Below are 71,907 nucleotides of genomic sequence, written 5' to 3'. Positions count from 1 at the left end.
GGCCACTCCAATACCTTGACTTTGTTGTCCTTAAGCCATTTTGCCACAACTTTGGAAGTATGCTTGGGGTCATTGTCCATTTGGAAGACCCATTTGCGACCAAGCTTTAACTTCCCGACTGATGTCTTGAGATGTTGCTTCAATATATCCTCATCATTTCCCTACCTCATGATGCCATCTATTTTGTGAAGTGCACCAGTCCCTCCTGCAGCAAAGCACCTCCACAACATGATGCTGCCACCCCCGTGCTTCACGGTTGGAATAGTGTTCTTCGGCTTGCAAGCGTTCCCCTTTTCTCTCCAAACGTGATGATGGTCGTTATGGCCAAACAGTTCTATTTTTGTTTCATTAGACCAGAGGACATTTCTCCAAAAAGTACAATCTTTGTCCCCATGTGCAGTTGCAAACCGTAGTCTGGCTTTTTTTATGGCGGTTTTGGAGCATTGGCTTCTTCCTTGCTGAGCGACCTTTCAGGTTATGTCGATATAGGACTCGTTTTACTGTGGATATAGATACTTTTGTACCTGTTTCCTCCAGCATCTTCACAAGGTCCTTTGCTTTTGTTCTGGGATTGATTTGCACTTTTCACACCAAAGTACGTTCATCTGTAAGAGACAGAACGCGTCCCCTTCCTGAGCGGTATGACGGCTGAGTGGTCCCATGGTGTTTATACTTGTGTACTATTGTTTGTACAGCTGAACGTGGTACCTTCAGGCTTTTGGAAATTGAACCAGACTTGTGGAGGTCTACATTTTTTTTCTGAGGTCTTGGCTGATTTCTTTTGATTGTCCCATAATGTCAAGCAAAGAGGCACCGAGTTTGAAGGTAGGCCTTGAAATACATCCACAGGTACACCTTAAATTGACTCAAATGATGTTAATCAGAAGCTTCTAAAGCCATGACATAATTTTCTGGAATTTTCCAAGCTGTTTAAAGGCACAGTCAATTTAGTGTATGTAAACGTCTGACCCACTGGAATTGTGATACAGTGAATTATAAGTGAAATAATCTGTCTGGTAACAATTGTGGGAAAAATGACTTGTGTCATGCACAAAGTAGATATCCTACCAACTTGCCAAAACTATAGTTTGTTAACACAAAATGATGTGTGGAGTGGAGTGGAGTGGTTGAAAAATGAGTTTTAATGACTACACTCCTAGGTGTATGTAAACTTCCGACTTCAACTGTGAAAAGTGAAATTAGATTATATTGTTATTCTGGTAACTGCACAAAATATTAAGATAAACAGTGACTAGTAGATGTTAACACCATTCTGCCATCATGTAGACTTCCTGCACCAACTTCCTGTCTTGTATCAGACCACTGTCTCTCCAACTAACTGTGTCTTCCCTCCTCAGTCATCATTGACTTTATATGGACTTAAACTGCCTTCAGTAGGCTAGTTGAACTCAGCAGTTCCTCTATACTGGAACCACTTAAACAGATGCTCTGTGAACTCAACACTCAAAATAAATGGTCTAAAATAAAGAGTAGCCTACATCATCATATCACCACTATAGTAACAGTTAAACACTTTCATCCCAGCAAATTCTACAAATATGCAGATAATCAAAGAGCACACAATTATAAATGTAAATAAAGTACCAATAGAAAACAGATACACAATTACAATAGTGTACATAAAAACACTTAATACCAATTGGAAAATTAGCATGCACCTCTTTAATTCACTTGTGCATAAAGTCCATCTAGGTTGTTAAGAGGTGGTTCCTGGTCCCCTCTCCCGGTCACATTGACTTCAGCGTACTCACTCTCCTGCCCCTGGACCCTGTCCTGGGCTGCAGCTGGGGTCTCTTTGGGTCGTAGTTTGGAGAAGTCTATGTCACCATATTGGATCTCTTCAGACTGGTTTTCTGCAGGTTCCTCTGGTTCCTCTCCAGCTGTGGCCTGGTTAGCACAAACTGTATTAACCGGGGAGTTCTGTGGAGAGAACACAGAGAGAGGAACAGGTGGAAAGCTCTAAGCTCAGTCATGTGTAAAACTCTAATGTCAGCAGGTTACACAACACATACTAAGGGATGTCAATGAAAATGTAAATTAAACTGACTGGAGTAAATAATTTCATTTTGTCAACAAATGAGCTCCAATCTAAAGAAAACACTGTCAAAGTCCAACAGCTATTCTGTTATCATTCCATGTTCTTACAGGATGTGGCATTGCTATCAGTGTGGTCAACTCCCCCTAAACGTCCTCTGAAATGATGTTAACCACATGGCTTTAAATAGTTTCAGCATTAATTCAGTACTTCCTTAGATACACTTTGTAGATGGTTTGAAAGTTGAGCCTTATTCCCACCTGTCCCTGTGGATTGTCTGTCCTTTCAAGTCCATCGTGGAGCCTCGAGTTTCTCCTCCTGGAAGACATTTAGAAAGGCCTTCTGAATACACTGAGAGGGTTTTCATATGCAAAAGCACAAACACAGCATAAATAATAGTTTGTATTGATTCCAGGAATAGTTTTTACCATCCAATAACAGGCTGATAAGCAAAAGGACCCCCAAAGTTCCTGCTGCAATCCCAAAAACCATTGTGTTAACAGTCTCTTCTTGCCCTGAAAATGCAGCACATATTAGGTCATTTCTCACATAAAAATCTGCAATGTACACTACACGACCAAAAGTATGTGGTCACCTGCTCATCGAACATCTCATTCCTAAATCATGGGCATTAATGTCAATGTCATTAAATAGCTGAATCCACGCATTTGAAGGGGTGTCCACATACTTTTGAATATATAGTGTATATCTAACATACGATTGTGTCCTACGTGCCTGTTTTACCTTTAATAGCCAGCTGCACTTCCTTTGACTTGCCACGGCCGTGACTATTTCTTGCTTCACAGAAGTACAGTCCTCCATCACCAACAGTAACATTGAGGGTGTAACTCAGTCCAGATGCTACCTGTGCTGGTTTACCCTCACTGATCTTGAACCAGGTGAAGTTTGTCACAGGAGGGTTGGCTGTACTGCTGCAGGTCAGATTAACACAGCTGCCCATTAATGCTGGATCAGCTGGACTGATGGAGGCCGAGGTGTCCTTAGGAGAGACTGAGGGAGAGGGGTTCATTTAGAATGTATCTGGATATGGTATATTGAATAGTCTCATCAAAACCACTCCATTACATCATCAGTGAAAACATGAGAGAATGATCTATTCTACAGGAACCGGTGATTAAATCTTACATGAAACGTTAAGCATCATGTTATGTTCAGCTGTCTTGTTGCTTGTCCCTACTGGGTAGACTGCAGTACAAGTGATGTTCTTCTCATGAAGAAGATATGATGGAGTGAAGGTCACCGTGGAGAGAACTGATTTGGTTTGGTCTGGATTCTCCTGCAGTTGGTTCTCAGGTGTGAATTGTGTTGGGAGAGTCCATGTCAGCTCAGGGGGGTGTTCGGGACAGGGAGCGACAGCAGAGCAGTTCAAACTGACAGGGGTCCCTTCCTTCACCTCACCTGAGACAGTAAGGATGGGACTGGAAGGCAAATCTGTAATACATTGTAGATAAATATATTTTACACTAATAGTTAAATTATCCACTTGTTCTACTCTTATCTTTGATGAAAGGAATATGAACTGAGAAAAATTGTTGGTTAAAAGTTAAATTGTCTCTTACCTCTGACAACTATATCAACAGACTTTTCAGTGTCTGTTGCACGGAATGGTTGACTCTCAATCCTGAAGAAGTATTTATTTGTGTAACTGGTGGTTACATTGAAGAGGACTGTGGTGCAGTTCTTCTGGGACATGTTTCCAGTTATCTTCCCTTGATATCTGTTGACCGTCTTACTACTGTTAAATATCACATTGTACGGACGCCCACCAAAGTTTGGGTTTTCTTTAATCCACACTCCAGTGGTTCGTATTGTGCTGTTAAATATATCCATATGTTGGGCAGGAATATCAAATGAACATGGGATTTGCACACAGGAGCCAGTCAGTACATCCAGTCTATCTGGCATTGTGGTGATCAAACTTCGTTGACCAAAACAGGCCAAAACACCTGCAACATAAAAGACAACATTAGGGAGGTTCTGATATATTTTCAGTTCAGTCCAATGATATGTATTAACCCTAGATGACTGACAGGGGCCCCTGTTTGGAAGCAACTGCACAGCCATCTCCTCCTCCAATGTAAAAAAAAAAAGATGTTGGAAGCTATAAAAATGCATTTATTAATGTCCACATCCAATTTGACAAGTAAATTCTATTACAGACACCTTAATGCAAACTTTTAAATTATATTTTGTAAAACTGCAACACTTCCTTCAACAGAGAGACCCTACCCTTTCTCCAGCCAATGATAGCATCTTGTAACTCACTGAACTGGTATTATCCAATAACTACTTCATCTTTGAGTCAGTCTTTTTCCTTCAAATCCGGTGTGTAGCCATGGGCTCCCCCTTTGACCCCAACTATGTGAACCTGTATGTGGAACAATTTGAGGAACCACTCATTTACAAACAGAGACACTCTCTAAAGAGTGACACTCTCTACTCTCTAAAATCCTCTCATGGAAAAAATACATAGATGATATCTTTGTGCTCTGGGAAGGAAGTCAGCAGGAACTAAATGAATTCCAAACTCTGCAAAAGGAGAGTTCTGAATATCTCAAATTCACCATGCAGACTGATGATAGAAAAATAAACTACCTGGACTTATGGATCAAAGAGAATGATGCATTACATACAGACCTGTACACAAAGCCAACAGACCTCAAAACCCTGCTACATGAGGATATTATGCATCCCCTTCCCCTCAGGAATGGTCTACCATATAGCCAGTTATGCAGGGTTAAACGAATATGTTGCCAATAGTCAGATTTTGACAGCAATGCTAAGAAAATGAAAAATATATTTAAAATCAGAGGCTACAAGGAAAAAAGTATTGCTGCTGCAATGAAGAAAATATCTCAAAAACCAAGAGAGGAATTGCTAAAAACTAAACCAAAGACGAAAAACAAGTATGTTGCACTAAGTACACCAAGTGTTCAGAGAAAATGAAAGCAATCCTGAAAAAGCACTGGCATATTCTGCAATCAGACAAAACAATTGCACTCTTCTTCAAGGAACCCCCACTGGTGGTCTAGAAGCATGGTCACAATATTGCGGATAGCTCAGTGAGATCTGACCTGCCCCCTGAGCCCACTCAGACACTCTTGACACCCATTCCAAATGGGAACTACAAGTGTGGCTTATGTTCACAGTGCAATAGCACAACAAAAACATCCTTCTTCAGATACCCACATACAGGTGGAAAAATCCCTGTTAGGAGTATCATCTCTTGCAAGACAAAGGTAGTGATCTATCTCATCACATGTTCATGTGGAAAAGCCAATGTAGGACAAACGAAAAGACAATTAAAACAATGCTGAGCTGAACACCGCAGCTAAATCAGGTGTAAGAACACTGACTATCCAGTAGCAGCTCACTTTGTTGAAGCTAACCATCCCATCTCCTCCCTCAAATACACACTCATATACACACGCATTGAGCATGTTGGTCTACCAAAGAGAGGAGGTATTTAAAAACATTGTCCCCTACTGTCTAAAAATTGAATTTGGTCTCAGTCCCTTCGAATGAACAATTATTTTTTATAAAGAAGTCTTATACATGAATATATTCTTTCTACAGCTTATCAGAGTACAACCAATATGTTCCCCCTGTTGATGATACTTATTATGCATTATGGATTAACCAAAATATAACATTTTAACAACATTTAATGATATTGGAAAAAAATGTATATATGTGAAATTAAATTAAACAATGATGTATGTTGATGCTAATCTTATGCTAATTTTAATGATAACAATAGGCTAATATGTTTAATATGCTGTAAACTATTGTCTTTTAACAGTTTCACTCAATTCACTCTAATTAACCTCATAATTATGACACACCCCTCACGATTGTCATTGGTTGCACTAATTGCACTGTTTGTCTACATAACCTAGTTCAAACATTCATGACTTTACCCTGAAGAAGGCACAGTGATGCCGAAACATTGGTGTTTTACCCAATAAATGACTGGGAGTTTATATATATAGAGTGTGCAACTCTCTTTGTTTTTATAGATTACAGTGTATTCACCGTTAGTCAGCACCTCTACAATAAGTCATTTTCTCTGGGTGTGCTCCAGCTCATGCTTTTTATATGACCTGAACATAACAAATAAAATAAAGAACATGTAAAGACATTAAAGGATTTTCTTTATAGAGTACTAACTTTTCTGTCCCATCTACAACAAAATACTTGTAATACATGTAATTTTGTCCTTGAAACATTTTATTGAAATACTGTAGAATTCCATTAATTCTTATGGAGGACTGCTTCTTCTGGGGAGTACCATATTTAGAGACCGGTGGATTTAAAGTCTCTCATTGGCTGTTACATAGCATCATCGGTCAGGCATTTTTTATTGACATCACTGGTACAGTCTCTCCCAATAATAATAATATTATCTTATGTCAATGTACAGTTGATTTTTCAATTGGTAGGTATGTTGTCAAGGAGTGAGGTGACATGTTTGTGAGCAGAGGACCACTAGTTTGAGCCCGGTATGGTGATAGGGACAGTGGTGGAACCCATACTGTTAGCTTCACACTGACGTCACTTTCACACGCACATACAGTGACATGAAACAGTATTTACCCCCTTTCCGGTTCTCTATTTTTGCTTCTTTTTTTTATACTGAATGTTATCAGATCTTCAACCAAAACCTATTAGATAAAGGGAACTTGAGTTACCAAATCACAAAAAAAATGTATAGTTATTCATTTATTTCATTAACAAAGTTATGCATCAACCAATTCCCCCGTGTGAAAAATAAATTGCTCCCTTACTCTCAATAACTGGTTGTGCCACCATTCCAAAACACACAATCAAGTCAGCATGAAAATTGATATAAAGCAACACATTTAAAGTTGTGTAATGGCCTAGTCCAGACCTAATCCCAAATGAGATATTGTGGCAGGACTTGAAACGAGCAGTTCATGATTGAAAACCCACAAATGTCACTGAGTTGAAGCAGTTCTGCATGGGAGAGTGGGCCAAAATTCCTCCACAGCAACGTGAGAGACTGATCAACAACTACAGGAAGTGTTTGGTTGGTGTCATTTCAGCTGAAGGAGACACAACCAGTTATTGAGTATAAATTGGCAATTACTTTTTCACACAGGGGTATTGGGTGTTGCATAACTTTGTTTATGAAATAAATTCAATAAGTATGTCATTGTTGTGTTGTTAGTTCACTCCGGTTCCATGTATCTAATATCAGCTTTTGATTGAATATCTGATAACATTCAGTATCAAAAACATGCAAAAGTAGAAAAAATGTAAAGGGGGCAAATACTTTTTCACAGCACTGTTTGAATCCAGACTATTAAACTGCACTAATCAGGAATTAACCTCACACTTTTCTACACAATTAAATGGAATGAATATAGCACATCCCATGAAATATCATGACTTGTGGTTATTCCTTTATGTCGGATTCATAACTAGTTGTTGTTGTGTGGAAGACTCACCTGACAGAAAGAGACCAATGAGAAAAAACATGTTCTCAGGACAAGCCATGTGAGAACTCACACACTACTGATCACCTGAAACAGTACAAACATACACTTACTGGTAGAGTAGCTTAATTGCTACTCTACTAACATTGCATTGAACCATCTCCATATCAAATACACTATGTCCTTCAGTTGTGAAGATAATACATGAACAAACAGCAGTACTTTAGAACATATTGAATCTCATTACTCATAATTAATTTCCTTTAATGTATTTTGAACATTCAAATTAACAGAAGATATATTGAAGAAGTCGATACTTGCCTTAGACGGTAACGTACACTGTCTACAGCAGAGACTGTCACACCCATAGTGAGGTCTGACAAAGTAATGTACTGAAATTCATGTGACTCATCTCACATCTCATCAGTGACGTACTTCCTAATAACTGTATGAGAAATTATTTTTAAAGAATACTACAGTATTTATTTAACAGGATGTTGAATAGTCTATGTGCTGGGTTTAATTATCAGTTGTGAAAACACTGTATTCAAATATAAGTTCTAAGAACACAGTCATTTTCTACTGAACCTTCTACTCCAGAACAATTAGTTTCAGTCACTTGAAACATTGCAGAGGTGGCCTTAGTCATGTTTCACCAGTTTCAAATGAAATGGAGCCCAGCTGCCCACTGACTGATTCCTAACACATTGTGTGGGTCAGCCACTGACTCAACAGCTTTTTGTGGCCTATACATTTCATTACTGCCCGAAATTGACACGTATACACAATATATTTTATAATATAATATTATAATATTAATTGCAGTTAATGTATGTGTGGGGGTGGGGGGTAAATAACCCTTTTATGGGGAAGGGGACCCCTTAACAGCATTTTGTTACAGGCCCCCAAATAATCAAGTCCACCCTTGATACAACAACGGAAACTTTAAGCAATATAACCATCTCCCTCTCCTCTATCTCCCAGGATTTAAAAAAATGTAGCTAAATCATGAACCAAAATCCATCCAACTTGCTTCCATCCAACTTGCTTAGTTAAATTTGAGTTCAGTAAAAGATACCCGGTTCTCACATTATCTTTCAACATGAAAAACAGACTTTGTCAGAAACAGAGTGACTGTAATTGTAGCTGATGGATTATCACACACTCCTCCATTTCTCCTGCACCCACTTCCTCTTTCATTACGTCACTTCTATCTGCCAAGAAGAGCATGGTGGGCTGGGAGCCACAGGAGGGAGCCATCGACCTGCAGGGCAAGGTGTACCTCTTCGACGGTCATGTCTAGATGGGACACAGCTTTTGTCAAATTGACATTCTTAAAGTTGATTTTGTTTTATTTTAGCTAACCCTAACCCTTTTTCTTACCTTAATCAATTATCCTAACCTGCTACGTTAATTCTCCCAACCTGCTGCACAAGTTCTCTTACATTTGCTAGGAAAAGTTCATTTTGACAATAAGCTGTATCCCTTCCATTCTAAACCCTGTTCGACCTGCCCAAGGTCTTCTGGGAGAAGGAGACCCAGGAACTGAGGACGTACTTTACCCAGCAGGTGGGTTTTTATTACAGTGCAATTAATGAACAAACTCAAATGCAGCCTCATTTGTGTCTCTTGAACAACACTCAAAATAAAAATGGACACAAAATAGCTCCCAACAATACACACATGAAAAATAGACATGTAATGGGGATATTTAAGATGAGTTAAGTTCAGATTCAGTTTAGAGTGATTCATATAATGTTCAGCATATTTATATATTTGACCTTTCTGTAACATGATTTCCAGTGTGCTGTTTGGAACACTTGGGTTGATGGTCACTAGACTCAATGCTGTATGTTATGGATTAAACTCATAACTGTTGATAGTGATTGACGACAGACTGGAGGTACAAGGACCGAGGACACGCTGATTGTTATTGTATTCTGTGAAATACTGATTCTGTAGTAGTTAACAAAGCCACTGCCTTTGGTTTTGACTTCCTAAAAGCCTCTCAGGCTGGTGTTTACAGAACATTTGTTGGTCTGATTAGGAAATAAAGGCTATGTCTCCAAGAGGCTGGTGTTTACAGAACATTTGTTGGTCTGATTAGGATATAAAGGGTCTGTAAGACATTGTCTCTGCTTCTATGATTGATGCTGTCTACCTGTTGCAATTTGCATTACAGGTGATTGATTCATGATTGACCTTATCAACGACTTCTCTTCTCTTTTGTTCACAGACGCACAAATATCATACCCCCAAGTCATGCTAGCCTCTCACCTTTGCAATGACATGGGAAGGTAGCATTTTTGGACTTTTGAATTTCACAATTCATGCAGGACTATCCATAATCATAAAAATAAATAATCATAAAATCATATCATAAAACATAATCATGGTAGAATCCACAATAATGTGTTTAGAAACATATTCTATTCTTAATTACAATAAAAGTTACTGCAAAATAACACGATACATTATTTACCATTCATTGGGCACAAAATAATCTGAGACACAAACAGAATAGTCACAAGCCTGATGTAGTCATTGCTATGAATATTGGACCAAATACTAAACCTTTTTGCACTTTAATACACATATAAGGGAATTTGTCCCAATAATGTTGGTCCCCTAAAATGGGGGGACAATGTACAAAAGGTGCTGTAATATCTAACCTGTTCACCCGATATGGATGAAAATACCCTGAAATGAAAGTTGATAGTCTGCACTTTAACCTCAATGTCATTGTATCATTTCAAATCCAAAGTGATGGAGTACAGAGATGAAAAAGTGAAATAAATGGCACTGTCCCAATACTTTTGGAGCTGACTGTACACATGACATACGTAATACCTAATGCTTAACATCTAATCAAATCAAATCAAGTGTTATTTTTTCATATGTGCTGAATACAACTGGTAGACATTACCGTGAAATGCTTACTTACAAGCCCTTAACCAACAATGCTGTTTCAAGATTTTTTTTAGTTAAAACAAATATTTACAAAATAAACTAAAGTAAACAACTAAAAGAGCAACAATAAAATAACAATAACATGGCTATATACAGGGGGTACCTGTACCGAGTCAATGTGTGGGGGTAAAGGTTAGTCAAGGTAATTGAGGTAATATGTACATGTAGGTAGGGGTAAAATGACCATGCATAGATAATAAACACAGAATAAAAAAAAGGGGGGGGGGTGGTCAACGCAAATAGTCCGGGTAGCCATTTGATCAGCTGTTCAGCAATCTCATGGAGGTAGAAGCTGTTAAGAAGCCTTTTGGGGGCCTCCCGAGTGGTCTAAGGCACTAGCTGTGCTACTAGAGATCCTGGTTCAATTCCAGGCTCTGTCGCAGCCGGCCGCGACTGGGAGACCTATTGGGCAGCGCACAATTGGCCCAGCGTCATCCGGGTTAGAGGAGGGTTTGGCCGGCAGGGATATCCTTGTCCCAATGCGCTCTAGCGACTCCTGTGGCAGGCTGGGTGCATGCACGCTGACACGGTCGCCAGGTGTACGGTGTTTCCTTCGACACATCGGTGTGGCTGGCTTCCAGGTTAAGCCGGCATTGTGTCATGAAGCAGTGCGACATGGTTGGGTCGTGTTTCGAAGGACGCACGGCTCTCGACCTTCGCCTCTCCCGAGTACGTACGAGAGTTGCAGCGATGAGACAAGACTAACCCCTGGTATAGAGGTCTTAATGGCTCGATACTTGGCCCCAGTGATGCACTGGGTCGTACGCACTACCCCCTGTAGAGCCTTGCGGTCGGAGGCCGAGCAGTTGTCATACCAGGCGGTGATGCAACCAGTCAGGATGCTCTCGATTGTGCAGCTGTAGAACTTTTTGAGGATCTGAGGACCCATGCCAAATCTTTTCAGTCTCCTGAGGGGGTATAGGTGTTGTTGTGCCCCTTCATGACTGTCTTGGTGTGTTTGGACAATGATAGTTTGTTGGTGAGGTGGACACCAAGGAGCTTGAAGCTCTCAACCTGCTCCATTACAGCCCAATCGATGAGAATGGGGGCATGCTCGGTCCTTCATTTCCTGTAGTCCACGATCCTCTCCTTTGCCTTGATCACTTTTGAATGAAAGGTTGTTGTCCTGGCACCACCCTGCCAGGTCTCTGAACACCTCCCTATAGGCTGTCTCAATTTTATTGGTGATCAGGCATACCACTGTCGTCTGCCAAGCTAATGATGGTGTTGGAGTCGTGCTTGGCCACGCGGTCATGGGTGAACAGGGAGTACAGGAACGGACTAAGCACATACCCCTGAGGGACCACGTGTTGAGTATCAGAGAGGCAGATGTGTTGTTGCCTACCCTTACCACCTGGAGTGCGACCAATCAGGAAGTCCAGGATCCAGTTTCAGAGGGAGGTGTTTAGTCCCAGGGTCCTTAGTGATGAGCTTTGAGGGCACTACGATGTTGAACGCTGAGCTGTAGTCAATGAACAGCATTCTCACGTAGGTGTTCCTGTTGTCCAAGTGGGAAAGGGCATTGTTGATTGCAATAGAGATTGCATCATCTGTGGATCTGTTGTGGCGGTTTGCAAATTGGAGTGGATCTAGGGTTTCTGGGATGATGGTGTTGATGTGAGCCATGACCAGCCTGGCTACAGACATGAGTACTACGGGTTGGTAGTTAATTAGGCAGATTACCTTGGTGTTCTTGGGCACAGGGAATACGGTGATCTGCTTGAAACATGTAAGTATTACAGATCGACAAGGGACAGGTTGAAAATGTCAGTGAAGACACTTGCCAGGTGGTCAGCGTGTGCTTGGAGTACACATCCTGGTAATCCGTCTGGCCCTGTGGCCTTGTGAATGTTGACCTGTTTAAAGGTCTTACTCACATCGGCTACGGCGAGCGTGATCACACAGTCATCTGGAACAACTGGTGCTCTCATGCATGCTTCAGTGTTTCTTGCTTCGAAGCGCGCATAGAAGTCATTTAGGTAATCCGGTAGACTTCCCTTTGTAGTCCGTAATAGTTTGCAAGCCCTGCCACATCCGACGAGCTTCGGAGCCGGTGTAGTAGGATTCAATCTTAGTCTTGTATTTACGCTTTGCCTGTTTGATGGTTTGTCTGAGGGCATAGTGAAAACAGTCCTATAGCTTTGCATCTGCGTCATCTGACTACTTCTGTATTGAGCGAGTCGCTTGTACTTCCTGCTTTAGTTTTTGCTTGTAAGCAGGAATCAGGAGGATAGAATTGTGGTCAGATTTGCAAAATGGAGGGCGAGGGAGAGCTTTGTACGCATCTCTGTGTGTGGTGTAAAGGTGGTCTAGAGTTTTTTCCACTCTGGTTGCACATGTAACATGCTGGTGAAAATGAGGTAAAACGGATTTAAGTTTCCTTGCATTAAAGTCCCTGGCCTCTTGGAGCGCCGCCTCTGGATGAGCATTTTATTGTTTGCTTATGGCTTTATACAGCTCGTTGAGTACGGTCTTAGTGCCAGCATCGGTTTGTGGTGGTAAATAGACAGCTATGAAAAATATAGATGAAAACTCTCTTGGTAAATAGTGTGGTCTACAGCTTGAGATACTCTACCTCAGGCGAGCAAAACCTTGAGACTTCCTTAATATTTGATTTTGCGCACCAGCTGTTATTGACAAATAGACACAGACCGCCACCCCTTGTCTTACCGGAGGCAGCTGTTCTGTCTTGCCGATGTACGGAAAAATCAGCCAACTGTATATAAACATGTCGTCATTCAGCCACGACTCCATGAAACATAAGACAGTACAGTTTTTAATGTCCTGTTGGTGGGATAGTCTTGAACGGAGCTCATCCAGTTTATTCTCCAGTGATTGTACGTTGGCCAATAGAACGGATGGTAGAGGCCGGGTTATCCACTCTGCAATGAATTCTCACAAGGAACTCCGATCTCTGCCCCCTGTATTTCCGTCCTTTCTTCACGCGAATGACAGGGATTTGGGCCTGGTCTGGAAAAAGCAGTAAATCCTTCGCTCCGGACTCATTAAAGAAAATATCTTTGCCCAGTTCAAAGTGAGTAATCGCTGTTCTGATATCAAGAAGCTCTTTTCGGTCATAAGAGACGGTAGCAGCAACATTATGTACAAAATAAGTTACAAACAATGCGAGAAAACACACAAAATTGCACAGTTGGTTAGGAGCCTGTAAAACGGTGGCCATCCCCTCCGGCGCCATCATCCAGATGAAAGCTATGATCCCTTATAGATGTCACTTGTTAAATCCACTTCAATCAGTTTAGATGAAGGGAGCAGACAGGTTAAAGAAGGCTTTTTAAGCCATGAGACAATTGAGACATGAATTGTGTATGTGTGCCATTTAGATGGTGATTGGGCAAGACTAAAATATAAGTGCCTTGGAACGAGGTGTGGTAGTAGGTTCCAGGCACACTGGTTTCAAGAACTGCAACACTGCTGGGGTTTTTCACACCACAGTTTCCGGTGTATATCAAGAATGGTCCACCACCCAAAACACATCCAGTCAACTTGACACAACTGAGGGAAGCATTGGAGTCAACATGGGCCAACATCCTTTTGGAATGCTTTCGACACCTTGGAGAGTGCTGAGTATGGTTCGAAGGCAAAAGTGTGTGAAACATAATATTAGGAAAGTGTTCCTGATGTTTGGTGTACTCAGTGTCTTCAGAAAGTATTCATACCCCTTGACTTATTACAGACTTTGTTGTGTTAATGCCTGAATAAAAACATGATTAAATAGATGTGTTTTCTCATCCATTTACACACAATAACCCATAATAACAAAGTGAAAATATGTTTTTAGAAATGTTTGCATATTTATTGAAATAGGAGATGTCATGGAAATACAGAAATAACTATACATGTTAGAATATCCTCTGGCAAAGATTACAGCTTTGAGTCTATCTTGGGTAAGTCTATAAGAGCTTTGAACACCTGGAATGTACAATATTTGCACATTATTCTTTTTTAAATTCTTCAAGCTCTTTCACATTGGTTGTTGATCAGCAAGCAACTCTGGTGTATATTTGGCTTTTTGTTTTAGGTTATTGTCCTGCTGGAAGTTGCATTTGTGTCCCAGTGTCTTTTGAAAAGCAGACTGAACAAGGTTTTTCTCTAGAGTTTTGCCTGTGCTTAGCTCTATTCCATTTATTTTTATCCTAAAACACTTGATGACAAGCATACCAATAACATATTGCAGGCATCAACATGCTTGAAAATATGAAGTGGTACTCAGTGATATTGTCACGTTCCTGACCTTATTTCCTTTGTTTTGTCTTTGTTTAGTATGGTCAGGGCGTGAGTTTGGGTGGGCATTCTATGTTATATGTTTCTATTTTGGGTTCATTCTATTAGCCTGATATGGTTCTCAATCAGGGGCAGGTGTTTTACGTTTCCTCTGATTAAGAACCATATTAAGGTAGGCTGTTCTCACTGTTTGTTTGTGGGTGATTGTTCCTGTGTCAGTGTTTGTGCCACACGGGACTGTTTCGTTCGTTCGTTCGTGTGTTCCTTCCTGTTCGTGCGTTCTTGTTTTATGTTCTCAAGTACAGGTCTGTTCACGTCGTTTTGTTATTTTGTATTTTGTCAAGTGTTCTTCGTGTTCGTTTTTTCACAAATAAATCTATATGTATTCACACTACGCTGCGCTTTGGTCCGATCCTTGCTCCTCCTCTGACGAGGAGGAAGACGAGCGGTACAGAATCACCCACCAACCAAGGACCAAGCAGCGTGGTAACGGGCAGCAGCGACAGCAGCGGCAGCATACACAGGACTTCTGGACACGGGAGGAAATTCTGGACGGTAAGGGACCCTGGGCACAACCTGGAGAATATCGCCGCCCTCGTGAAGAGCTGGAGGCAGCTAAAGCCGAGAGGCGGTGGTATGAGGAGGCAGCACGGAAGCGAGGCTGGAAGCATGTGAGTCAGCCCAAAAAATGTATTGGGGGGGCTACAAGGGAGTGTGGCGAAGTCAGGTAGGAGACCTGCGCCAACTCCCCGAGCTTACCGTGGACAGCGAAAGTACGGGCAGACACCGTGTTATGCGGTAAAGCGCACGGTGTCTCCTGTACGTGTGCATAGCCCAGTGCGGGTTATTCCACCTCCCCGCACTGGCCGGGCTAGATTGAGCATTGAGCCAGGTGCCATGAAGCCGGCTCAACGCGTCTGGTCTCCAGTGCGTCTTCTCGGGCCGGCATACATGGCACCAGCCTTACGCATGGTGTCCCCGGTTCGCCAACACAGCACAGTGCGGGTTATTCCACCTCCCCGCACTGGTCGGGCTACGGGGAGCATTCAACCAGGTAAGGTTGGGCAGGCTCGGTGCTCAAGGGAGCCAGTACGCCTGCATGGTCCGGTATATCCGGCGCCACCTCCCCGCCCCAGCCCAGTACCACCAGTGCCAACACCACGCACCAGGCTTCCTGTGCGTCTCCAGAGCCCTGTTCCTCCTCCATGGACTCTCCCTGTGATGCGTGTCTCCAGCCCAGTACCTCCAGTTCCGGCACCACGCACCAAGCTTCCTGTGCGTCTCCGGAGGCCTGTGCGCCCTGTTGCTAGTCCCCGCACTAGCCTTGAGGTGCGTGTCCTTAGCCCGGTACCACCAGTTTCGGCACCACGCACCAGGCCTACGGTGCTTCTCAGCCGGCCAGAGTCTGCCGTCTGCCCAGTGCCGCCTGCACTGCCCGTCTGCCCAGTGCCGCCTGCACTGCCCCTCTGCCCAGAGCCGCCTGCACTGCCCGTCTGCCCAGTGCCGTCTGCACTATCCGTCTGCCCAGCGCCGTCTGAATTGCCCGTCTGTACTGAGCCTTTAAAGCCACCCGTCTGTCCTGAGCCTTCAAAGCCGCCCGTCTGTCCTGAGCCTTCAGAGCCGTCTGTCAGTCAGGAGCCGCTAGAGCCGTCCGCCAGACAGGAGCCGCTAGAGCCGCCTGCCAGACAGGAGCCGCCAGAGCCGCCCGCCAGACAGGAGCAGCCAGAGCCGCCCGCCAGACAGGAGCAGCCAGAGCCGCCCGCTAGACAGGAGCAGCCCGAGCCACCCGCCAGACAGGATCAGCCAGAGCCGCCCGCCAGACAGGAGCAGGCAGAGCCGCCCGCCAGACAGGAGCAGCCAGAGCCGCCAGCCAGCCATGACCTGCCAGTGCCGTTAGCCAGCCATGACCTGCCAGTGCCGTCAGCCAGCCATGACCTGCCAGTGCCGTCTGCCAGCCATGACCTGCCAGTGCCGTCAGCCAGCCATGACCTGCCAGTGCCGTCTGCCAGCCATGACCTGCCAGTGCCGTCTGCCAGCCATGACCTGCCAGTGCCGTCAGCCAGCCATGACCTGCCAGAGCCGTCACTCAGTCCGGAGCCGTCACTCAGTCCGGAGCCGTCACTCAGTCCGGAGCCGCCCCTCAGTACGGAGCTGCCCCTCAGTCCGGTGCTGCCCCTCAGTCCGGTGCTGCCCCTCAGTCCGGTGCTGCCCCTTAGTCCGGTGCTGCCCCTCAGTCCGGTGCTGCCCCTTAGTCCGGTGCTGCCCCTTAATCCAGTGGGGTTAATATGGTGGGTAGCCATTAGGAGGAGGCCACGGAAGCGGGGATTAACTATGGTGGGGTGGGGACCACGTCCAGAGCCAGAGCCACCAACGTGGACAGATGCCCACCCAAACCCTCCCCTATAGGTTCAGGTTTTGCGGCCGGAGTCCTGTCACGTTCCGGACCTTATTTCCTTTGTTTTGTCTTTGTTTAGTATGGTCAGGGCGTGAGTTGGGGTGGGCATTCTATGTTATGTGTTTTTATTTTGGGTTCATTCTATTAGCCTGATATGGTTCTCAATCAGGGGCAGGTGTTTTACGTTTCCTCTGATTGAGAACCATATTTAGGTAGGCTGTTCTCACTGTTTGTTTGTGGGTGATTGTTCCTGTGTCAGTGTTTGTGCCACACGGGACTGTTTCGTTCGTTCGTTCGTGTGTTCCTTCCTGTTCGTGCGTTCTTGTTTTATGTTCTCAAGTACAGGTCTGTTCACGTCGTTTTGTTATTTTGTATTTTGTCAAGTGTTCTTCGTGTTCGTTTTTTCACAAATAAATCTATATGTATTCACGCTACGCTGCGCTTTGGTCCGATCCTTGCTCCTCCTCAGACGAGGAGGAAGACGAGCGTTACAGATATGTTGTGTTGGACATAGAGTGAATTTCTTTGCCAAATGTTTTGCAGTTTTACTTTAGTGCCTTATTGCAAACAGAATGCATGTTTTGGAATATGTTTATTCTGTACATGTTTCCTTCTTCTCACTTTGTCATTTAGGTTTGTGTTGTGGAGTAAGTACAATGCGCAGTTTCTCCTATCACAGCTGTTAAACTGTAACTGTTTTAAAGTCACCACTGGCCTTATGGTGAAATCAGTGGAGGCTGCTGAGAGGAAGACAACTCATAATAATGTCTGGAACGGAGCAGATGGAATGGAATCAAACACATGGAAAACATGTTGGATGTATTTGATACCATTCCACCTATTCTGCTCCAGCCATTACCACGAGCCTTTCTCCCCAATTAATGTGCCAACAACCTCCTGTGGGTGAAATCCCTGAGCGTTTGCTTTCCTCTCCGGCGACTGAGTTAGGAAGGACGCCTGTATCTTTGTAGTGATTGGGTGTATTGATAAACCATCCAAAGTGTAATTAATAACTTCACCATGCTCAAAGGGATATTCAATGTCAAATGTATGTTATTTTTACCCATCTACCAACAGGTGTTCTTCTTTGTGAGTCATTGGAAAAGCTCCCTGTCTTTGTGGTTGTATCTGTTTGAAATTCGCTGCTTGACTGAGGGACCTAACAGATAATTGTATGTGTGGGGAACAGAGATGAGGTAGTCATTCAAAAATCATGTTAAACACTAGTATTGCACACAGAGTGATTCCATGCAACTCATGTGACTAGTTAAGCAAATCTTTACTCCTGAACTTATTTAGGCTTGCCATAATAAAGGGGTTGAACACATACTGACTCGAGACATTTCATCTTTTCAATTTTATGTCTAAAAACATAATTCCACATTGAGTGTAGACCAGTGACACAAAATCTCAATGTAGTCCATTTTAATGAGGTATGTAAAATGTTGGACAAATAAGACCAAAACATTTCATGGAAAATGAATGTAAAGGTTTTTATTACAGTGTAATTAACCTTATATTCAGTCTCAATTGTTTCTTTGATTTAACACTCAACATAAAAACTGACACAATAACTTCTAAATAGATATAAACTGAAAATAGATAATATTGTTATTCTGGTAACTGCACAAAAGATGCAGAGAAACAGTGACTAGTAGATGTTAACACCATTCTGCCATCATGTAGACTTCCTGCACCAACTTCCTGTCTTGTATCAGACCACAGTCTTTCTAACTAACTGTGTCTTCTCTCCTCAGTCATCATTGACTTTATATGGTCTTAAACTACCTTCAGTAGGCTAGTTGAACTCAGCAGTTCCTCTATACTGGAACCCATTAAACAGATGCTCTGTGAACTCAACACTCAAAATAAATGGTAACCCTAACCCTAACCCTACATCATCATATCACCACTATAGTAACAGTTAAACACTTTTCATCCCAGCAAATTCTACAAATACGCAGATAATCAAAGAGCACACAATTATAAAGGTAAATAAAGTACCAATAGAAAACAGATACACAATGACAATACTGAACATAAAAACACTTAATAACCATTGGAAAATTAACATGCACCTCTTTAATTCACTTGTGCATAAAGCCCATCTAGGTTGTTAAGGTGTTGTACCTTGTCCCCTCTCCCGGTCACATTGACTTCAGCGTACTCACTCTCCTGTCCCTGGACCCTGTCCTGGGCTGCAGCTGGGGTCTCTTTGGTCTGTAGTTTGCAGAAGTCTATGTCACCGTAGTGGATCTCTTCAGGCTGGTCTTCTGCACGTTCCTCTGGTTCCTCTCCGGCTGTGGCCTGGTTAGTACACACTGTCCCAACCGGGGAGTTCTGTGGAGAGAACACAGAGAGAGGAGCAGGTGGAAAGCTCTAAGCTCAGTCATGTGTAAAACTCTAATGTCAGCAGGTTACACAACACAGACTGAGGGGATGTCAATGAAAATGTCAGTAAAATTGACAGGTGTAAAGAGTTACATTTTGCCAGTAAACACTGTCAAAGTCCAACAGCTATTCTGTTATCATTCCATATTCTTACAGGACGTGGCATTGCTATCGGTGTGGTCATCTCCCCTGAACTTCCTCTGAAATGATGTTAACCTCATGGCTTTAAATAGTTTCTGTATTAATTCAGTACTTCCTTAAATACACTTTGTAGATGGTTTTGAAAGTTGAGCCTTATTCCCACCTGTCCCTGTGGATTGTCTGTCCTTTCAAGTCCATCGTGGAGCCTCGAGTTTCTTAATGGGTTCCAGTATAGAGGAACTGCTGAGTTCAACTAGCCAACTGAAGGCAGTTTAAGTCCATATGAAGTCAATGATGACTGAGGACAGAAGACACAGTTAGTTAGAAAGACTGTGGTCTGATACAAGACAGGAAGTTGGTGAAGGAAATCTACATGACGGCAGATTGGTGTCAACATCTACTAGTCACTGTTTCTCTTATTTTGTGCAGTTCCCAGAATAACAATATTATCTATTTTCAGTTTGTATCTATTTAGAAGTTATTGTGTAAGTTTTTATGTTGAATGTTAAATCGAATAAACAATTGAGACTGAATATAAGGTTGTTTATTAATTGCCCTGTAATTAAAACCTTTACATTCAATTTCCATGAAATCCGTTGGTCTTTTTGGTCCAACATTTAACATATCTCATTAAAATTGATTAAATTGAGATTTTGTGTCACTGTTCTACACACAATGTGGAATTATGTTTTTTAGACATAAAAATGAAAAGCTGAAAGTCAATATGTATTCAACACCTTTTCTATGGCAAGCCTAAATAAGTTCAGAAGTAAAGATTTGCTTAACTAGTCACATGAGTTGCATGGATTCACTCTGTGTTCAATACTCGTGTTTAACATGATTTTTAATGACTACCTCATCTCTGTACCCCACACTTACAATTTTCTGTAAGGTCCCTTAGTCAAGCAGCAACTTTCAAACAGATATAACCAGCTTTTCCATTGCCTCACAAAGACGGGAACCTGTTGGTAGATGGGTAAAAATAAAATAAATCTGACATTGAATATCCCTTTGAGCGTAGTGAGTTTATTAATTACACTTTGGATGGTTTATCAATACACCCAATCACTACAAAGATACAAGCATCCTTCCTAACTCAGTCGCCGGAGAGGAAAGAAACAGCTCAGGGATTTCACCCACAGGCACCTTAATTGGGGAGAACGTACTCATGGTAATGGCTGGAGCAGAACAGGTGGAATGGTATCAAATACATCCAACACGTTTTCCATGTGTTTGATTCCATTTTCTCCGTTCCAGACATTATTATGAGTTGTCTTCCCCTCAGCAGCCTCCACTGATTTCACCATGACGCCAGTGGTGACTTTAAAACCGTTACAGAGTTTAATGGCTGTGATTGGAGAAAACTGAGGATTGATCAACAACATTGTACTTACCCCACAATACTAACCTAATTGATAGAGTGAAAAGAAGGAAACATGTACAGAAAAAAATATTCCAAAACATGCATTCTGTTTGCAATAAGGCACTAAAGTAAAACTGCAAAACATTTGGCCAAGAAATTCACTCTATGTCCAACACAACATATCGTTGAGTACCACTCTAAATATTTTCAAGCATGGTGATGGCTGCAATATGTTATGGGTATGCTTGTCATCAAGTTTTTTTAGGATAAAAATAAATGGAATAGAGCTAAGCAAAGGCAAAACTCTAGAGAAAAACCTGGTTTAGTCTTCTTTTCAAAAGACACTGGGACACAAATTCACCTTTCAGAAGGACAATAACCTAAAACAAAAAGCCAAATATACACCAGTTGCTTACTATGACAACATTGAATGTTCCTGAGTGGCCTAATTACAGTTTGATTGGCTTGAAAATCTATGACAAGACTTGAAAAAGGCTTTCTAGCAATGATCAACAACCAATTTGAAAGAGCTTGAATATTTTTTTTAAGAATAATGTGGAAATACTGTTCATTTCAGATGTGCAAAGCTCTTATAGACTTACCAAGATAGACTCACAGCTGTTTTTTATGTATTTTTATTTAACCAGGTAGGCAAGTTGAGAGCAAGTTCTCATTTACAACTGCGACCTGGCCAAAATAAAGCAAAGCAGTGCGACACAAACAAGAACACAGAGTTACACGTGGAATAAACAAACATACAGTTCTCATTTACAATAGAAAAAGTCTATATACAGTGTGTGCAAATGAGGTAGGATAAGATAGGTAATGCAATAAATAGGCCATAGTGGCGAAATAATGACAATATAGCAATTAAACACTGGGGTGATAGATGTGCAGAAGATGAGTTTGCAAGTAGATACTGGGGTGCAAAGGAGCAAAATAAATAACAGTTTGGGGATGAGGTAATTGGATGGGCTATTTACAGATGGGCTATGTACAGGTGCAGTGATCTGTGAGCTGCTCTGACAGCTGGTGCTTAAAGTTAGTGAGGGAGATATGATTATCCAAATAGCAGTTTGTTCCATTCATTGGCAGCAGAGAACTGGAAGGAGAGGCGACCAAAGGCGACCAAGCTATTCTGGAAATGACATCGACGAAGTCGAGGATCAGTAGGATGGTCAGTTTTACAAGGGTATGTTAGGCAGCATGAGTGAAGGATGCTTTGTTGCAAAATAGGAAGCCGATTAAAGATTTAATTTTGGATTGAAGATGTTTAATGTGAGTCTGGAAGGAGGGTTTACAGTCTAACCAGACACCTAGGTATTTGTAGTTGTCCACATATTCTAGGTCAGAACCGTCCAGAGTAGTGATGCTGTTTAGAGTTGCCCTGCCCTATACAAAACACTCACAAAATTTGAGTTTGCTATTCACAATAAGCATTGCTTGATGTGAACCGTACCTCGAACAAAAGAGATCTCAGAAGACCTAAGATTAAGAATTGTTGACTTGCATAAATCTGGAAAGGGTTACAAAAGTATCTCTAAAAGCCTTGATGTTCATTAGTCCACAGTAAGACGAATTGTCAATAAATGGAGAAAGTTCAGCAATGTTGCTACTCTCCCTAGGACTGGCCTTCCTGCAAAGATGACTGCAAGAGCACAGCGCAGAATGCTCAGTGAGGTTAAGAAGAATCCTAGAGTGTCAGCTAAAGACTTACAGCAATCTCTGGAACATGCTAACATCTCTGTTGACGAGTCAACGATACGTAAAACACTGAACAAAAATGGTGTTCATGGGAGGACACCACAGAAGAAGCCACTGCTGTCCAAAAAAAATACATTGCTGCATGTCTAAAGTTCGCAAAAGGGCACCTGGATGTTTCACAGCGCTACTGGCAAAATATTCTGTGGACAGATTAAACTAAAGTTGGGTTGTTTGGAAGGAACACACAACACTATGTGTGGAGAAAAAAAGGCACAACACACCAACATCAAAACCTCATCCCAACTGTAAAGTGTGGTGGAGGGAGCATCATGGTTTGGGTCTGCTTTGCTTCCACAGTGCCTGGACAGCTTGCTATCATTGACGGAAAAATGAATTCCCAAGTTTATCAAGACTTTTTGCAGCAGAATGTAAGGCTATCTGTCCGCCAATTGAAGGTCAACAGAAGTTGAGTGATGCAACAGGACAACAAACCAAAACACATAAGTACATCAACAACAGAATGGCTTCATCAGAAGAAAATACTCCTTCTGGAGTGACCCAGACAGAGTCCTGACCTCAACCCGATTGCGATGCAGTGGCATGACCTCAAGAGATCAGTTCACACCAGACATCACAAGAATATTGTTGAACTGAAACAGTTCTACAGAAAACGTTTGGTTGAGGTTATTGCTTCCAAAGGAGGGTAAACCAGTTATAAAATCCAAAGGTTCACATGCTTTTCCCACCCTGCACTGTGAATGTTTACTCGGTGTGTTCAATAAAGACGTGAAAACGTATAATTGTTTGTGTGTTGTTAGTTTAAGCAGACTGTGTTTGTCTGTTGTTGTGACTTAGATGAAGATCAGATCAAATTGTATGACCAATTTAAGCAGAAGTCCAGGTAATTCCAAAGGGTTCACATACTTTTTCTTGCCACTGTAAGCTCAGGGTACCAAATGCTGTCTTCCAACCCTAGTTAGGAGAGCATTTTCTTAACAATATCCCTTTTACCTAACCTATTTGTATTTATTTATTTTAATTTAAGTCAGTTAAGAACACATTCTTATTCACAACGACGGTCTACCTCGGACAAACCCGGACAACATTGGGCCAGTTTTGCACCCCCCTATGGGACTCCCAATCACAGTCAGATGTGATGCAGCCTGGATTCAAACCAGGTACTGTAGTGAATCCTCTAACACTGAGATGCAGTGTCTTAGACCCCTGCACCACTCGGGAGCCCTAAACATTAACCTCAGTCTCCTAACAATCTACGTTCATTCTCCTAACATGCTGCATAAGTTCTCGTAAACTGCTACGAAAAGTAAATTCCGTATCAAAGTGGAGTTCATGATGGTTCATGATTTAACTATATTTTTAAATCCCACACATATTCCTATTCAAGCCTGGCAAGAATCAACTACTTCACAGTGTCTTCTGTCATTTTGTATATTCAAAATAAATGAAAGGAAATTAATTATGAGTAATGAGATTCAATATGTTCTAAAGTACTGCTGTTTGTTCATGTATTATCTTCACAACTGAATGACATAGTGTATTTGATATGAGGATGGTTCAATGCAATGTGTTGTGTGAGTTAAGCTACTCTACCAGTAAGTGTATGTTTGTACTGTTTCAGGTGATCAGTAGTGTGTGAGTTCTCACATGGCTTGTCCTGAGAACATGTTTTTTCTCATTGGTCTCTTTATGTCAGGTGAGTCTTACACACAGCAACAACTAGTTATGAATCAGACAGAGGAATAAGCACAAGTGATGATATTTCATGGTATGAGCTATATTCCCATCTGTCTCAATGTATAGAAAAGTGTACAGTTGACTCCTGATAAGTATAGTTTAATAGTCTGGATTCAAACATTCTGTGCTCCAGATATGTGCATGATCCAGTTTAGGGAATGGAGTCGTGACATCAGGAATCACCTGTACATTGAAATGAGCTCATCTTTTTTTGCTGCAGAAAGAGAGATTGACTGTATTAAAAAGATCACATAACCTCCCTGATGTTGTCCTTCATATTCCAGGTGTTTTGGCCTGTTTGGCCAATGAGATTTGATCGCCACAATGCCAGATAGACTGGATGTACTGACTGGCTCCTGTATGCAAATCCCATGTGCTTTTGATATTCCTTACTATAAATGTAACAGCACAATACTTACCTCTGGAGTGTGGATTAAAGAATTACCAGTCTTTGGTTGGCGTCCGGACAATGTGATAATTAACAGCAGTAAGATGGTCAACAGATATCAAGGGAAGATACCTGGAAACATGTCCCAGAAGAACTGCACCACAGTCCTCTTCAATGTTGCCACCAGTTACTCTGATAAATCGCCCTTCAGAATTGAGAGTCAATCATTCAAAGCAACAGACACTCAAAAAGTCTGTTTATATACTGTAGTTGTCAATGGTAAGGAGAGACAGACTGTTTAGCATTTATACATTTTTCTAAAATGATATGAATAGAATAAGACCAAGTAGGCAGTGTGTCTGTCAGTGTAAAATATATTTATCTACAATATATTACAGATTTGCCTTCCAGTCCCATCATTACTGTCTCAGGTGAGGTGAGGGAAGGGACCCCTGTCAGTTTGAACTGCTCTGCTGTCGCTCCCTGTCCTGAACACCCCCCTGAGCTGACATGGACTCTCCCAACACAGTTCACACCTGACAACCAACTGCAGGAGAATCCAGACCAAACCAAATCAGTTCTCTCCACGGTGACCTTCACTCCATCAAACCTTCATCATGAGAAGAACATCACTTGTACTGCAGTCTACCCAGTAGGGACAAGCAACAAGACAGCTGAACATAACATGATGCTTAACGTTTCATGTAAGATTTAGTCACCGGTTCCTGTAGAATAGATAATTCTATCATGTTTTCACTGATGATTGTAATAGAGTGGTTTTGATGAGACTATTCAATATACCATATCAGATACATTCTAAATGAACCCCTCTCCCTCAGTCTCTCCTAAGGACACCTCTGCCTCCATCAGTCCAGCTGATCCGGTATCAGTGGGCAGCTGTGTTAATCTGACCTGCAGCAGTACAGCCAACCCTCCTGTGACAACCTTCACCTGATCAGTGGGGGTAAACCAATACAGGTAGCATCTGGACAGAGTTACACCCTGAATGTGACTGTTGGCAATCAAGTGCACTACTAGCGTGAATCAATACATGACCAAGGACTTGAGAAGTCACAGGAAGTGCTGCTTGCTATTGAAAGTAAAACAGGTGGCATAATCTTAGGTTAGATATACTTTAGAGATCTTTATGTGAGAAATTACCATAATATGTGCTGTATTTTCAGGGCAAGAAGAGCCTGTTAACCCAATGTTTTTTGGGGTTGCAGCAGGAACTCTGGGGGTCTTTTTGCTTATCAGCCTGATCAGTCTTTTTGGATGGTAAAAACTCTTCCTGGCACCAATGCAAAACTATGTATTTATGTTGTGTTCATTGCATATGAAAACCTTCTCAGTGCATTCAGAAGGCCTTTCTAAATGTCTTCCAGGAGGAGAAAACCTAGGTTCAATCATGGACTTAAACGAACAAGCAATGCCCTGAGACAGATGGCAATACGGCTCAACTTTAAAAACCCATCCACAAAGTGCATTTAAGGAAAAACTGAATTAATGCTGAAACTATCCAGCCATGAGGTTAACATCATTTTAGAGGAAGTTTAGGGGGAGATGACCACACCGATAGCAATGCCACGTCCTGTAAGAACATAGAATGATAACAGAATAGCTGTTGGACTTTGAAAGTGTTTACTTTGACTGTGAAGCATTTAGATTGTACTAGATTGTACAAAATGCCAATCAACAATGTAACTCTTCTGTCAGATGAATTTACATTTTCATTGACATCCCCTCAGTATGTGTTGTGTAACCTGCTGAGCTTAGAGCTTTACACCTGTCTCTCTCTTAGTTGGAGAGACAGTGGTCTGATACAAGACAGGAAGTTGGTGCAGTAAGTCTACATGATGGCAGAATGGTGTTAACATCTACTAGTCACTGTTTCTCTGCATCTTTTGTGCAGTTACCAGAATAACAATATCATATATTTTCAGTTTATATCTATTTAAAATGTATCGTGTCGGTTTTTATGTTGAGTGTTATTAACTGCCTTGCTCAGGGGCATAACGACAGATTTTTACTTTGTCAGCTCGGGGATTCGATCCAGCAACCTTCCGGTTACTGGCACTAATGCTCTAACTACTAGGCTAGTAAAAGATAAAACAAAGTAAAAATATGCGTTTTTTTTCTTTCTTTTTTTTTCTCGGTATCTTTGAAATACAAGAGAAAGGCCACAATGTATTATTCCAGTTTAGTCGCAATTTAGATTTTGGCCAATAGATGGCAGAGTTTTAGACTGATCCTATGAACCATTGCATTTCTGTTCAAAATGTTGTATCAAGTCTGCCCAAATATGCCTAATTGGTCACTATATACATTTTCAAGTACATAACTGTGCACTCTACTCAAACAATAACATGGTATGTTTTCACTGTAAAAGCTACTGTAAATTAGACAGTGCCGTTAAAGTGGTTCCTCGTTTAAGACTCGCGGTGTAAGCTCACAACTTTTAGAGGTACACAGCATCACGGCCTCATTGCTCCATACCAATACAAGGGGGAGTTAGAGCACTCATTATGCATTTGGGTCCCAAGTTTTTTATATGACCAATTATATCGAGTGGTTCCAATGACGAATTTGATGTGAGCCACACATCCCTGGTGACTTTCTTCAGCAAAGATAGCTGACAAAAAAGCACATTTAAGTAATTATAACATCATAACGAGTCAAGCAAAAAACATACAATTGAGAGGAATGTGTTAGTTAATGTAGAGACGAAAGATTGTGCGTATTTCTTTGTCATAAAGTTAATTTACGAAAATCGCTATTTAGCAAGTTATTTTTCAGTCATATCCAATACCAGGTGTATCAAACTCCATTCTTTGAATGATGCTGTGTCTGCATGTATGTATTACAATTATACACTTCAACAGTGTTTACCACTCTTGCTCCTGGGACATCAATGATTACACATTGTAACTATGCAATAGACTGGAAACATGATTTAAGTAAAGGCTGACTTGTAATTCATATATACAGAATAAAAAACAGTACATACTGCCAGCACGCCCACAAGCGAGCTACTCAGGCGGAGAATGAAGCGTGGAACGAGATTGGAGTAACAATCCAGGCTATTTGCTCTGGTACCGGCATAATAATGTAATGAAACAAGCAGGGAGCGAGTTTCAAACCCTCAACATTCTAGCCTGAAGTCCAGCATGCTATCGCCTGTGCCCAAATGTATTAATTGGGGTTGGGGCCGATTGTGGCTAAAAACACGTTATCAATTGGAATCGTTAACATGTGGAAAGGGGGAAAAGTATTATTTATTTGTTTTTCACAAGCATAGCAGGATGTGCTATTAGCCGAACAATAGACTATTCAACCTTTACTAAATAAATGTCTAATAACCGAGCTAGGTGTGAAACTCCCCTCCCCCTCCCCAACTTGAGCTAGGTGTGAACCCCCCTCCCCAACTTGCAACAAATAATTTGTATCTATCTTTCCACATCTACCTACACACGTATCTACCTACACACGGTTAAGGTTCTGAAAAAAATATATATATATATTGGCTCCCGAGTTGCTCCTGAGTAGCGCAGCGGTCTAAGGCACTGCATCTCGTTGCAAGACGCTTTACTACAGTCCCTGGTTCGAATTCAGGCTGTATCACATCCGACCGTGATTGGGAGTGCCATAGGGCGGTGCACAAGTGGCCCAGCGTCATCTGGGTTTGGCCGTATACTGTACACCTACCATATGCGAAATGAGTTTCACTAGTGTTGAGTAATGTTCTGTTAAAAATTGTGAAGGTCTTATTTATTTCAAGAGCATATTGAAGTTAGAAACAAAAGCCTACAACTATTTTATCACCGTTTCGCGCAGCTCTGAGACAAGCGTGGGGACTGGTCTTGATAAATTAATGAGATTTTTTTTCTCCACCTAATCTCCGTTTGGGTATTGGTTAGACAAGAATTAGAAAATGAGTGTGCAGAAACGTTATGCTCTTAGTGTATCCTTTATTTAACTAGGCAAGTCAGTTAATTAAGAACAAATTCTTATTTACAAGGACAGCCTACTCCTTCCTCCCCGTAGGGGAATTGAACCCGGTCTCCCACGTGCCCTACCGGAATTCTATAGCTAAATAGCCCAGTACTGTACTGCCGACCATTACGTTGTACAGCGCCATATTTTCCGTTCCATCCTAAAGTAAACCCAGAGGGTTTTTTGTTTTTCTTGGAATAGAAAAAACATGATATGAATCAAAATAATTAAGCAAGTACCAGTCAAAGGTTTGGACACACCTACTCATTCCAAGATTGTTCTTTATTTTTACTATTTTCTACATTGTAGAATAATAGTGAAGAATTCACAACTATAAAATAACACATATGGAACCAGTTAAGTACAAATTCTTATGTACAAGACAGTCTACTCCTTCCTCCCCGTCAGGGATTTGAACCCCAGTCTCCCGTGTGCTCCGCATTCTGTAGTATAGACATGGCCTGCGCTACCTTATGTAAGGAATTAGGCACTTTCCCATGTTTACTACAGTATGTATTGTAGACTGCACAGTAGCCTAATAAACAAATGCAGGTGGCTTATATCTTCAAAATGCTTTAAATGTTTTATTATCCAAATGTAAAAGCATATACTGCACAGTACTGTATTTCTTCATCAGCATTTTTATGCTTTCGTTAAAATAAATGATAAAAATACTCTTTTCAAAATGCAGATATTGATTTAGTTATGGATCCATAATGAATTACTATGGGAATAAATATCACTGATTTACAGAAATATTGGAACAAAGTTGTCTAATGAAAGAAAACAATGTAGAATCCTCCAATCCTCATGCTGTAGCCTACACCTGACCGTCACGTTGTACAGCACCATATTTTACATTACATCCTAACGGAAACCCTGAGGGTTTCGTTTTTCGTTTTCTCAGAATAGCAACACCATAATAATAATCAATTTAATTAAGCCACATTTCTTAGAATCAATCCAATTTACACTGTTATTACAAAAAAAGTTTTTAATTCTCTGATAACGGAAGACTATCAAATGTTTCTCAAAGATGCCCTCTGGTGGTCAAACGAGTAATAACTTGCATTAACATTATTAGATAGCAGTTTGTCTCTGTGAATGGTTTGTCCTCTGACAAATCAACTGTACATTTCGGTGTTCCTCAAGGTTCCGTTTTAGGACCACTATTGTTTTCACTATATATTTTACCTCTTGGGGATGTCATTCGAAAACATAATGTTAACTTTCACTGCTATGCAGATGACACACAGCTGTACATTTCAATGAAACATGGTGAAGCCCCAAAATTGCCCTCGCTGGAAGCCTGTGTTTCAGACATAAGGAAGTGGATGGCTGAAAACGTTCTACTTTTAAACTCGGACAAAACAGAGATGCTTGTTCTAGGTCCCAAGAAACAAAGAGATCTTCTGTTGAATCTGACAATTAATCTTGATGGTTGTAAAGTCATCTCAAATAAAACTGTGAAGGACCTCGGTGTTACTCTGGACCCTGATCTCTCTTTTGACGAACATATCAAGACTGTTTCAAGGACAGCTTTTTTCCATCTACGTAACATTGCAAAAATCAGAACATTTCTGTCCAAAAATGATGCAGAAAAATTGATCCATGCTTTTGTTACTTCTAGGTTATACTACTGCAATGCTCTACTTTCCGGCTACCCGGATAAAGCACTAAATAAACTTCAGTTAATGCTAAATACGGCTGCTAGAATCCTGACTAGAACCAAAAAATTTGATCATATTACTCCAGTGCTAACCTCCCTACACTGGCTTCCTGTTAAGGCAAGGGCTGATTTCAAGGTTTTACTGTTAACCTACAAAGCGTTACATGGGCTTGCTCCTACCTATGTTTCCGAGTTGGTCCTGCCGTACATACCTACACGTACGCTACGGTCACAAGACGCAGGCCTCCTAATTGTCCCTAGAATTTCTAAGCAAACAGCTGGAGGCAGGGCTTTCTCCTATAGATCTTAATTTTTATGGAATGGTCTGCCTGCCCATGTGAGAGACGCAGACTCGGTCTCAACCTTTAAGTCTTTACTGAAGACTTATCTCTTCAGTGGGTCATATGATTGAGTGTAGTCTGGCCCAGGAGTGTGAAGGTGAACGGAAAGGCTCTGGAGCAACAAACAGCCTTTGCTATCTCTGCCTGGCCGGTTCCCCTCTCTCCACTGGGATTCTCTGCCTCTAACCCTATTACAGGGGCTGACTCACTAGCTTACTGGTGCTCTTTCATGCCGTCCCTAGGAGGGGTGCGTCACTTGAGTGGGTTGAGTCACTGACGTGATTTTCCTGTCTGGGTTGGCGCCCCCCATTGGGTGTGCCATGGCGGAGATCTTTGTGGGCTATACTCTGCATTGTCTCAGGATGGTAAGTTGGTGGTTGAAGATATCCCTCTAGTGGTGTGGGGGCTGTGCTTTGGCAAAGTGGGTGGGGTTATATCCTTCCTGTTTGGCCCTGTCCGGGGGTATCATTGGATGGGGCCACAGTGTCTCCTGACCCCTCCTGTCTCAGCCTCCAGTATTTATGCTGCAGTAGTTTGTGTCGGGGGGCTAGGGTCAGTTTGTTATATCTGGAGTACTTCTCCTGTCTTATCCGGTGTCCTGTGTGAATTTACGTATGCTCTCTCTAATTCTCTCTTTCTCTCTTTCTTTCTCTCTCTCTCGGAGGACCTGAGCCCTAGGACCATGCCTCAGGATGACCTGGCATGATGACTCCTTGCTGTCCCCAGTCCACCTGGCCGTGCTGCTGCTCCAGTTTCAACTGTTCTGCCTGCGGCTATGGAACCCTGACCTGTTCACCGGACGTGCTACCTGTCCCAGACCTGCTGTTTTCAACTACCTAGAGACCGCAGGAGCGGTAGAGATACTCTTAATGATCGGCTATGAAAAGCCAACTGACATTTACTCCTGAGGTGCTGACTTGCTGCACCCTCGACAACTACTGTGATTATTATTATTTGACCATGCTGGTCATTTATGAACATTTGAACATCTTGGCCATGTTCTGTTGAAATCTCCACCCGGCACAACCAGAAGAGGACTGGCCACCCCTAATAGGCCTGGTTCCTCTCTATGTTTCTTTCTAGGTTTTGGCCTTTCTAGGGAGTTTTCCTAGCCACCGTGCTTCTACACCTACACTGCTTGCTGTTTGGGATTTTAGGCTGGGTTTCTGTACAGCACTTTGAGATATCAGCTGATGTACGAAGGGCTATGTAAATATATTTGATTTGATTTGATTAACAGAAAAAAATGGCTGACAAATAGATAACGTACCACAGACTGCTGCAGCAGGCCGCAAGGTGTGCCGCAGTATGACTCAACTTTGAAAGGAGGAACTACTGTAGATTAACAAGAATTTAAGCTTTCTGCCCATATAAGACATGTTTACATCCTAGGAAATGTTCTTGTTACTTACAACCTCATGCTAATCACATTAGCGCACGTTAGCTCAACCGTCCCGTGGGGGGGGGGGGGACCGATCCCACAGAGGATAAGAAATTATTTTGGTAGTAGGTTAGGAGCAGGGCCAGATTACAGAACGGCCCCTGATAGCATATGATAGCAAAATGTGTAGAATTGCAGGAAATTTGCTTTAAAACAGAAACCTTATCTATCAGCCTCGTGTCAAAATGTGTTCAATAACATTAGAGTAAGCTCCGGATCCCAAATGCGGTTGTCCAACCCAGGTTAGGAGAGCATTTTCCCTAACCCTTTTACCTAACCTTAACCTCAGTCTCCTAACATGATGCATTAATTCTCCTAACCTGCTGCATAAGTTCTCGTAAACTGCTATGAAAAAGTAAATTCCGTATCAAAGAGACGTGAGAAGAGTGTCTCTGTGGCATCCAGCCCACCAGGCTCCTCTTGGCAAATAGACTTCAAAGAGGAAGTTGATGTAGGAGAAGTTGAGTGGTGTGTCAGAATCAGACAGATACAGTTACAGTTACTCTGTTTCATACCAAGTCTGTTTTTCATGTTGAAACATAATGTGACAACCATATGTTTTGTATCAAACTCGAATTTAACCAATGTAACTCTTGAATAAATGAATAGTGGATTTTGGTTCATGATTTAACTATAAGTTTAAATCCCACACACATTCCCATTCAGGCTGGGAGATAGAGGAGAGGGAGATGTTATAATGCCGAAAGTTTCATTTGTTTACTTTAACAATGTGTCGGGGGCGGACTTAGCGATTTGGGGGCCCGTTTCAAAATCCTGCTGACCTGTCCTTACCCCGAGAAAGGGACATTAAATACTGAAGTATTGTTTGAACATAATTTCTCACACACTTATTAGGAAGTACGTCACTGATGAGATGTGAGATATGCCACATAAATATCATCACTTTAGTTTGTCAGACCTCACTATGTGTGTGACAGTTTCTCCTGTAGACAGTTTACGTTACCGTCTAAGGCAAGTATGGACTTCTTCAATATATTTTATCTTAATTTGAATGTTCAAAATAAATTAAAGGAAATGAATTATGAGTAATGAGATTCAATATGTTCTAAAGTACTGCTGTTTGTTCATGTATTATCTTCACAACTGAAGGACATAGTGTATTTGATATGGAGATGGTTCAATGCAATGTGTTGTGTGAGTTAAGCTACTCTACCAGTAAGTGTATGTTTGTACTGTTTCAGGTGATCAGTAGTGTGTGAGTTCTCACATGGCTTGTCCTGAGAACATGTTTTTTCTCATTGTCCTCTTTATGTCAGGTGAGTCTTCCACACAACAACAACTAGTTATGAATCAGACATAAAGGAATAACCACAAGTCATTATATTTTATGGGATGTGCTGTATTCATTCCATTTAATTGTGTAGAAAAGTGTGAGGTTAATTCTTGATTAGTGCAGTTTAATAGTCTGGATTCAAACAGTGCTGTGAAAAAGTATTTGCCCCCTTTACATTTTTTCTACTTTTGCATGTTTTTGATACTGAATGTTATCAGATATTCAATCAAAAGCTAATATTAGATCAATGGAACCGGAGTGAACTAACAACACAACAATGACATACTTATTTCATTTATTACTTAAACAAAGTTATGTAACACCCTATGCCCCTGTGTGAAAAAGTAATTGCCAATTTATACTCAATAACTGGTTGTGTCTCCTTCAGCTGAAATGACTCCAACCAAACACTTCCTGTAGTTGTTGATCAGTCTCTCACGTTGCTGTGGAGGAATTTTGGCCCACTCTCCCATGCAGAACTGCTTTAACTCAACGACATTTGTGGGTTTTCAATCATGAACTGCTCGTTTCAAGTCCTGTCACAATATCTCATTTGGGATTAGGTCTGGACTAGGCCATTACAAAACTTGAAATTTGTTGCTTTATATCAATTTTCATGCTGACTTGATGTTGTGTTTTGGAATGGTGACACAACCAGTTATTGAGTGTAAGGGAGCAATTTATTTTTCACACGGGGGAATTGGTTGATGCATACCTTTGTGAATTATATAAATTAATAACTATAATTTTTTGGGTTATTTGGTAACTCAAGTTCCCTTTATCTAATAGGTTTTGGTTGAAGATCTGATAACATTCAGTATAAAAAAAAAAATAGAGAAAGGGGTAAATACTGTTTCATGTCACTGTATGTGCGTGTGAAACCGACGTCAGTGTGCAGTTAACAGTATAGCTTCCACCACTGTCCCTGTCACCATACCGGGCTCAAACCAGTGGTCCTCTGCTCACAAACAAATGTCACCTCACTCCTTGACAACACACCAACCAATTGAAAAATCACCTGTACATTGACATAAGATAATATTATTATTATTGGGAGAGACTGTACCAGTGATGTCAATAAAAAATGCCTGACCGATGATGCTATGTAATGGCCAATGAGAGACTTTAAATCCACCGGTCTCTATATATGGTACTCCCCAGAAGAAGCAGTCCTCCATAAGAATTAAAGTGTACATTTAATACCTGATTAGTATATTTTATTAGTCTGAATTTAAACTCTGCTGTGAAAAACTATTTTGCATATTTTTGATACTGAATGTTATCAGATATTCAATCAAAAGCTGATATTAGATAAATGGAACCTGAGTGAACTAACAACACAACAATGACATACTTATTGCATTTATTTCATAAACAAAGTTATGCAACACCCAATGCCCCTGTGTGAAACAGTAATTGCCCCCTTTATACTCAATAACTGGTTGTGTCTCCTTCAGCTGAAATGACTCCAACCATACAATTCATGTAGTTGTTGATCAGTCTCTCACGTTGCTGTGGAGGAATTGTGTCCCACTCTCCCATGCAGAACTGCTTTAAAACCTTTTGTCAATAGGGGGAGCTGTTAGCACTATTTATTTTTTTACATTTCCAAATTAAACTGCCTCGTACTCAATTCTTGCTCGTACAATATGCATATTATTATTACTATTGGATAGAAAACAATCTCTAGTTTCTAAAACCGTTTGAATTATGTCTGTGGGTGAACCAGAACTCTTTCTACAGCGAAAGTCATGACAGGACATGCGAAGGTCTGAAAAATAGTCTCTGATCTCGGATCAGTTTAAAACTCTGTGTGTGCCTTATGGATCGAAATGAACTGCACCCGCCTTCCCCTGGATGTCAGTAACCAATGAGAAGTGGAATGGTGTCTCTACGTGTTTCTCAGAGTTTATAAAAGGCAATGGAGTGAGATGTCCCTTCTTTTCGACGCTCGCCAAGGCGCAAGAGAGGACATCAGAATGGCATGCTCAAAAGCTCTCGTTATTGACCAAAGATCTATCCGTCTGTGATTTAATTCGATATAGGTGTTAGAAACATCATAACGAAGTTATTTGAAACCGATTTATATCAGTTTATGCGAGTATATTGCTATTTTTCGGAATTTCCTTAGTATTGCGTTTGAGGATTTGGACATGTGTGTGCCGTGTAGCTATCGTTAGCTGCTAGTTCCGAAGTTGAAGAGGTCGTTTTACAACAAAGCAACGATTCTTTTGGACAAAGGACACTTTGCCCAAGATACTGATGGAAGCTCGTCCAAAAGTAAGAGCTATTTATGATTTTATTCCGTATTTATGTGGAAAAATGTAAACGCAGTTGTCGGCCATTTTTTGAGGCACTAGTCTGGCTGTAACTCACAATGTATGTCTAGTAACGTTAATTTTAAAAATCTAAATCAGCGGTTGCATTAATAACCAATGCATCTTTCATTAGCTGTCCAACCTGTATTTTTTTAGTCAATCTAATCGATAAATAATCGTAAACATAGGTGCCTTTCCAAGATGGCGCCGGCCAGAATGCATGCCATGTTTTGACAGATTACATTGCATAACCACGATTTGTGATGCTAAATATGCACATTTTCGAACAAACTCTATATGCATTGTGTAATATGATGTTACAGGACTGTCATCTGAAGAATTCTGAGAAGGTTATTGAAAAAATTAATATATTTTGGTGGCGATAACGTTATCGCCCCTTTTGCATTGATTCAATGCTGGGGTGATGTTAGCTCATGTGGTATGCTAATATAACGATATATTGTGTTTTCGCTGTAAAACACTTAGAAAATCTGAAATATTGTCTGAAATCACAAGATCTGTGTCTTTCGATTGCTGTATGCTGTGTATTTTTCAGAAATGTTTTAGGATGAGTATTTTGGTAATTGACGTCGGTCTCTGTAATTATACCGGCTGCATCCAACGCTATTTCAGATTGCAGCTGCAATGTAGAACTGTGATTTATACCTGAAATATGCACATTTTTCAAAAAAAAACATATGCTATACCATATATATGTTAACAGACTGTCATCTTATGAAGTTGTTTCTTGGTTAGTGGCTATATATATCTTTATTTAGTCGAATTAGTGATAGCTACTGATGCAGGAAAAAAATGGTGGAGAAAAAAAGTTGTGTCTTTTGCTATCGTGGTTAGCTAATAGATTTACATATTGTGTCTTCCCTGTAAAACATTTTAAAAATCAGAAATGATGGCTGGATTCACAAGATCTGTATCTTTCATCTGGTGTCTTGGACTTGTGATTTAATGATATTTAGATGCTAGTATTTACTTGTGACGCTATGCTAGGCTATGCTAGTCAGCTTTTTTACTGTGGGGGGTGCTCCCGGATCCGGGATGAGTACCAAGTAAAAGTTAACTCAGCGACAGTTGTTATATTTTCAATCATGAACTGCTCGTTTCAAGTCCTGACACAATATCTCATTTGGGATTAGGTCTGGACTTTAACAGGACATTCCAAAACTTTAAAATTGTTGCCTTTTATCAATTTTCATGTAGTCTTGATTGTATGTTTTGGAATGGTGGCACAACCAGTTATTGAGTGTAAGGTGGCAATTCCTTTTTCACACAGGGGAATTGGAGGTTGCATAACTTCGTTAAAGAAAAATTCAAATATCTATTTAAAAAAAAAATGTTATTTGGAAACTCAAGTTCCCTTTATCTAATAGGTTTTGGTTGAAGATCTGATAACATTCAGTATATAAAAAAGAAGCAAAAATAGACAACCAGAAAGGGGGAAATACTGTTTCATGTCACTGTACAGTATGTGAAGCCGACGTCAGTGTGCGTTTAACAGTATAGCTTCCACCACTGTCCCTGTCACCATACCGGACTCAAACTAGTGGTCCTCTGCTCACAAACACATGTCACCTCACTCCCTGACAACATACCGACCAATTGAAAAATCACCTGTATATTGATATAAATTCATATTATTATTATTGGGAGAGACTGTACCAATGATGTGTATAAACCCTGGACCGCTGATGCTCCACCGGTCTCTATAAATGGTACTCCCCAGAAGAAGCAGTCCTCCATAAGAATTAATAGAATTCTACAATATTTCAATCAAATGTTTCAAGGACAAAATTACATGTATAAATATTTTAATATCTTTACATGTATTATTTTTTATTTGTTATGTTCAGGTCATATAAAAAGCATGAGCTGGAGCACACCCAGAGAAAATGACTTATTGTAGAGGTGCTGACTAACGGTGAATACACTGTAAGCTATAAAAACAAAGAGAGTTGCACACTCTATATATATAAACTCCCAGACATTTATTGGGTAAAACACCAACGTTTCGGCATCACTGTGCCTTCTTCAGGGTAATGTCATGAATGCTTGAACCAGGTTATGTAGACATACAGTGCAAATAGTGCATCCAATGACAATAGTGAGGGGTGTATCATTGTCACGCCCTGACCTTAGAGATCCTTGTTATTCTCTATGTTTGGTTAGGTCAGGGTGTGACTCGGGTGGGAAAGTCTGTTTTCTTTGTTTTTTGCCGAGTGTGGTTCCCAATCAGAGGCAGCTGTTTATCGTTGTCTCTGATTGGGGATCATATATAAGTTTTCCTTTTGGGTTTTGTGGGATCTTATTTTCTGTTTAGTGTCTGTGCCTGACAAAACTGTTTGCTTTAGTTTTTTCGCTGTTGTTATTTTGTTTGAGTGTTTCTTGAATAAACAAATCATGAACACTTACCACGCTGCGCCTTGGTCCACTCTTTCCACTAACGAGAGCCGTAACAGAAGATCCCACAAAAAACGGACCACGCAGCATGACCAGGATGAGTGGACATGGGAGGAGATCCTGAGGGGAGAAGGACCCTGGACGCGGATTAGAGAGTATCGCCGTTCAAGGGAGCGGATGGAGGCAGAGAGAGCGGAACCGCAACGATAAGAGGAATTAGAGCAACGCCGGGAGCCGGAGAGGCAGCCTCAAAAAAAATTGGGGGGGAGGCACATGGGTTGGCGAGCGGAGCGAGCTGAACGAACAGAACTAAGGGGTGAACGAGAACCAACTCCCTGTAAATACAATGAGGAGTTGGTCACGGTTCAAGTGCCACGTTTTCCGGTTCTGCGCACCGTGCCTTCAGTGCGCATCCACAGCCTGGTGCGCTCTGTGCAAGCTCCCCGCAGTTGACGTGCTAGAGTGGGCATCCAGCCAGGACGGATTGTGCTGGCTCAGCGCTCCTGCTCTCCGGTGTGTCTCTTCGGCCCAGGATATCCTGCGCCAGCTCTACGCATGGTACCCCCAGTTTGCCAGCACAACCCAGTGCGGCCTGTTCCAGCTCCCCGCACTTGCCGTGCTACAGGGGGGATTCAGCCAGGACGCGTTGTGCCAGCTCTACGCTCCAGACCATGACCCGGAGCCTCCAGTAATGATCGATGGCCCGGAGCCTCCAGTGATGATCCATGGTTCGGAGCCTCCAGTGATGATTCATGGCCCGGAGCCTCTAGTGATGATCCATGGCACAAAGCCTCCAGTGATGATCCATGGCCCGGAGCCTGTAGTGATGATCCATGGCACGAAGCCTCCAGTGATAATCCATGACCCGGAGCCTCCAGTGATGATCCATGGCCCGGAGCCTCCAGTGATGATCCATGGTTCAGAGCCTCCAGTGATGATTCATGGCCCGGAGCCTCTAGTGATGATCCATGGCCCGGAGCCTGCAGCAACGATCCATGGCCCGGAGCCTGTAGCGACGGTCCCCTGTCCAGAGCCTGCAGCGACGGTCCCCTGTACAGAGCCTGCAGCGACGGTCCCCTGTCTAGAGCCTGCAGCGACGGTCCCCTGTCCAGAGCCTGCAGCGACGGTCCCCTGTCCAGAGCCTGCAGCGACGGTCTCCTGTCCAGAGCCTGCAGCGACGGTCTCCTGTCCAGAGCATGCAGCGACGGTCCCCTGTCCGGACCCTGCAGCGGCGGTCCCCTGTCCGGAGCCTGCGGCGGCGGTCCCCGGTCCGGTTCCACAGAAGCGGGGGCTACGTCCCGAACCGGAGCCGCCACCGAGAGTAGATGCCCACTCGGACCCTCCCCTATAGGTTCAGGTGTGCGGCCGGAGTCCGCACCTTTTTTTGGGGGGGGGGGGGTACTGTCACGCCCTGACCTTAGAGATCCTTGTTATTCTCTATGTTTGGTTAGGTCAGGGTGTGACTCGGGTGGGAAAGTCTATGTTTTCTTTTCCTTTGTTTTTTGCCGAGTGTGGTTCCCAATCAGAGGCAGCTGTCTATCGTTGTCTCTGATTGGGGATCATATATAAGTTTTCCTTTTGGGTTTTGTGGGATCTTATTTTCTGTTTAGTGTCTGTGCCTGACAGAACTGTTCGCTTTCGTTTTTTTGTTGTTATTTTGTTTGAGTGTTTCTTGAATAAACGAATCATGAACACTTACCACGCTGCGCCTTGGTCCACTCTTTCCACTAACGAGAGCCGTAACAATCATAGTTATGAGGTTAATTAGAATGTATTGAGTAAAACTGTCAAAAGAATAGTTTACAGCATATTGAATATATTAGGCTATTGTTATCATTAACATTAGTATAAGATTATCATCAACATACATTATTGTTTAATTGAATTAACATACATTATTGTTTAATTTAATTTCAAATATATTCATTCATTCATATATTGTTTCCAATTTCATTAAATGTTTTTGAAATGTAACCTTTTGGTACATCCATAATGCGTAATAAGTATCATCAACAGGGGGAACATATTGGTTCTACGCTGATAAGCTGTAGAAAGAATATATTCATTTATAAGACTTCTTCATAAAAATAATTGTTCATAAGAATGGCCTGAGATCAAAGTCAATATTCTGACCAATAGGGGTCAATGTTTTTAAACAGGAAATCCAGTAGTCCTCCCTCTGTAGTAGTAGGATCTCCATGTTACCTCCTCTCCTTGGTAGAGCAACATGCTCAATACCTGTGTATTTGAGGGAGGAGATGGGATCAACCTGTGTTGCTTCAACAAAGTGAGCTGCTATTGGATAATCAGTGTTCTTACACCTGATTTAGCTGCGGTGTTCAGCTATGCATGGTTTTAAATGTTTTTTTGTTAGTAATGTGTAGGCTTTCCCACATGAACATGTGATGAGATAGATTACTCCCTTTATCTTGCAAGAGATGATACCCCTAACAGGGATTTTTCCACCTGTATGTGGGTGTCTGAAGAATAATGTTTTTATAGTGCTATTGCACTGTGCGCATGAGCCACATTTGTAGTTCCCATTTGGAATGGGTGTCAAGAGTGTCTGAGTGGGGTCAGGGGGCAGGTCAGATCTCACTAAGCTAACCTCAATACAGGGTCGAAAATCTGATATCAACCTTGGAGGGGACAATTACATGAAATTTTCTCAGGAGCAATTCCTGAGGGGGACACCAAAAGTAGTGCTGTAACACATAGACTATGTTGTAATATGTTAAATGTATATTGAGGGACCATAATCACTACTACTGGATAATTGTTAGGTACAGTAGTTAACTGAAGGGTTGTCCCAACTTGTTTAAATCATTATAATACTACTAATAATAATAGTTATAGCAATGTTCCTTATCAGTGCAGTGTTCCTCTCTCTTGAAACGTTTGCAAGAGTTTGCGGTTCTATAAATTGTGGGTGTGGCTGATATGGTTTTGTGTCATCACTGAGGTAACTGGACGATGCTGTGCCACTTTTCAATTTCAATTTTATTTTATATAGCCCTTCGTACATCAGCTAATATCTCGAAGTGCTGTACAGACACCCAGCCTAAAACCCCAAACAGCTAGTAATGCAGGTGTAGAAGCACGGTGGCTAGGAAAAACTCCCTAGAAAGGCCAAAACCTAGGAAGAAACCTAGAGAGGAACCAGGCTATGAGGGGTGGCCAGTCCTCTTCTGGCTGTGCCGGGTGGAGATTATAACAGAACTATGCCAAGATGTTCATAAGTGACAAGCATGGTCAAATAATAATCATGAATAATTTTCAGTTGGCTTTTCATAGCCGATCATCAAGAGTTGAAAAACAACAGGTCTGGGACAGGTGGCGGTTCCATAACCACAGGCAGAACAGCTGAAACTGGAATAGCAGCAAGGCCAGGCGGACTGGGGACAGCAAGGAGTCACCACGGGCGGCAGTCCCGACGCATGGTCCTAGGGCCCAGGTCCTCCGAGAGAAAGAAAGAGAGAAGGAGAAAATTAGAGAGAGCCAAGATTTTCAAAATGTTCATAAATGACAAGCATGGTCAAATAATAATCAGGAATAAATCTCAGTTGGCTTTTCATAGCCGATCATTAAGAGTTGAAAACAGCAGGTCTGGGACAGGTAGGGGTTCCATAACCGCAGGCAGAACAGTTGAAACTGGAATAGCAGCAAGGCCAGGCGGACTGGGGACAGCAAGGAGTCACCACGGCCGGTAGTCCCGACGTATGGTCCTAGGGCTCAGGTCCTCCGAGAATAAGAAAGAGAGAAGGAGAAAATTAGAGAGAGCCAAGATTTTCAAAATGTTCATAAATGACAAGCATGGTCAAATAATAATCAGGAATAAATCTCAGTTGGCTTTTCATAGCCGATCATTAAGAGTTGAAAACAGCAGGTCTGGGACAGGTAGGGGTTCCGTAACCGCAGGCAGAACAGTTGAAACTGGAATAGCAGCAAGGCCAGGCGGACTGGGGACAGCAAGGTGTCATCATGCCCGGTAGTCCTGACGTATGGTCCTAGGGCTCAGGTTCTCAGAGAGAAAGAGAGAACGAGAGAATTAGAGAGAGCATACTTAAATTCACACAGGACACTGGATAAGACAGGAGAAGTACTCCAGGTAACCAACTGACCCTAGCCCCCCGACACATAACTACTGCAGCATAAATACTGGAGGCTGAGACAGGAGCGGTCAGGAGACACTGTGGCCCCATCCGAAGAAACCCCCGGACAGGGCCAAACAGGAAGGATATAACCCCACCCACTTTACCAAAGCACAGCCCCCGCACCACTAGAGGGAAATCCTCAACCACCAACTTACAATCCTGAGACAAGGCCGAGTATAGCCCACAAAGGTCTCCACCACAGCACAAACCAAGGGGGGGCGCCAACCCACTTAAAAGATTAATTATTTAAAAATCATACAATGTGATTTTCTGGATTTTTGTTTTAGATTCCGTCTCTCACAGTTGAAGTGTACCTATGATAAAAATTACAGACCTCTACATGCTTTGTAAGTAGGAAACCCTGCAAAATCGGCAGTGTATCAAATACTTGTTCTCCCCACTGTATGTATCTCCCATGAGAGGATTTTAGAGAGTAGGGTGTGTGTCTCTGTTTTGTAAATGAGTGCTTCCTCAAATTGTTCCACATACAGGTTTGCATAGTTTGGAGGAAAGGGGGAGCCCATGGCTACACCCCAAATTTGAAGGAAAAAGTCTGACTCAAAGATGAAGGAGTTATTGGATAATACCAATTTGGTGAATTACAATATGCACACATTGGATGGAGCAAGGGCAGTGTCTCTCTGCTGAAGGAAGTGTTGCAGATCACAAACATTATTTAAAAGTTAGAATTAAGGTGTCTGTAATAGAATATACTTGTCAAAATGGATGTAGACATTAATAAATGCATTTCTATGGCTTCCAAAAATGTTTTACAATGGAGGAGGAGTAACAAGATGGCTGTGCAGTTGCTTCCAATCAGCATTCCCTACAGTCATCTAGGGTTAATACATATCATTGGACTGATCTGAAAGTATATCAGAACCTCCCTGATGTTGTCCTTTATGTTGCAGGTGTTTTGGCCTGTTTTGGTCAAAATGGTTTGAACACCACAATGCCAGATAGACTGGCTGTACTGACTGGCTCCTGTATGCAAATCCCATGTTCATTTGATATTCCTGACCAAAATAAGTATAAATTTAACAGCACAATACCAACCTCTGGAGTGTGGATTAAAAAAAATACACACTTTGATGGGCATCCGGAAAATGTGATATTCAACAGTAGTAAGATGGTCAACAGATATCAAGGGAAGATAACTGGAAACATGTCCCAGAAGAACTGCACCACAGTCTTCTTCAATGTAACCACCAATTACACTAATAGATACTTCTTCAGGATTGAGAGTCAACCATTCCTTGCAACAGACATTGGAAAGTCTGTTGATATAGTTGTCAGAGGTAAGAGACAATTTAACTTTTAACCAACTATTTTTCCAGTTTAGATTCCTTGCATCAAAGATAAGAGTAGAACAAGTGGACAGTTTAACTATTAGTGTAAAATATATTTATCTACAATGTATTACAGATTTGCCTTCCAGTCCCAACATTACTGTCTCAGGTGAGGTGAGGGAAGGGACCCCTGTCAGTTTGAACTGCTCTGCTGTCGCTCCCTGTCCCGAACACCCCCCTGAGCTGACATGGACTCTCCCAACACAGTTCACACCTGAGAACCAAATGCAGGAGAATCCAGACCAAACCAAAACAGTTCTCTCCACGGTGACCTTCGCTCCATCATACCTTCATCATGAGAAGAACATCACTTGTACTGCAGTCTACCCAGTAGGGGCAAGCAACAAGACAGCTGAACATAACATGATGCTTCACGTTTCATGTACGATTTAGTGACCGGTTCCTGTAGAATAGATCATTCTATCATGTTTTCACTGATGATTGTAATAAAGTGGTTTTGATGAGACTATTCAATATACCATATCAGATACATTCTAAATGAACCCCTCTCCCTCAGTCTCTCCTAAGGACACCTCGGCCTCCATCAGTCCAGCTGATCCAGTATTAATGGGCAGCTGTGTTATTCTGACCTGCAGCAGTACAGCCAACCCTCCTGTGACAAACTTCACCTGGTTCCAGATCAGTGATGGTAAACCAGCACAGGTTGCATCTGGACAGAGTTACTCCCTCAATGTGACTGTTGGTGATGGAGGACTGTACTACTGTGAAGCAAGAAATAGTCACGGCTGTGGGAAGTCAAGGGAAGTGCAGCTGGCTATTAAAGGTAGAAGCATTGGCACATTCAATACGACACAACATTATAAATAATATAGATATAGATAGATGTAGAAGAGATATACTACTACATGCCTGCTATATGTGTCTAGGTATGATACGGTTTTAGGATCTTAATTTGATCACTATTTTGTTGCTTAGAAGTTTATTGCATTGTGGGAATCACAGATAAGCTTTATGATTTGCATATATTCACCAAAAATCTGCACTAAAACGTGGTTATATTAATAGTATTGCACTTTTCATGTAGCCTTATTTTGTCCAGCTAATAGCCTCACCACCAATGGAACAACATTACGGAGGAAACGTTCAAATCCTTTTGCTGGAGGATTATTTCGCTGCAACAATACTGGATAAATTAAGATCTTACATCTGTACATCTACAGTATATGTGTAATTTGTAATGTTAGACAATGTGCAAAATGTTTCCTCTTTTAGGAACAGATGACCATAATATGTGTTTTATTTACAGGGCAAGAAGAGCCTGTTAACCCAAAGGTTTTTGAGATTGTAGGAAAAACCTTGGGGTTGATTTTCCTTTTCAGTCTGGTCGTATTCTTTGCATGGTAAAAAGATATTCCCAGCCTCAATGCAAACATATTTATCATACTGATTGTGCTTTTGTATATGAACACCTAAATGATGTCAAAATACCTTTATTCTTGTCTTCCAGGAGGAGGAGAACATCTAGACTCCCCAGTGGGTTTGACATGACAGACCGTTCACAGGGACAGGTGGGAATGTTAGACTCAACTTTTAAAACCCATCTAGAATGTGTGTTTAAGGAAGAATTGAATGAATACTGTGTTGTGTAACCAACTGTAACTATGAAGTCATTATTCTTCTGAAGTGTCGGTCCTGACAACTGTTCCTTTCTCTGTGTTCTCTCCACAGAACTCCCCGGCTGGGACAGTGTGCTCTAACCAGGCCAGGGTCGGTAGAGGGAACCAGGAACCACCACTTAACCTAGATCGTCTTTAAGCACAAGTCAATAAAAGAGGTGCATTTTAAGTATTTAGCCAATGGGTATTAAGTGTTTTTGTGTACAGTATTGTCATTGTGTATTTGTTTTATATTGATACTTTTGTTACATTTATAATTGTGTTCTCTTTGAATATCTGAATATTTGTAGAATTTGCTGGGATGAAAAGTGTTTAACTGTTACTATAGTGGTGATACGATGATGTAGGCTACTCTTTATTTTAGACCATTTATTTTGAGTGTTGAGTTCACAGAGCATCTGTTTAATGAGTTCCAGTATAGAGGGACTGCTGAGTTCAACTAGCCTACTGAAGGCAGTTTAAGTCCATATAAAAAGTCAATGATGACTGAGGAGAGAAGACACAGTGGTCTGATACAAGACAGGAAGTTAGTGAAGTAAGTCTACATGATGGCAGAATGGTGTTAACATCTATTTCTCTGCATCTTTTGTGCTTTTACCAGAATAACAATATTATCTATTTTCAGTTTATATCTATTTAGAAGTTATTGTGTCAGATTTGATGCTGAACGTTAAATCAAAGAAACAATTGAGGCTGAATTTAAGGTTGTTTTTTAATTGCACTGTAATAAAAACCTTTACATTCAATTTCCATGAAATCTTTTGGTCTTATTGGTCCAACATTTTACATTCCTCATTAAAATTGATTAAATTGAGATGTTGTGTTACTGGCCTACACACAATTCCTCATAATGTGAATTATGTTTTTAGACAAGAACAAGAAGTATTTAAAATCTGTCTAGCCCCCCCCACATTCCACTGAAAAGGCAGCGAGCGAAATTCAAAAATATTTTTTAGAAATATTTAACTTTCAAAAATTAACAAGTCCAATACAGCAAATGAAAGATAGACATCTTGTGAATCCAGCCAACATGTCCGATTTTTTAAATGTTTTACAGCGAAAACACCACGTATATTTATGTTAGCTCACCACCAAATACAAAAAAGCACAGACATTTCTTTCACAGCACAGGTAGCTTGCACAAAACCCCCAAATAGAGATAGAATTAATCACTTACCTTTGAAATTCTTCATCAGATGAGTCATATAACATCATGTTACACAATACATTTATGTTTTGTTCGATAATGTGCATATACATATATAAAAAAAATCTCAGTTTACATTGGCGCGTTACATGCAGTAATGTTTTGATTGCAAAACATCTGGTGATTTTGCAGAAATACTCATAATAAACATTGATAAAAGATGCAAGTGTTATTCACATAATTAAAGATAAACTTATCCTCTATGCAACCGCTGTGTCAGATTTCAAAATAAACTTTACGGAAAAAGATTAATCTGAGAACGGCGTTTAGAGCACAATCCAGCCAAAGAAATAATCGCCATTTTGGTGTCAACAAAAGCTACAAAAACACTATAAATATGCACTTACCTTCGATTAACTTCATCAGAAGGCACTCCCAGGATTCCCAGATCGACAATAAATGACTGAAAAGTTCCATAAAGCCCATCATTTAGCCACTTGTTGTTAGCATGTTCATCCCAGGAATCCATTTTCATGACGCACGAACAATCCATCCAGACAAAAACTCAAAAAGTTCCGTTACAGGTCGTAGAAACAGGTCAAATGATGTTTGCAATCCATATTTAGTATGTGTTTTACATTAATCATCAATAAGGATCCAACCGGAGAATTTCATTGTCTGAAGAAAGAGCATTGGAACGAGAGCTCTCTCTCTCCCTCGCGCGCAAATCCTGACTGAGAATTCTGACGACCACTCACTAAAACAGCTCCTATGAGCCCCTCCTTTATAGTAGAATAATAAGACTAAAATCTAAAGACGGCGACATCTAGTGGAAGCCCTAGGCAGTGTTTGTTCATTCATATCTAGACGGGGTACCATTTGACACTGTTTTGAAAATCGACTTCTCATTTCCTGTTTTGACCTCTTCTCAGGTTTTTGTCTGCCAAATGAGTTCTGTTATACTTACAGAAATAATTCAAACAGTTTTAGAAACGTCAGAGTGTTTTCTATACAATAGTAATAATAATATGCATGTATTACCTTCTGGGACAGAGTAGGAGGAAATTTCGTTTGGGCACGCAATTTGTTCAAAGTGGAAACACTGCCCCCTATCCCTATAACCCCTTTCTTATGGTAAGCCTAAATCATTTCAGGAGTAAAGATTTTCTTAACATGTCACATAAGAATTTGCATTTAAAATTATTTTTGAATGACTACCTCATCTCTGTACCCCACACATACAATTATCTGTAAGGTCCCTCAGTCAAGTAACGCATTTCCAACACAGATTAAACCACAAAGACCAGAGAGCTTTTCCAATACCTCTCAAAGAAGGGCACCCGTTGGTAGATGGGTAAAACAAATTATAATCTGACAATGAATTTCCATTTGAGCATGGTGAAGTTATTAATTACACTGTGGATTGTTTGTCAATTCACCCATTTACTACAAAACTGCTCAGGGATTTCACCCACAGGAGGTTAGTGGCACCTTAATTGGGGAGAACGTACTCAAGGTAATGGCTGGAGCAGAACAGGTGGAATGGTATCACATACATCCAACACATTTTCCATGTGTTTGATTCCATTTTCTCCGTTCCAGACATAATTATGAGTTGTCTTCCTCTCAGCAGCCTCCACTGATTTCACCATAAGGCTAGTGGTGACTTTAAAACAGTTGCAGTGTTTAACAGCTGTGATTGGAGAAAACCGAGGATCTATCAACAACAGTGTAGTTACTCCACAACACAAACCTAAATGACAAAGTGAGAAGAAGGAAACATGTACATAATAAGCATTCCAAAACATGCATTCTGTTTGCAATAAGGCACTAAAGTAAAACTGCAAAAAAAATGAGCAAAGAAATTAACTTTATGTCCTGAATACAAAGTGTTATGTTTGGGGCAAATCCAACACATCACATCACTGAGTACCACTCTTCATATTTTCAAGCATGGTGATGGCTGCACCGTGTTATGGGCATGCTATTTAATCCATTTTTAATTCAAGCTGTAAGACAACAGAATGTGGAATAAGTCAAGGGATACTTTCTGAAGACACTGAGTATACCAAACATTAGGAACACCTTCCTAATTTTGATTTGAAACCCCTTTTGTCTTCAGAACAGCCTCAGTTCATCGAGGCATGGACTCTACAAGGTGTCGAAAGCGTTCCACAGCGATGTTGGCCCATGTTGACTCCAATGCTTCCTACAGTTGTGTCAAGTTGGATGGATTTCCTTTGGGGGGTGGACCATTCTTGATACACACCGGAAACTGTTTAGTGTTAAAAAACCCAGCAGTATTGCAGTTCTTGAAACCAGTGTGTCTGGCACCTGCTACCACACCTTGTTCAAAGGCACTTACATTTTTGTCTTGCCCAAACACCCTCTAAATGGTTCACATACACAATACACTTCTCAATTGTCTCAAGGCTCAAAAATCCTTCTTTAACCTGTCTCCCGCCTTCATCTACGCTGAAGTGGATTTAACAAGTGACATCAATAAGGGATCATAGCTTTCACTTGGATTCACATGGTCAGTCTATGTCATGGAAAGCTCAGTAATATTGGTTCTGTTAAATCACCTAATTCCTACTCATATATCCATTGATAGTGAGTGGTAGCCTGATCTGCATGCAGACACATTGTTTCAATGTATTTTCATACATTTTACCCACATATAGGCAAAGTAGTTTCCACAAAACTGAAATGAGCTTGTTCGTCCCTTTTTTGTCAGTCCCACCATATCCCCATCCCCACCATATTGCAGCATCAGCGTAGTGTAATGTCCAATAGACAAAACTTTATCTCTTCTCTCTCTGAATCATCTGGTCCCTCCACCTTTCAATTCCTGACCCTGGCCTTCAGCTCTCCCTCCACTTGTTGGGGGAGGTCTCCTTCTCCCAGAAGACCTTGGGCAGGTTGAAGAGTGTTTTGTCTAGAAGGGATACTGCTTTTGTCCAAATTTAGTTTTCTCGCAAGTTTGGTAGAATTTAGGCAGAAGGTTAGAAGAATTAACGTGGCAGGTTGTGATAATTAGAACAAGGAACGGAAAAGAGTTAGGATTAGCTCAAATGCTAAAAGAATTTGATGTCAATTTGACAAAAGCTTTATCCCGTCTAGACTTGACCGTCGTAGAGGGAGCCCATGTCCAACTTGCCTCCCAGTCCCTGCAGGTCACTGGCTCCCTCCTGTGGCACCCGGTACACTCTTTTCACATCACTTCAACAAGAAGTGATTTTGGTAGCAGGTTAGGAGCAGGGCCGGATTACTGAACGAACCCAGATAGCATATGATAGAAAAATGTGTTGAATAGTAGGAAATTAGCTCTAAAACAACAACATGTTCTGTCAGCTTCATGAAAACGTGTAGAATAGCATTATAAAACTGTAAATATGTATCTCTGCACCATGGCAAAATGGGTTGAAATGCTCTCTGCACCATGACAAAATGGGTTGAATTACTCTCTGCACCATGGTAAAATGGGTTGAAATGCACTCCCCACCATGGCAAAATGGGTTGAAATGCTCTCTGCACCATGACAAAATGGGTTGAATTTCTCTCTGCACCATGGTAAAATGGGTTGAAATGCACTCCCCACCATGGCAAAATGGGTTGAAATGCAGTAAGTAGGAGGGGGTGGGGGGGGTGTGGGGTCGTCCGACCCTGGTTAGGAGAGCATTTTCACTAACCGTTAACCCATAGCCATAATTCTCCTAACCTGCTGCATAAATTCTTCTAGCCTGATACGAAAAAGTCAGTTCTATATAGAAGTGATGTGAAAATGTGTCATCCAGCCCACCAGGGTCTTCTTGGCAAATAGACTTTAAAGAGGAAATTAAGCAAGAAAATGAGGAAGTTGGTGCAGGAGAAGTTGAGTGGTGTGTGTGAGAATCAGTCAGATACAATTACACTTACTCTGTTTCATACCAAGTCTGTTTTTCATGTTGAAAAAATGATTAGACAACCCCATGATTTGGCATGGGTCCCAAGATCCTCAAAAGGTTCAACAGCTGCACCATCAAGAGCATCTTGACCGGTTGCATCACCACCTGGTATGGCAACTGCTCGGCATCTGACCGTAAGGCGCTACAGAGGGTAGTGCGTACGGCCCAGTACATCACTGGGGCCAAGCTTCCTGCCATCCAGGACCTACAGTATATACTAGGTGGTGTCAGAGGAAAGCCCAAAAAATTGTCAAAAGACTCCAGTCACCCAAGTCATAGACTGTTCTCTCTGCTTCCGCACAGCAAGCGGTACCCGGGCGCCAAGTCTAGAACCAAAAGGCTCGTTAACAGCTTCTACCCCCAAGCCCTAACACTGCTGAACAATTAATGAAATGGCCAATGGACTATTTACATTTACCCCCCCACCTTCATTTGTTTTGTACACTGCTGCTTCTCGCTGTTTATTATCTATTCATGGTCACTTCACCCCTACCTCCATGTACAAATTACCTCGACTAACCTGTACCCCCGCACATTGACTCGGTAACGGTACTCCATGTATATAGCCTTGTTATTGTTCATTTATTGTGTTTCTTTTTATAATGTTTTACCTTAGTTAATTTAGTAAACATTTTCTTAACTCTTTCTTGAGTTGCACTGTTGGTTAAGGGCTTGTCAGTAAGCATTTCACGGTCAGGTCTACACTTGTTCTATTCAACGTTTATGATTTAACTCGATTTATAAAAACATCACACACACATTCCCATTGAAGCCTGGGAGACCACCTGTTTGGGGAGGTCGGCTCCCACCTGCTGTTTAAAATACGCCCTCAGCTCCTGGATCTCCTTCTCCCAGAAGGCCTTCAGGAAGGTTGAGGGTTTTGTCTAGAAGGGATACAGCTTTTGTCAAAATTGAGTTTTCTAGCAAGTTTTGGGAGAATTTTTGCAGCAGGTTAGGAGAAATAATATAGCAGGTTATGAAAATTAAATTAAAGTAAAAAAAAGGGTTAGGATTAGCTAAAATGCTGTAATAATTATACTTTTAACATCGTTTTGACAAAAGCTTAATCCCATCTAGACTTGACTACCGAAGAGGGCACCCATGTCCTCCTTGCCACCCAGGACTTGCAGGTTGCTGGCTCCCTCCTGTGGCACCCGCGATATTCTTTTCACGGCACTTCAATAAGAAGCGATTTTGGAAGCAGGTTAGCAGCAGAGCCGGATTACTGAACGGCCCCAGATAGCATATGATAGCAAAATGTGTAGAACTGCATGAAAATTAGCTTTAAAACTGCAACCTTTTATATCAGCCTCATGGCAAAATGTGAACACAAGCATGAGGTGCTATAAAACACCAAAAATATAAAAATAATTATCTCTGCACCATGGCAGAACGTTTTGAAATACAGGAAAGTAAACTCAGGGTCCCAAATGCGGTCATCCAACCCTGGTTAGGAGAGCATTTTCCATAAACCTAACTATTTTACCTGACCTTAACCTCAGGCTCTTAACATGCTATGATAATTCTCCGAACCTGCTACATAAATTCTCATAAACATGCTACGAAAAAGTCAATTCCGTATCAAAGTGGAGTGAAAAGAGTGTCTCTGTGGCATCCAGCCCACCAGGCTCCTCTTGGCAAATAGACTTCAAAGAGGAAGTTGGTGTAGGAGAAGTTGAGTGGTGTGTGAGAATCACTGATACAATTACAGTTTCTCTGTTTCATACCAAGTCTGTTTTTCATGTTGAAACATGTTACAACCATATGTTTTGTATCAAACTGAAATGTAACTTTTCCTTTTTTGTCTTCAACAAATCAATGGTGGATTTTGGTTCATGATTTAACTATATGTTTAAATCCCACACTCCTTCCTATTCAAGCCTGGGAGATAGAGGAGAGGGAGATGTTATAATGCCAAAAGTTTCTTTTAACAATTTATTGGGAGCAGACTGGGGGCCCGTATCAAAATGTGGTGCCCTGTCCTACCCCGAAAGAGGAACATTAAATACCATAGTATTCTTTTAGAATAAAATCCCATACAATTATTAGGAAGTACGTCACTGATGAGATGTGAGATATGCCACATGAATTTCACTACATTAGTTTGTCAGACCACACTACGGGTGTGACAGTCTCTACTGTAGACAGTTTACGTTACCGTCTAAGGCAAGTATCGACTTCTTCAATATATTTTCTGTAAATTTGAATGTTCAAAATATATTAAAGGTAATTAATTCTGAGTAATGAGATTCAATATGTTCTAAAGTACTGCTGTTTGTTCATGTATTATCTTCACAACTGAAGGACATAGTGTATTGATATGGAGATGGTTCAATGCAATGTGTTGTGTGAGTTAAGCTACTCTACCAGTAAGTGTATGTTTGTACTGTTTCAGGTGATCAGTAGTGTGTGAGTTCTCACATGGCTTGTCTTGAGAACATGTTTTTTCTCATTGGTCTCTTTATGTCAGGTGAGTCTTCCACACAACAACAACTAGTTATGAATCAGACATAAAGGAATAACCACAAGTCATTATATTTTATGGGATGTGCTATATAACTGTGTAGAAAAGTGTACAGTTAGTTCCTGATTAGTGTATTTTAATAGTCTGGATTTAAAATGTTGTGAAAAAGATTTTGCATATTTTTGATACTGAATGTTATCAGATATTCAATCAAAAGCTGAAATTAGATAAATGGAACCTGAGTGAACAAATAACACAACAATGATGTACTTATTTCATTTATTACTTAAACAAAGTTGTGCAACACCCAATGTCCCTGTGGGAAAAAGTAATTGCCCCCTTACTCTCAATAACTGGTTGTGTCTCCTTCAGCTGAAATGACTCCAACCAAACACTTCCTGTAGTTGTTGATCAGTCTCTCATGTTGCTGTGGAGGAATTTTGGCCCACTCTCCCATGCAGAACTGCTTTAACTCAGAACTGCTTTAGAACTGCTTTAACTCTGTTCGTGCACTTTGTGGGTTTTCAAGCATGAACAGTAACAATATCTCAATAGGGATTAGGTCTGGACTTTGACTAGGCCATTACAAATCTTCAAATTTGTTTTTTTAAATCAAATTTCATGTAGACTTTATTGTGTGTTTTGGAATGGTGACATAACCAGTTATTGAGAGTAAAGGGGCAATTACTTTTTCACACAGGGGAATTGAGTGTTGCATAACTATGTTAATGAAATAAATTAAATAACTAAAACAGTTTTTTTTGTAAACTCAAGTTCCCTTTATCTAATGGGTTTTGGTTGAAGATCTGGTAACATTCAGTAAAAAAAGAAGCAAAATAGAGAACCAGAAAGGGGGAAATACCTTTTCATGTCACTGTATGTGCATGTGAAAACAACGTCAGTGTGCAGCTAACAGTATAGCTTCCACCACTGTCCCTGTCACCATACCGGGCTCAAACTAGTGGTCCTCTGCTCACAAACACATGTCACCTCACTCCTTGACAACACACCGACCAATTGAAAAATCACCTGTACATAGAAATAAGTTCATATTATTATTATTGGGAGAGACTGTACCAATGATGTGTATAAACCCTGGATCGCTGATGCTATGTAACGGCCAATGAGAGACTTTAAATCCACCGGTCTCTATATATGGTACTCCCCAGAAGAAGCAGTCCTCCATAAGAATTAATGTTTTTTTACAGTATTTCAATAAAATGTTTCAAGGACAAATTACATTTATTTATGTATTATGTTGTAGAGGGGGACAGTAAAGTTAGTACTCTATAAAGAAAATACTTTAATATCTTTACATGTTTTTTATTTTATTTGTTATGTTCAGGTCATATAAAAAGCATGAGCTGGAGCACACTCAGAGAAAATTACTTATTGTAGAGGTGCTGACTAACAGTGAATACACTGTAAGCTATACAAACAAAGAGAGTTGCACACTCTATATATATAAACTCCCAGTCATTTATTGGGTAAAACACCAACGTTTCGGCATCACTGTGCCTTCTTCAGGGTAAAGCCATGAATTCTTGAACCAGGTTATGTAGACAAACAGTGCAGTTAGTGCAACCAATGACAATCATGAGGGGTGTGTCATAATTATGAGGTTAATTTGAATGAATTGAGTGAAACTGTTGAAAGACAATAGTTTACAGCATATTGAATATATTAGCCTATTATTTTCATTAACATTAGCATAAGATTAGCATCAACATAAATTATTGTTTAATTTAATTTCACATATATTTAATTGTTTCCATTTTCATTAAATGTTGATCAAATGTAATCTTTTGGTTCATCCATAATGTAAGCATCATCAACAGGGGGAACATGTTGGTTCTACGCTGATAAGATGTAGAAAGAATATATTAATTTATTTAAATGTAAGACTTTTCCATAAAAATAATTGTTCATAAGAAGGGCCTGAGATCAAAGTCAATATTCCGACCACTAGGGGTCAATGTTTTTCAATAGGAAATCCAGTAGTCCTCCCTCTGTAGTAGTAGGATCTCCATGTTACCTCCTCTCCTTGGTAGAGCAACATGCTCAATACCTGTGTATTTGAGGGAGGAGATGGGATCAACCTGTGTTGCTTCAACAAAGTGAGCTGCTATTGGATAGTCAGTGTTCTTACACCTGATTGAGCTGCGGTGTTCAGCTCAGCGTTGTTTTAATTGTCTTTTCGTTTGTCCTACGTTGGCTTTTCCACATGAACATGTGATGAGATAGATCACTACCTTTATCTTGGAAGAGATGATACCCCTAACAGGGATTTTTCCACCTGTATGTGGATGTCTGAAGAAGGATGTTTTTGTAGTGCTATTGCACTGTGAGCATGAGCCACATTTGTAGGTCCCATTTGGAATGGGTGTCAAGAGTGTCTGAGTGGGCTCAGGGGGCAGGTCAGATCTCACTTAGCTATCCCCAATATTGCGACCATGCTTATAGACCACCAGTGGGGTTTCCTTGAAGAGGTGTGAATCTGATATCTGATTGCAGAATATGCCAGTGCTTTTTCAGGATTGCTTTCATTTTCTCTGAACACTTGGTGTACTTCGTGCAAAAGATTGTTGCGTTGTTTCACTTCTTTGGTTTAGTTTTTAGAAAACCCTCTCTTGGTTTTTGAGATATTTTCGTCATTGCAGCCCTTGTAGCCTCTGATTTTGAATTTAATTTGAATTTTCTTAGCATTGCTGTCAAGATCTAACTGTTGGCAACAGATTCTTATAACCCTGCATAACTGGCTATATGGTAGACCATTCCTGAGGGGAAGGGGATGAATACTATCCGCACGTAGCAGGGTATTGCGGTCTGTTGGCTGTGTGTACAAGTCTGTATGTAAAACATCATTCTCTTTGATGATCCATAAGTCCAGGTAGTTTATTTTTCTCTCATCAGTCTGCATGGTGAATTTGAGATATTCAGAGCTCTCGTTTAGCAGAGTTTGGAATTAATTTAGTTCCTGCTGACTTCCTTCCCAGAGCACAAAGACATCATCTATGTATCTCTTCCATTAGAGGATTTTAGATAGTAGGGGGTGTGTCTCTGTTTTGTAAATGAGTGGTTCCTCAAATTGTTCCACATACAGGTTCACATAGTTGGTGTCAAAGGGGGAGCCCATGGCTACACACCGAATATGAAGGAAAAACTCTTTGCATGAAATTGTCTGTAATAGAATATACTTGTCAAAATGGATGTAGACATTAATAAATGCATTTCTATAGCTTCCAATATCTTATTTTACAATGGAGGAGGAGTAACAAGATGGCTGTGCAGTTGCTTCCAATCAGCATTCCCTACAGTCATCTAGGGTTAATACATATCATTGGACTGAACTGAAAATATATCATAACCTCCCTGATGTTGTCTTTTATGTTGCAGGTGTTTTGGCCTGTTTTGGTCAACGAGATTTGATCGCCACAATGCCAGATGGACTGGATGGACTGACTGGCTCCTGTATGCAAATCCCATGTTCATTTGATATTCCTGGCCAACATAAGGATACATTTAACAGCACAATACCAACCTCTGGAGTGTGGATTAAAGAAAACCCATACTTTGGTGAGCTTCCGGACAATGTGATATTTAACAGTAGTGAGACGGTCAACAGATATCAAGGGAAGATAACTGGAAACATGTCCAAGAAGAACTGCACCACAGTCTTCTTCAATGTAACCACCAGTTACACTAATAAATACTTCTTCAGAATTGAGAGTCAACAGACACTGGAAAGTCTGTTGATATAGTTGTCTGGGGTAAGATACAATTAATCTTTTAACCAACTATTTCTTCCAACTCATATTCCTTGCATCAAGGATAAGAGTAGAACAAGTGGACAATTGAACTATTAGTGTAAAATATCTTTATCTGCAATGTATTACAGATTTGCCTTCCAGTCCCATCATTACTGTCTCAGGTGAGGTGAAGGAAGGGACCCCTGTCAGTTTGAACTGCTATGCTGTCGCTCCCTGTCCCGAACACCCCCCTGAGCTGACATGGACTCTCCCAACACAGTTCACAACTGAGAACCAACTGCAGGAGAATCCAGACCAAACCAAATCAGTTCTCTCCACGGTGACCTTCACTCCATCATACCTTCATCATGAGAAGAACATCACTTGTACTGCAGTCTACCCAGTAGGGGCAAGCAACAAGACAGCTGAACATAACATGATGCTTAACGTTTCATGTAAGATTTAGTCACAGGTTCCTGAAGAATAGATCATTCTATCATGTTTCACTGATGATTGTAATAGAGAGGTTTTGATGAGACTATTCAATATACCATATCCAGATACATTCTAAATGAACCCCTCTCCCTCAGTCTCTCCTAAGGACACCTCGGCCTCCATCAGTCCAGCTGATCCAGTATTAGTGGGCAGCTGTGTTAATCTGACCTGCAGCAGTACAGCCAACCCTCCTGTGACAAACTTCACCTGGTTCCAGATCTGTGGGGGTAAAACAACACAGGTAGCATCTGGACAGAGTTACTCCCTCAATGTGACGGTTGTTGATGGAGGACTGTACTTCTGTGAAGCAAGAAATAGTCATGGCTGTGGGAAGTCAAAGGAAGTGCAGCTGGCTATTAAAGGTAAAACGTGCACGTCAGGCACAATCGTATTTCAGATACTCACTATATATTCATAAGTATGTGGACACCCGTTCAAATGCGTGGATTCAGCTATTAAAGCTCCACATGTTGCTGACAGGTGTTTAAAATCGAGCACACAGCCATGCAATCTCCGTAGACAAACATTGGCAGGAGAATATCAACATTCACTACCAAGTTCCAAACTGCCTTTGGAAGCAACGGCAGCACAAGAACTGTTTGTTGAGGGCTTCATGAAATGGGTTTCCATGGACGAACAGCCGCACACAAGCCTAAGATCACTATGTGCAATGCCAAGAATCAGCTGCAGTGGTGTAAAGCTCACTGCCATTGGACTCTGGAGAAGTGGAAATCCATTCTCTGGCGTGTTGAATATACGATTCACCATCTGGCAGTCCGGCGGACAAATCTGGGTTTTGACGGATTCCAGGAGAACACTACCTGCCCCAATGCATAGTGCCAACTGTAAAGTTTGGTGGATGAGGAATAATGGTCTGGGGCTGTTATTCATGGTTTGGTCTAGGCCCCTTAGTTCCAGTGACGGGACATCTTAACGCTACAGCATAAAACGACATTCTATATTCCATATTAATGCCCATGATTTTGGAATGAGATGTTCGACGAGCAGTTGTCCACATACTTTAGGTCATCTAGTGTACTTTAGAGATCTTTATGTGAGAATTGACCATAATATGTGCTGTATTTTCAGGGCAAAAAGAGCCAAAACCCTCAATGGTTTTGGAGGTTGCAGCAGGAACTCTGGCGGCATTTTTGCTGATCAGCCTGATCAGTCTTTTTGTATGGTAACAACTCTTCCTGGAATCAATACAAACTATTATTTCTGCTGTGTTTGTGCTTTTACATATGAAAACCCTCTCAGTGCATTCAGAAGGCCTTTCTAAATGTCTTCCAGGAGGAGAAACTCGAGGCTCCACGATGGACTTGAAAGGACAGACAATCCACAGGGACAGGTGGGAATAAGGCTCAACTTTCAAAACCATCTACAAAGTGTATCTAAGGAAGTACTGAATTAATGGAGAAACTATTTAAAGCCATGAGGTTCACATCATTTCAGAGGACGTTTAGGGGGAGTTGACCACACTGATAGCAATGCCACATCCTGTAAGAATATGGAATGATAACAGAATAGCTGTTGGACTTTGACAGTGTTTTTCTGGCAAAATGTAACTTTTTACACCTGTCAGTTGATTTGACATTTTCATTGACAACCACTCAGTATGTGTTGTGTAACCTGCTGACATTAGAGTTTTACACATGACTGAGCTTAGAGCTTTCCACCTGTTCCTCTCTCTGTGTTCTCTCCACAGAACTCCCCGGTTGGGACAGTGTGTACTAACCAGGCCACAGACGGAGAGGAACCAGAGGAACGTGCAGAAGACCAGTCTGAAGAGATCCAATACGGTGACATAGACTTCTCCAAACTACGGCCCAAAGACACCCCAGCTGCAGCCCAGGACAGGGTCCAGGGACAGGAGAGTGAGTACGCTGAAGTCAATGTGACCAGAAGAGGGGCCCAGGAACCACCTCTTAACAACCTAGATGGGCTTTATGCACGAGTGGATAAAAGAGGTGCATGTTAAGTATTTTGCCAATGGGTATTGTGGATTCGACATTTTAAACATTGAGATATTAAAGACATGATAGATCAGACGCATAGTATATTAAAGAGTGAAACATACTGGGTCTCTGTATCGAGACAGATAGCTGTGGAATGTGTTGGGTGACAAGAGGAGAGCAACGTGTTCATACAGGGGACACAGATGGATCTGTGGATTAGATGAAGGAGAGAGAGATTAAAGTAGATGTGACGCGTCAAAATTTGATTGATGACCCTATGTGAACTCTATGTGAACCCTATGTAGTGATGACGTGTGCATGTCTTCTGGTCAGGCAAGCCTGGTTAGGTGGGGGCTATGGGGTGAGTAAGGGTCCATTTGACAGGTCAACCGTTAATGATTGATGACCCAAGCCTGATTTATGACCCTATGTAATGATTTATGACCCTATGTCATGTAGAAGGGTGCATGCCCAGGGGGGTCGGGGGGGTTGAGTAAGTGACCATGTGTCAGGTCAACCTGTTACTGTTTCTCACGGTTTGGGTTGGTTAATGCCCCTTATAAAGCACCTGAACAATTCCTGTTTAAGACTGTACAAGATAACCCCCTGAATATTAAACAAAAATGACACCTATGCCAATTTTAGGGATGTTATGCTCGGCTTGTCATGAACCCAGTGACCAAAGCCTTGAAGAAGTTCTGTGTGAAGCTCCAGAATGTTTTAAAGGATTTTTGGGTACGAGTGAGGGCCCTATGTCTTACATATTCCACCCTGAGGATTCTACGGTAAAGATATTCACAGACAGTGGATCCAAACCCATTTATCAGGCAAAACCTGGGATTTTTTCTCCGGCTCTGGGGATGAGAGAATGGCTAAAGATCAGGCTGGCGCTATGTAAAATTGAACAGGTTCTGAGTGGTACACAGCTGCCGGGCTATGCGTTGGAAGAACAGGTCTGCGGACGCAGTGATCTGAAAGCTCTAAGAATCGCTTCAATGGACTATGCCCCTAATAACAAAGTGACAATTTTAGCCTGTGAATTTTATGATGGTGCTAATGCTACAAAGTCTGTCAATTCTCCTGTAGCTTCCAGAGCCTGCAAAGAGGTAAACTTTTTTATGCCTGTGTTTAGTTTTAAATGGTTGGATTATCCGATTTTCATAACCCTTATGAATAAGCTGGACATTCTCTTCCAAAATGGGGAACAGTTAAAGCGCTGGGCGAGGCTTTCCTTGAGACAGAGTCAAGACCAAAAGGCCCGACGGAGGATCTACCCCTGGAGTGAAAACTTACCAAGTGTTGATGGACCTAGCAAGAGAGCCTTGCCTTTTGAGGGCGAACTCGACACGGACAATGGGGGGTGGTTGCATAAGCCCCCAGGATCTGTAAGAAAGGAATCGTAAAATACCTTAAGAATGTAAGGATATAAAATGTATGTACTAAATATTTTGAATGAAATAAAGGGTTTTTAAAAGCCGAATCTCACCACGTTATGAACTCTCGCGTTTGTTCACTCTTAGCGCAGTCTGTCCCTGAGAAAAAACTTGCGGAAAAAGCCATGTGCATGAGGGAGTTTTCTTTAGTGGCTGTGTGTGTTTCAAAAACAGAAAAAGTGGGGGCTGGGGTGTGTGTGTTAAAAAAATACCCTTGCATCTGCGCTCAAGGCTCTCTCTCTCTCTCTCTCTCTCTCGCTCTATGCCGGGGGGGGTCGTTTGAAACCAAGGTTTACACTAGCCTGCAAAACAGATGCCTACCCCCCAACAATAATATTGTGTCTTACGACTCCTAATCTTAAAGGCCTTTCATAAAACTATTTTTTAGGTGGGCTAAAAAGTCATTCATCCCAGCGATGTCGAGACCACCCCACCCCTGCATCTAGGTGCTAGCACCCCGGAGATTTTAGAAGATCCAAAAGGATCCTAATGTTTAGACACACCCAATACCATGTGTTTGAAATGTGTCAAATATACCATGGGCGGGGGTATAGCCCGAAAAAACGACAAACCCCAAATGCTATGTAAAAATCATTCAGGGGTTTTTCTCTAGGTCGTAGGGTACAAAAGCGCTAGAAACCAGGGGCAATGTTACAAACGTTTTAGCGACGCTACAAACTTCCCCTACAGCATCCCCCCAGGAATAGTTAACGGACTGAAGCGTTAAAAAGATAATCTGGGAAAACAGTCTAATGGATCTATCGCAAGGTGAGTTCTTGAAATAAATCTTTATATTAGATTTGGTTGTTGTGGGGAATTGTTTGAAAAGCGTGGTATGTTATAGAAATATTAAACAATCATTAGGACCAGTATGCTTACCGTATAACAAGGCAATATTAGCTAAAGTGATTATAGCTTTAATATTGTCGAATGTTTTATAGATTCTGAAGCATTCACGCAGATACTCCGAGGTATAACTGAGCTCGAACCATCCAATGGGGCTCCGGAACAAATTGCAGACAAACAAACGCCTACCCTGAATTGTAAACGTAAGTAAGCTCCAAGAATTCCATACATAAAAATATTTATACCTTAAAAACAAAAAGTGTGGGCATCTTATATTAAAAGTTATTTTATATGTTTACAGAGGACCTAAAGCCTAGAAGGTTAAACGAGGCCCTATGGAGCCTGAACGGTTTCTGCCAAGCATATGACTACGAGACAATTATCCCCTATGACCCGGATGTTTTTACACACAAGCCACGAACACAGGATTTAAACGGCAGGTCAACTCCCCTGGGACAGGACAACGTTGTCCCCCATATTTCTAAACACCAAAGGATAATTAGTGCTCAGATCCACAGTTCCGCTTCACCCGAACAATTCTACTTGGCCGATATTCACGAGACCTCGTTCCAAGGACAAGGTATGAATCAATTATATATTATTATTTATAGCGATATTTTATTATTTTATTATTTATATATTTTTTTATGTCGGAATATGTTAAAACAAGGCCTTATATTGTTGTTTTTTTTCAGGCTCAACATCTACCGAACCTGCAGATGCTGTAATACTGGCTGAACAAAGACATCAGCCCCTGGTTTCAGAACTTCTTCAGAACAGCCCTCGTCAAAAAAGCCGAGGTATTTAATTAATGTATTGTTAATATATAGGCTTATATCTGAAATGTATTTGGCATTTTTAACATATTTTAGGGTTAATAACCTATTTTTGTATGTATTATTTTTATTTCAGACTCCTCACCGGCTTATAAAGACAACGCACAAACATCGGAGGATGCCCAGACAAGCATCAACGAGGAGGCTCCAAAGACACCAGTCAAGAAAACAGCGAAACCTGATGATTTCAAAGATTTAAATGACATTTCTGAGGTAGACGATTTGATGTTCTGTGAAGCTGCCAACCTTCTGGAATCGGCCAATTCTGTGGGGGCAACAGCAGATTCTGAAATAGACCAAGACCGTTTTTTCAAAGCGTTTACCCTGGGTTTAAAATCACGAAAGGCTCTACTCCAGAGGCGCATGTGTATTCTACTCGAGCATCAATACAATCAGGATGTGTCATTCTGGCGTAGCGAGCTACCCCGTATGTTAAAAAACATTAGGGCTAAAACAAGCAAATACCGCCGTTAAAAAACACACATGTAAACACACACACATCCTTAATTAGACAAATGGCGCCCCCTATAGACCTAAGCGAGACAATTGAAACCCTCTTAGCCATGATCCCTACAGAGCTCCAAGATATAGTTAACCATATGAATGATTCGGGGGTAATTGACATAATGACAATAGATGAAAATCTATTATCACAGATTCCCTCCGAACTCATAGACATTATTACACGTATGAATGAGTCAGGGCCTTCCGAGGAAAACATGTTATCACAGATTCCCGAAACCATCATATCTCTAATTACCCAGCTTAACGCGAGCCCTAGGTTTAATTCGGCCCCACATACACCTCTAAGACAGCCTTTAACAACATTGTCCGAAGAGTCTGAAACCCAATATGATGTTTTTGAACAGTTGGACAAATGTCTAGCAAATCTGGAGGGGGGCGGTCTTGAGCTCAGTGTACAGAACGAGAGACCTAGGTTTAATTCGGCACCCCAGACACCTATAAATCAGCCTTTAACACCAATGTCCGAAGAGTCTGAAACCCAATACGATGTTTTTGAACAGTTGGACAATTGCCTAGCAAATCTGGAGGGGGGAGGTCTTGATCGAAGTGTACATGTTTTGCGCCGAAATAAATTCAACAATATTGAGGTTCGACAGTTTTTCAATTTCGCATGGGGGGGTCAGATTCGGGAATATGCTGTGTTTTACGTAATGCTTATGGACACTTTGAATGAACTGTTAGCTAGGATTAGAGATTATAGCGAACCTAGGGATCTCTTACAGTTGGAAATTTGTGGAGACAGTCTACAGAGCAAGGTATCGCTTATTTTACAGAATGGTGAAGCAGATCTTGAACAATTTGTTAACCTGCTAGAACGCCTTGTTCAGTCAAATTTAAACGTGCTAGCAGATAGGACCCTCGAACTTGTAGTACAATTAGTACGGCAACCACAAGGGGGCGGGGGTCAGAGAAGAAAGCTCGATAGTCTAATGCAGTCCGAAATCATAAGCAATAAAAGGGCCTATCTCATAAACGTTCCCAATCCAGGTAATAAGCTATGTTTTGCCATAGGTTTGGCCCACTTACTCAGCCCCGGATGTACTGATCAAGCCGCGTTACAAAAAGCTCGAGAGCTACAAACTGCGGTGGGTCTCGGTATACAGGATGCTGTGGCTTTCTCAGACATAGTCAAATTTGAAAACTTTCTGAACATCAAGATTGTGGTTTTGTACCACAGTAGGGCTAATGACGCTCTCTTCAAGTTCCAAAATATACCCGAACCACATCCTAAGACTATGTACTTTTATGTGCAAAATGAGCATTACTATGCCGTAACTAACATCACAGCGTTTTTAGGCGCTCCATATGTCTGTCCAGCCTGTCATACCGGCTACACACGCATGGGGGGGCACTCGTGCCGTTACAACTGTTCAGTATGTCTGGATAAACATTGCCCTATGCAGCCGCTAAACTTGACCCCCTGTGCGGATTGTCACCGCACATGTCGTTCGGCCTACTGTTACGAAAAACACAAAACTGAAACATGGCATCCCAAGGCATGTAAATCTGTAAGCAGTTGTGACATTAACAAGAAATGTCCAAAATGTCATTGCAATTACAACCTTAAAATAGATAGCCCTAAACCTCATGTTTGTGGAATTATACACTGCCCAATCTGTAAAGGTCCTTTGAAAAGCAGAGACGCGGAAGTGGTTCAAGAAGTAACACATGAGTGTTACATTCAGCCCTTGGCTGAAGATGAACATACAGAGAAATATGTGTTTTATGATTTTGAGACAAATCAGCAATCAGGGGTTCATTTGCCTATTTTTGTGTCAACCATGACTTTCAAGGGTGAAAAGTGGTCGGCCGAGGGACCCAATTGTGCCCGGCTCTTTCTAAAACATTTTAGAAAAGCCCAGTACAGAAACTTCACGTTTATAGCTCACAATGCTAGAGCCTATGACGCCTATCTGCTTCTGAACCCTTTGATACAGCAAGGCGTGGCCCCCAGTGTCATAGCTCAAGGGAGTAAAATATTATGCTTTGTTGACCCCGCCTTCAAACAGAGATACATTGACAGCTTAAGCTTCTTACCCATGAGATTGGCTCAAATGCCAGAGGCCTTGGGTTTTGAAAACTCTGTCAAAGGCTATTTCCCTCCTTTCTTCACATCTGAGGAGAATCTACATTATATAGGATCTTATCCAGCCCCCGAAATGTACGGGTGTGATCAAATGTCTCCCAAAGAGCGGGAGAGATTCTTGACATGGTACGAGACCGTAAGACATGGCACTTTTGATTTCCATAAAGAGATGGAATCATACTGTGACAATGACGTTGTTATACTTCGTGAAGGATGCCTCAGATTCAGAGAAGAGGTAATCAAAGATGCGGGCATTGACCCCTGGAGCTGTACAACTATTGCATCCGCGTGCATGAAAACCTATCGTACACACTATCTAACTCCTGCATCTATAGCTATCCCATCGCCAGACAACTACCGACGCCAATTCAAGGCCTACTCTAGTGGTTCCATTCAATGGTTGGAGTACTTGGCCCAGGATAAAGATATTTTTATCCAACATGCTTTGAATCGGGGGGAGAAGGCTTTTGGGCCTTACCATGTAGATGGATACACACAGATTGACGGGGTTGAGACAGTGTATGAGTACAACGGTTGTTTCTTCCACGGTTGTAAATTATGCTTTGTCCCCCAGGCCTTGTGTGTCCTAACCCAAAAGACTTTTGGGGAAATGTACCAAGAGTTTCAAGACAAACTGAATTCTTTAAAGGCTACTTACGGGTTAAAAGTTGTGGTTTTGTGGGAGCACGAATGGACAGCCCTCAAAAAGGCGGCTTCAGGCTATCCTGCATCGGTCACAGATCAAGAAAGTAAAGACCAGTACATTCAAGACTACCATGACAGAGAAGGCATACTTCTTGATCTGTGACCGATGCAGGATAGCCTGAAGCCATCTGCTTGCATCTCAAGAAGGTTTTGATGTACTCTTTAAAAAGTGTGTCTGATTTCCTGGAAAAGTTCCACACTTCAAAGATTTTGGCCACACGATACCCCTTCTCTAAAGCCTTAGAGAATTCTACAGTGACCCATACACCGGTCAGGGCTCTTTGTTGATCTGAGTGATCACAGGGGTTTTCCTGGTTGTTGTTTTCACTGCATGTGCGACAAAGGGGAAAGAAAAGTTTTCCTTTAGGACCCTTGTAAGGCAACACAGGTATAAACAGCCCCCTAGGAGGGTAGACAGTCGCTTTGATTAAACCAAAATAATTTTGGGGTTCGTCAAAGTCGCTGTGAATAATTTCAGGATGCCCTATAGGATAGAATGAGGAACTCATTACATGAGGATATAGGGATGTAAAATCTACATAGCCTATTGTCTCGTCGGGTTGAGCTACATAACGCAATGTCAAAGCATTGGTCCGGCCTCCAAACAAGGCCTGTCGCGGTTCCAGGGGCTCTGGAGGGTCATAATGGGTAAGGAAGGCCTTAACACTAGGATCCGCCTTTTTGAGGGCTGTCCATTCGTGCTCCCACAAAACCACAACTTTTAACCCGTAAGTAGCCTTTAAAGAATTCAGTTTGTCTTGAAACTCTTGGTACATTTCCCCAAAAGTCTTTTGGGTTAGGACACACAAGGCCTGGGGGACAAAGCATAATTTACAACCGTGGAAGAAACAACCGTTGTACTCATACACTGTCTCAACCCCGTCAATCTGTGTGTATCCATCTACATGGTAAGGCCCAAAAGCCTTCTCCCCCCGATTCAAAGCATGTTGGATAAAAATATCTTTATCCTGGGCCAAGTACTCCAACCATTGAATGGAACCACTAGAGTAGGCCTTGAATTGGCGTCGGTAGTTGTCTGGCGATGGGATAGCTATAGATGCAGGAGTTAGATAGTGTGTACGATAGGTTTTCATGCACGCGGATGCAATAGTTGTACAGCTCCAGGGGTCAATGCCCGCATCTTTGATTACCTCTTCTCTGAATCTGAGGCATCCTTCACGAAGTATAACAACGTCATTGTCACAGTATGATTCCATCTCTTTATGGAAATCAAAAGTGCCATGTCTTACGGTCTCGTACCATGTCAAGAATCTCTCCCGCTCTTTGGGAGACATTTGATCACACCCGTACATTTCGGGGGCTGGATAAGATCCTATATAATGTAGATTCTCCTCAGATGTGAAGAAAGGAGGGAAATAGCCTTTGACAGAGTTTTCAAAACCCAAGGCCTCTGGCATTTGAGCCAATCTCATGGGTAAGAAGCTTAAGCTGTCAATGTATCTCTGTTTGAAGGCGGGGTCAACAAAGCATAATATTTTACTCCCTTGAGCTATGACACTGGGGGCCACGCCTTGCTGTATCAAAGGGTTCAGAAGCAGATAGGCGTCATAGGCTCTAGCATTGTGAGCTATAAACGTGAAGTTTCTGTACTGGGCTTTTCTAAAATGTTTTAGAAAGAGCCGGGCACAATTGGGTCCCTCGGCCGACCACTTTTCACCCTTGAAAGTCATGGTTGACACAAAAATAGGCAAATGAACCCCTGATTGCTGATTTGTCTCAAAATCATAAAACACATATTTCTCTGTATGTTCATCTTCAGCCAAGGGCTGAATGTAACACTCATGTGTTACTTCTTGAACCACTTCCGCGTCTCTGCTTTTCAAAGGACCTTTACAGATTGGGCAGTGTATAATTCCACAAACATGAGGTTTAGGGCTATCTATTTTAAGGTTGTAATTGCAATGACATTTTGGACATTTCTTGTTAATGTCACAACTGCTTACAGATTTACATGCCTTGGGATGCCATGTTTCAGTTTTGTGTTTTTCGTAACAGTAGGCCGAACGACATGTGCGGTGACAATCCGCACAGGGGGTCAAGTTTAGCGGCTGCATAGGGCAATGTTTATCCAGACATACTGAACAGTTGTAACGGCACGAGTGCCCCCCCATGCGTGTGTAGCCGGTATGACAGGCTGGACAGACATATGGAGCGCCTAAAAACGCTGTGATGTTAGTTACGGCATAGTAATGCTCATTTTGCACATAAAAGTACATAGTCTTAGGATGTGGTTCGGGTATATTTTGGAACTTGAAGAGAGCGTCATTAGCCCTACTGTGGTACAAAACCACAATCTTGATGTTCAGAAAGTTTTCAAATTTGACTATGTCTGAGAAAGCCACAGCATCCTGTATACCGAGACCCACCGCAGTTTGTAGCTCTCGAGCTTTTTGTAACGCGGCTTGATCAGTACATCCGGGGCTGAGTAAGTGGGCCAAACCTATGGCAAAACATAGCTTATTACCTGGATTGGGAACGTTTATGAGATAGGCCCTTTTATTGCTTATGATTTCGGACTGCATTAGACTATCGAGCTTTCTTCTCTGACCCCCGCCCCCTTGTGGTTGCCGTACTAATTGTACTACAAGTTCGAGGGTCCTATCTGCTAGCACGTTTAAATTTGACTGAACAAGGCGTTCTAGCAGGTTAACAAATTGTTCAAGATCTGCTTCACCATTCTGTAAAATAAGCGATACCTTGCTCTGTAGACTGTCTCCACAAATTTCCAACTGTAAGAGATCCCTAGGTTCGCTATAATCTCTAATCCTAGCTAACAGTTCATTCAAAGTGTCCATAAGCATTACGTAAAACACAGCATATTCCCGAATCTGACCCCCCCATGCGAAATTGAAAAACTGTCGAACCTCAATATTGTTGAATTTATTTCGGCGCAAAACATGTACACTTCGATCAAGACCTCCCCCCTCCAGATTTGCTAGGCAATTGTCCAACTGTTCAAAAACATCGTATTGGGTTTCAGACTCTTCGGACATTGGTGTTAAAGGCTGATTTATAGGTGTCTGGGGTGCCGAATTAAACCTAGGTCTCTCGTTCTGTACACTGAGCTCAAGACCGCCCCCCTCCAGATTTGCTAGACATTTGTCCAACTGTTCAAAAACATCATATTGGGTTTCAGACTCTTCGGACAATGTTGTTAAAGGCTGTCTTAGAGGTGTATGTGGGGCCGAATTAAACCTAGGGCTCGCGTTAAGCTGGGTAATTAGAGATATGATGGTTTCGGGAATCTGTGATAACATGTTTTCCTCGGAAGGCCCTGACTCATTCATACGTGTAATAATGTCTATGAGTTCGGAGGGAATCTGTGATAATAGATTTTCATCTATTGTCATTATGTCAATTACCCCCGAATCATTCATATGGTTAACTATATCTTGGAGCTCTGTAGGGATCATGGCTAAGAGGGTTTCAATTGTCTCGCTTAGGTCTATAGGGGGCGCCATTTGTCTAATTAAGGATGTGTGTGTGTTTACATGTGTGTTTTTTAACGGCGGTATTTGCTTGTTTTAGCCCTAATGTTTTTTAACATACGGGGTAGCTCGCTACGCCAGAATGACACATCCTGATTGTATTGATGCTCGAGTAGAATACACATGCGCCTCTGGAGTAGAGCCTTTCGTGATTTTAAACCCAGGGTAAACGCTTTGAAAAAACGGTCTTGGTCTATTTCAGAATCTGCTGTTGCCCCCACAGAATTGGCCGATTCCAGAAGGTTGGCAGCTTCACAGAACATCAAATCGTCTACCTCAGAAATGTCATTTAAATCTTTGAAATCATCAGGTTTCGCTGTTTTCTTGACTGGTGTCTTTGGAGCCTCCTCGTTGATGCTTGTCTGGGCATCCTCCGATGTTTGTGCGTTGTCTTTATAAGCCGGTGAGGAGTCTGAAATAAAAATAATACATACAAAAATAGGTTATTAACCCTAAAATATGTTAAAAATGCCAAATACATTTCAGATATAAGCCTATATATTAACAATACATTAATTAAATACCTCGGCTTTTTTGACGAGGGCTGTTCTGAAGAAGTTCTGAAACCAGGGGCTGATGTCTTTGTTCAGCCAGTATTACAGCATCTGCAGGTTCGGTAGATGTTGAGCCTGAAAAAAAACAACAATATAAGGCCTTGTTTTAACATATTCCGACATAAAAAAATATATAAATAATAAAATAATAAAATATCGCTATAAATAATAATATATAATTGATTCATACCTTGTCCTTGGAACGAGGTCTCGTGAATATCGGCCAAGTAGAATTGTTCGGGTGAAGCGGAACTGTGGATCTGAGCACTAATTATCCTTTGGTGTTTAGAAATATGGGGGACAACGTTGTCCTGTCCCAGGGGAGTTGACCTGCCGTTTAAATCCTGTGTTCGTGGCTTGTGTGTAAAAACATCCGGGTCATAGGGGATAATTGTCTCGTAGTCATATGCTTGGCAGAAACCGTTCAGGCTCCATAGGGCCTCGTTTAACCTTCTAGGCTTTAGGTCCTCTGTAAACATATAAAATAACTTTTAATATAAGATGCCCACACTTTTTGTTTTTAAGGTATAAATATTTTTATGTATGGAATTCTTGGAGCTTACTTACGTTTACAATTCAGGGTAGGCGTTTGTTTGTCTGCAATTTGTTCCGGAGCCCCATTGGATGGTTCGAGCTCAGTTATACCTCGGAGTATCTGCGTGAATGCTTCAGAATCTATAAAACATTCGACAATATTAAAGCTATAATCACTTTAGCTAATATTGCCTTGTTATACGGTAAGCATACTGGTCCTAATGATTGTTTAATATTTCTATAACATACCACGCTTTTCAAACAATTCCCCACAACAACCAAATCTAATATAAAGATTTATTTCAAGAACTCACCTTGCGATAGATCCATTAGACTGTTTTCCCAGATTATCTTTTTAACGCTTCAGTCCGTTAACTATTCCTGGGGGGATGCTGTAGGGGAAGTTTGTAGCGTCGCTAAAACGTTTGTAACATTGCCCCTGGTTTCTAGCGCTTTTGTACCCTACGACCTAGAGAAAAACCCCTGAATGATTTTTACATAGCATTTGGGGTTTGTCGTTTTTTCGGGCTATACCCCCGCCCATGGTATATTTGACACATTTCAAACACATGGTATTGGGTGTGTCTAAACATTAGGATCCTTTTGGATCTTCTAAAATCTCCGGGGTGCTAGCACCTAGATGCAGGGGTGGGGTGGTCTCGACATCGCTGGGATTAATGACTTTTTAGCCCACCTAAAAAATAGTTTTATGAAAGGCCTTTAAGATTAGGAGTCGTAAGACACAATATTATTGTTGGGGGGTAGGCATCTGTTTTGCAGGCTAGTGTAAACCTTGGTTTCAAACGACCCCCCCCGGCATAGAGCGAGAGAGAGAGAGAGAGAGAGAGAGCCTTGAGCGCAGATGCAAGGGTATTTTTTTAACACACACACCCCAGCCCCCACTTTTTCTGTTTTTGAAACACACACAGCCACTAAAGAAAACTCCCTCACGCACATGGCTTTTTCCGCAAGTTTTTTCTCAGGGACAGACTGCGCTAAGAGTGAACAAACGCGAGAGTTCATAACGTGGTGAGATTCGGCTTTTAAAAACCCTTTATTTCATTCAAAATATTTAGTACATACATTTTATATCCTTACATTCTTAAGGTATTTTACGATTCCTTTCTTACAGATCCTGGGGGCTTATGCAACCACCCCCCATTGTCCGTGTCGAGTTCGCCCTCAAAAGGCAAGGCTCTCTTGCTAGGTCCATCAACACTTGGTAAGTTTTCACTCCAGGGGTAGATCCTCCGTCGGGCCTTTTGGTCTTGACTCTGTCTCAAGGAAAGCCTCGCCCAGCGCTTTAACTGTTCCCCATTTTGGAAGAGAATGTCCAGCTTATTCATAAGGGTTATGAAAATCGGATAATCCAACCATTTAAAACTAAACACAGGCATAAAAAAGTTTACCTCTTTGCAGGCTCTGGAAGCTACAGGAGAATTGACAGACTTTGTAGCATTAGCACCATCATAAAATTCACAGGCTAAAATTGTCACTTTGTTATTAGGGACATAGTCCATTGAAGCGATTCTTAGAGCTTTCAGATCACTGCGTCCGCAGACCTGTTCTTCCAACGCATAGCCCGGCAGCTGTGTACCACTCAGAACCTGTTCAATTTTACAT

The 71,907-nt window shown here is 41.5% G+C and overlaps 3 protein-coding genes and 2 long non-coding RNA genes across 7 annotated transcripts in view; 2 read left to right on the top strand and 3 right to left on the bottom strand.

Annotated features, from left to right (window-relative positions):
• Positions 1-7,910, bottom strand: part of LOC139583333 (myelin-associated glycoprotein-like) — an 8,456-nt gene extending 546 nt beyond the window's left edge. Inside the window, exons 1-8 of one of the 3 annotated variants that reach the window (XM_071414297.1) lie at positions 7,858-7,910; positions 7,549-7,623; positions 3,637-4,023; positions 3,203-3,508; positions 2,801-3,067; positions 2,485-2,571; positions 2,317-2,374; positions 1-1,941 (exon numbers count right to left, since the gene is read on the bottom strand). The exon at positions 1-1,941 is cut by the window's left edge and continues 546 nt beyond it. In XM_071414297.1, coding sequence (XP_071270398.1) covers positions 1,839-1,941; positions 2,317-2,374; positions 2,485-2,571; positions 2,801-3,067; positions 3,203-3,508; positions 3,637-4,023; positions 7,549-7,597 — 1,257 coding nt within the window. In that variant the 5' untranslated portion in view covers positions 7,598-7,623; positions 7,858-7,910 and the 3' untranslated portion in view covers positions 1-1,838. The remainder of the gene's footprint in view (positions 1,942-2,316; positions 2,375-2,484; positions 2,572-2,800; positions 3,068-3,202; positions 3,509-3,636; positions 4,024-7,548; positions 7,624-7,857) is intronic. The other 2 variants (XM_071414299.1, XM_071414298.1) reach the window with 2 other exon arrangements.
• A 10,707-nt stretch (positions 7,911-18,617) lies between these two features.
• Positions 18,618-20,182, bottom strand: LOC139583337 (uncharacterized). Its single transcript, XR_011676528.1, has 2 exons — positions 19,839-20,182; positions 18,618-19,483 (listed from the first exon to the last, which is right to left on the bottom strand). It is a non-coding gene; the product is annotated as an uncharacterized lncRNA (long non-coding RNA).
• A 13,159-nt stretch (positions 20,183-33,341) lies between these two features.
• Positions 33,342-60,700, top strand: LOC139583658 (sialic acid-binding Ig-like lectin 13). Its single transcript, XM_071414966.1, has 7 exons — positions 33,342-33,606; positions 56,451-56,801; positions 56,953-57,258; positions 57,394-57,660; positions 58,388-58,481; positions 58,592-58,649; positions 59,007-60,700. Exons 1-7 carry the CDS (start codon positions 33,558-33,560, stop codon positions 59,277-59,279), a joined length of 1,398 nt encoding a protein of 465 aa, XP_071271067.1. The 5' UTR covers positions 33,342-33,557; the 3' UTR covers positions 59,280-60,700.
• A 766-nt stretch (positions 60,701-61,466) lies between these two features.
• LOC139583335 (uncharacterized) lies at positions 61,467-62,626 on the top strand. The gene is made up of 4 exons (XR_011676526.1): positions 61,467-61,738; positions 61,837-62,115; positions 62,231-62,335; positions 62,448-62,626. It is a non-coding gene; the product is annotated as an uncharacterized lncRNA (long non-coding RNA).
• Positions 62,627-66,834: 4,208 nt separating this feature from the next.
• On the bottom strand, positions 66,835-70,614 carry LOC139583649 (uncharacterized). Its single transcript, XM_071414941.1, has 6 exons — positions 70,599-70,614; positions 70,318-70,425; positions 69,941-70,219; positions 69,721-69,825; positions 69,418-69,608; positions 66,835-66,861 (listed from the first exon to the last, which is right to left on the bottom strand). Exons 1-6 carry the CDS (start codon positions 70,612-70,614, stop codon positions 66,835-66,837), a joined length of 726 nt encoding a protein of 241 aa, XP_071271042.1.
• Between the last annotated feature and the right edge of the window lie 1,293 nt (positions 70,615-71,907).

Source organism: Salvelinus alpinus, chromosome 8 (genome assembly GCF_045679555.1).
Source record: "Salvelinus alpinus chromosome 8, SLU_Salpinus.1, whole genome shotgun sequence".
In the NCBI taxonomy this organism is placed as follows: domain Eukaryota; kingdom Metazoa; phylum Chordata; class Actinopteri; order Salmoniformes; family Salmonidae; genus Salvelinus; species Salvelinus alpinus.
The sequence above is the reverse complement of the archived record's forward strand: the minus strand, read 5'-3'. Positions and strand labels throughout refer to the sequence as shown.

What these genes read in the sequence shown, in the direction of transcription:
- LOC139583658 (XM_071414966.1), top strand. Translation starts at nt 33,558, where the DNA reads ATGGCTTGTCCTGAGAACATGTTTTTTCTCATTGTCCTCTTTATGTCA. An exon ending in GAGTCAACAGACACTGGAAA is followed by an intron (nt 56,802 to 56,952) that starts GTCTGTTGATAT and finishes AATGTATTACAG; the next exon opens with ATTTGCCTTCCAGTCCCATC. An exon ending in CAGACAATCCACAGGGACAG is followed by an intron (nt 58,650 to 59,006) that starts GTGGGAATAAGG and finishes TTCTCTCCACAG; the next exon opens with AACTCCCCGGTTGGGACAGT.
- LOC139583649 (XM_071414941.1), bottom strand. An exon ending in GACCTCGTTCCAAGGACAAG is followed by an intron (nt 69,826 to 69,940) that starts GTATGAATCAAT and finishes GTTTTTTTTCAG; the next exon opens with GCTCAACATCTACCGAACCT. An exon ending in CCCTCGTCAAAAAAGCCGAG is followed by an intron (nt 69,609 to 69,720) that starts GTATTTAATTAA and finishes TTTTTATTTCAG; the next exon opens with ACTCCTCACCGGCTTATAAA.